The following is a 60,286-nucleotide window of genomic DNA, read 5'->3' as shown; positions in this document are numbered from 1 at the left end:
GTTCAGGGAAAGACAGGCAATGTTATATATCCCGAATACCCAGACAACAGTAGGACCAAAGTCAGCTTGAGCACAGAAGTAATTTCCTGGTAGTTTTCCATTTCCATGAGTGCCAATATACTTGGGTCTGTGTTCTCAAGGCCAGAGGGGCAAAGCAGGAGGGAAGTACTTATTGTCATCCCCTGCATGAGAGCATAGCAGTCTGGATGGATCTGGGAAAAAACACAGTGGGTGATTCTCTGCAAACAAAATGTGACTCAATATTGCCTTGGCTTTAGAGTCTGTACTGCAATACTGAGTTGGCAGGGTTGTCATTTAGCAGCTGACTTTGCACCAGATCTGCCACCTCCTCCATGCCCACAGTGGACTCTCTCTCATTGGCAAGGAATCAAGCTTTAAAAGCCACTCTAGCCATGCTGTGTCCTTGTTGCCTGTCACATACATTGGAGTGTAACACAGTCATGTACACACAATAAAAGGCCATGAGTTGACTTTAGTTTACACACTTTAGCTCTAGGACCACAAACAGTGACAAAGGCTCAGGATTGATCAGGAATTATTCCAGTCTGTGGAACCCTGCCCAGCTCCTCTGGTAGGCCTTAAGATGGCTGTTTCAGGAAGATTCAAGACACATTCTGCAGGTCACACTAAAAGATATCCTAAGGACTCCTTCCTAAGCTGTCAGCAGCATGCCCTTCTCACTTGCAGGGAGCATCTGTCACCACGCTGTCAAATCTGCACCCTAGCCAGGGCAAGGACTCAATCCCCTTACAGGCCATTGTCCACTTCCCTATTTTATGGTGTTGCCATCTCTATGAGCATTGTGATTGCTGACAGTACCATCCTGGTAGGGACTCAGCATGGAACAGCAACACAACTCGCAGTCTGATTCATTTGAGGGCAAACCCAACCTAAAGCTGTTGGGAGGAGGAACTAGCAATGCTGCCCTTCCTCAGACCCCTGGGTCAGGACAGAAACACATCACAGCCCATCTCTTCAGACTCAAAGCCATGTTCCATGTTACCTGACACTCCATTGAACTTGACGATGCAATGCCTCTCCTTGCACAGGACAAATGTTCATCTGCTTGGTGACATGATTAATGTAAAGGGCTGACACTGAATTAACTGGTACCTATCTACGGGATTCTGGGGGAGCTAGCAGGACAGGATAGGCCCTTGTAGACAATAACACTGAGAGGACAATGAGTGGTCAGTGATGACAGAGGTCACCATTCCCTAGGGGAATACACAGGAGAGAGAGACCCCTAGGTCTACTAGGCAGGGGGCTTTAGAGCTTCATGAATTGGCACTAGCACAGAGGGACATTCTTTGTGACTCTGATTTTCATGCTTGTGTCTGCTTTTCATGCTTGTCTATGTCACTGCTACCAGTATTCTTAGCTCACCAGAAGAGATATGAAAACAGATGTCTTGAGAAATAGTCATGATTGCCTCAACCATGACTTGCTTCTGGAACACATGAGGCATCTGTCAGCAGGTCAGAAAATATCTTCAGTTAGTGGATTGAGATATTCTCCCAGGAAGGCAGGATCTAACTTGAGAAAAACGACCTCTAGCCAGACTGAAGACATCTCTTCAGATACAGGAGCAGAAAGGGTTTGGTGCATTGACTCGTGTTGACGATAATGTAATTGGCAAAACACATGAGGTATTATGTCACAGGCCACACAGACGGGCAGTCCTCAAATCTTGTGTCTTGGTGAGTTCACAACCTCATGGGAGATATGGCTTCGTTCATGTGAAGAACCACGGAGGCTTTCAGCCTGTGTGGACTCACACTTAGAAGGATACTGGGTGTAAAGATCTGGCATGAAGCATGGGCTGGCAAGGGTGGCTTCTGGCCAGTCCTGCATGGACCCTGAATCACACAAGAGGGAAAACTACAGGTAGAGGTGGGTTTGTGGAGGTTCAAGCTCACAGGCTCTCGGCCAAAGGTTCCTCTTTCTCAGAAAGAGTGTGTCCCAGAAACTTAACTCTAGGGATCACTCGGTCTTTAACTGTGAGCCAGAAGTCTACTATCTCCATGCTTTGCAGACAGGTTTCCAGTACAAGGGTGAATGGCTTTTATACTCAGGTGAATGAATGTCTAGAGCCAGGGATGAGCACACATGGCCAAGTTCCGGCCCACGTGGTATGACTGCTGATGTGGATTCCAGTGCACACCCCATCCCCAGTTGACTGGAATGTCCAGACATAAGCTTGGATGCTTTCATCCAAACTCAGACAGCTCTTATACAAGAGGTACAAAATGACACAAAGCAACACGTGTACCTGTACCTACACATAAGTATATATATACCTGAGGCCCCAGTGTGGGAAACCAAAACATACTCGGCTAAGCAGGCCCAAAGCCATCCCTTCCGCATCAAGACTGGAAAGTCATTTATATGAGCTTGCAGTAGTCTGAATTGGACTCTAGGAAAATATGTTGGACATAACAGTCTGTGGGGATCTCTGATCATTCAGTGCTGGGGCAAGCTCTGTATGTAGTATGGAGCCAGGAAGAAAAGAGAATTGAGCAAAAGCATCAGAAGATTAAAAGAGACAGGATGTAGCCATGCAAGGGCAGTGCTGAGAGTGATGAGGCCTTGCTGAAAGGTCTGGAAAAGGTACAGAGAGCTGTGGCCTGATGTAATGAGTTGAGAGGTGGGACTGTGGAAGGAGTAAGACAGGACAATGAGTACTTGGAACAGCTGGGGTCCAAAAGGAACACTAGCCCTGGCTGGAGTGTTGAGGTAATGTGGCAGTGAGGCTCTGAGTCGCGATATAGAGGTCAGGGTAGGACATTAGTGACCTTGCTGGACAGGGATATGGGAATATGTTTGGGGCTGAGTGTAAGGATGGAGAACTGGAATGGCTGAGGAAGGAAGAGAGCTGGGCTGTGAGGTCTGAGGTAGGAAGTAGAGGCACCACTGTGAATCCTGACCCAGGGAGGCAGACATATGGAGTACCAAAGAGAGGTTGTAGCTGGGGTGTGAGGTAGGAGTTGAAGACAGTCCATGAATACTGACCAAGTACACAAGATCCATGTATTGGCAGGAAGGGACCTAGGAAGTTTAAGGGAGTTTTGCTTTGAACCCTGATACAATGAGATCTCTGAGGGAGAGTTGAAGTCTCTACTGGAGGAGCTGGGCAGGCCTGGCAGTTCTGAGGAAGGAGTTGGAAGGAGTTTTCAGGGCTTCCAGATGAAGAAGGGCAAAGTCGATAGTGGTAGATTAGGCAGAAGTGCAGGGCAGAGCTGTGGATCCTGAGATAAGGAGTTTGGAGTGAGGTTGCCGAAGAGGAGCAGACTTGGAATATTTGGAGAGAATCTATGAATGTTGCCAGGGACTGGCGGGAGTGCAGGAGTTAAAGCTGAGATCAAGATATATTGTTTGTGAGAAGGAGAAATAAAAAAAAATAGTTTTAAAACTTGCTACAAGATAAACACTAACATCTAATACTTAAGCATCATGGTTTCTGAGTAATATTTAGGATTCTCTAGGTAATAAGTAGTTGGGTGACACACAGTTTTGGTTGTTGAGGGACTGTCTCCACAGAATAGGAGCAAGGATGGGCCAATGCTTGTTTTCTCCATTTGATTCCCTCTTCATCCCAGACTTAGTGCATTGGGGTTAACTCAGTGACTGCTCCCAGACTTGTCCCATGGGCCCCTGGATGCTGTTCACGTACTGCATGAGATTTGACTGCAATAAAGACATAGGGAAGGAGAAAGGGAGCTAGACACTTCATAAACACTTAACTATTATCAGATTTATTTGTGCAATCCAGAAAACAGCAGGAGTAAAGTGAACCTCAGGCAAATATCATTTCCTGGGACGTTTCCTTTTCCCTAAAGGTCAAAGTTCTCAAGGCTCTGTAGTTCTGTTGGCAGCGCCACAGCATGAGGGATGTGTTTACTGCCATGCCCTTCATGAGGGCAGAGCAGGCTGGAAACAGCACCCAGCTAGTGAGCTGTGCTCTGCAGGAGTGGATCCGAGTCTCCTAGATTGAGATTTGGAGGTGCACACTCTGATGGTCTACTGGCAGAGCCATTCTTCAGTTGTTTTCCAGAGCAGTCATTCTTTCTCCAGTGGGATCAAGTGCTCTGGGATGTCTACCTGGAATATATCCTTTCCCCCTTTCCTAGGTATGGGCTCCAGTAACCACCTGGGGTTTGAAACTTGAGTCAGGTACTTCAGCTGCAGATTGGTTAGCACAGCTTGAGTTTCCAGTTCCACAGCCTCCTCAGCAGTTAAGGTCTCTGGACACTGAAAAGTCTCTCCAATGTCAATAAGTCCTGGGCACAAAGACAGAAATATACAGATGTAGTCTCTTCTATACAACAAGGTTATCTTTATGACTGCAGGGTCAACTGATAGTGTATAATCAAAATGATTGATAGGAAATTGGGATTTTTCTCACTGAACATTGGAAACATGACCAACTGAACTAGGCAATCCTGGGTGAGACGGCCACAGGCTTTGGGAAAAAGAAGAGGGTGGCTTATGCTCCGTGAGTCCTGCATTAAAGAACAGTCAGGTTCTAGCATACTACTAAGGCTGGCATTTACTGAAAGAGAACCAGTCTTATCCAGGAAGCCCACAGTCAATAAGATTCCCAATTAGGTCAGTAGGTGACTAGTCGTATTAGATGTTGATTGGTGTCTTACTCAAGGTTCTTGTGAGAGGCATTACAAGCCAGGCAAGCAGCCTTACTCTATTAATGCTCCACTTTTTCAGTGTCTATGCTGTCATAGACCATGCCTTTTGCACATATTCATGCACACACAGTCTAATGCTACATGAGGCCTAGAGTTAAGACGTAACTGAGTCTGTGGAACCCAGACCTATTCACCTCATTCAAGTGACTTTGGTAGTCCTTAGTGAGTCTTCTTGGAAACTTTAGGACACGCCCTCTAACTAACAGCAAAACAGTGCCACCAATCTATCAAGCAGGATCCTGTTGGAATTGTCTACGTGGTATTTGGTACAGCCTCACTTACCAGCTATCACGCCTCTGCCGTACTTTTCTCCTGCCTGTAGTAAGGTCTGAATCTGTGTCCAGGTCATCCCCAACCTCTCCATGAGCACTTCCTGCCATTCATCATCTTCCCAGTCCTTGTGAGCAATGTGGATGGCAATGGTGTATTTCTGAACGCTGCTCAACAGGGGACGCCAACGTGTCTCAAGAGTCTTGACTCCATTTAAGATTAAACCAGCGTAGGGCTGCCGGAAGGATAGGCAGGGAAACTTCATTTTCCTCAGAGTCTCTGGGCCTAAAGATAGAAACACACCACAGCTGAGCTTTTCAGGCTCACATCCATTGGGCCTTGCCTTCCCCAGATGATTCCCATGTGCCCTGAAACTCCACTGAACTCAATGTGCTTCCTGTCACAGATTAATAATGTCCTGCTCTTAACCTCTGAGCCTAGGAGTGGGAGTGTTCAGGATCAGGTGTGGGGAGGGACAGGAAAGATGATCAGATGTCCATGAGAATGAATGAAAATCTCCAACTGACAGGGGCATGGAGGTGTGTGTGTGAATCTCCAGGATGAAATAGACCTGGGATAAGGGAGACACCCAAGAATCAAAGAGGGCGACCTTAACAGTGACTCACAGCATTGGGGATATGGAACCTGAAGAGGCCACTTCCTGTAGCCAGGCAGGAGCCCCAGTGGAGCAATAGAGACACCAACCCACCCACAAAACTTTCGACCCTAAATTTATCCTGTCTCCAAGAAATGCAGGGATGGGGATGGAACAGAGACTGAGGGAATGGCCAACCAAAACCAGCCCAACTTGAGACCCATCCCATGGGCAAGCACTAATTTGTGACATTATTAATGATATTCTGTTATGCTTGCAGACAGGAGCATGTTGTCCTCTGAGAGGCTCCACCCAGCAGTTGACTCAGAGAGATACAGAGACCCACAGCCAAACAGTGGATGGAACTTGGGGACTCTTATGGAAGAGTTGGGGGAAGGATGTGGACCCTAAAGGAGATAAAAACTCCACAGGAAGACCAATAGAGTCAACTATCCTGGACCTTTGGAGTTCTCAGGGACTGAATTCCTGCCCTGCCCTACCCCAATGACAGACTGTAACCTCTAAACTAACATAAACCTTTTTTTCCAGATCTGATTGTTCTGTGCGCATGTCTGGAAGACTCTGATTCCTGCCAAGGGCTCATGTTCCAACCAGCCCAGAATCCACCCATCTCACAAGAATCCTCAGGATTCCTTGCAATCTGGCTGCCCACGCGAAATATTTGCCCTCTTCTCATTTCACTCACTGCCCTGTAGCTAGAACAACTGAATACTCTTCCTCATGTTTCTGCAGATAAACCTGCTCTGTGGATGAAGAAGCTGCCCTTTTTGGTTTGTTTCTGCTTCTCCACTTACATAAGGAGAAGGTAGATAAAGGAAAAAAAAAAACACCAAGTAAAACTTAGTTTTGTTGGCTACTGGCAGCAGGAAAGGCTCAGCAAGCCTTAGAGATCAACAAGAGTTAGGGCTGTACATCTCACTCACAGCTTGGTTCTGCTATCATGTCAGTGGGAAGGTCCTTTTTTGTCTGGTACAAGAACCGCCTGATGTAGAAAGTTAATTCTGCAACTGGTTGCCATTATTAAGTCAAACATGCAATTTAACAGGAGAAAAATGATGCCACATAGAATGTGATTGCATGGAAATGCTCAGGTCTACCAAATCCCAGTGCCTTCAGTGTCAACTGGTATATTAGACTAGGCATAATAATACCAAAGGCCTCATAGTCTAGAGTGTCAGTGAATTCGTAGCCTAAAAGTAAGGAAGAAACAGTGCCCTGGAGCAGCACATTTGGTTTTCATCCGCCTGCATCCACACTGCATCACTTAGGAGAGACTGTGAAATGCTGGCAAGATGGGGCATGCAAAGACCGGTCTTGGGCTGGCCCAGCAGTTGGCGAAGCTGGAGGCTGGGGTGTCCTCAATGGGGTGGGGGATGGGGGCAAGCTCGAAGGCTCCGACTCAACAGGTTACCTGTGTCCTTTGGGTGCTGTGGGCCTCTCAGCTTTGTCACTTATCACGCGGCAGACTCCAGTTTACACCCAGTCCTTTCTCTCTCTTCCAGCGTTCCCGGAAGTCCGCCAGTACCAAAGACTCCTGAGAGTGGGTGGATAATGTCCGCTCTAAAGAAAGGAAAGCATTTGGCTATAGCCTTAACTTTAACTGGCGTTCTGGGACTTTAACTCTGACTGCTTTAAGAAGAGACCCAGAAACACATCCGTGCCCGAACTTACACAATTTACGTAAGCACGCACACCACGCCCATTTACACGAGTAAACATCCGCAGCCAATTAGAACTACAGGCACTATGCTACCCGGATAGGAAGGTACGGACTTGCGTAATTAAGCAGTAAGCGACATCGAATGCTAGAAGACACCGTTTTCTTAAAGCAATCTTGCAAATAAAGTGGGTCAGGGTCTGTAATAGGCGGTTGGGGAGGGAAAGAAGTGAGAAAAGGAGTGAGTGATTTAGTCGGCGGAGTCTGCAAAAACCCATGAAAGTAGGAGTAGGTTGCACTGCAGCAGGAGGGGCGGGATTGGGGATGTGAGGGAAGAGGCTTGTTGAGGAGGGGCCTAAAATTGGTCCAGGGCCAAAGCTGTTTGAATCCCGAGGTTAGGCATTGGGGTGGGGTGGGGTGGGGCTGTGAGCACCTGATAGAGGTTGGGAATGGGAGTTTGTGCTCTGAAGAATCCTTGGGAACAGTTAGGAATTACGGGTGCTTGGAATCTGGGCCTGTTGTGAGTGCAGACCTGAGTGGGTGGAGCTACTGGGATACTAGGGCGGAGCTTTGGATCCCCACTTAACTCGGTTCAGATCTGCTTAAGGAGAAGGAAGGGCTGTGCAAGCTGAAGTGGTGGACCAGACTGTCAGTACTCAGCAAGGTGGTTAGGGCCTCAAGAGTACCAGCCAGGGCTATGTGTGGTGAGATTTTGTTGACAGAGCTGAGCTTTGGATGCTGGCTTTACTTGCTGGAGGGATACAGGGGAAGGAGGGCGTGCCTGTGAGTGGGAGCCGAATTATACATGATGGACAGTGCTATGCATGCTGAAGTAGAGGTTGAACGTGGTTCAGTGACTGGTGACATATGAAGTAGGAACAGAGCTTTGGATAGTATTTTTGGGGGGGGGTTATACAATAGATTTATTCTTAGCTTTTTGAGAAATGTTCACACTGTTTTTCTGAGTTGCCATACTAGTCTGCAATCCCATTAACAGCAAATATGAGTTATCTTTCTCTACATCCTTATCAGCATTTGTTGTTGCTTATTCTTTTTTTAATATTTTTATTACATATTTTCCTCAATTACATTTCCAATGCTATCCCAAAAGTCCCCCATACCCTCCCCCCCACTTCCCTACCCACCCATTCCCATTTTTTTGGCCCTGGCGTTCCCCTGTACTGGGGCATATACAGTTTGCTTGTCCAATGGGCCTCTCTTTCCAGTGATGGCCGACTAGGCCATCTTTTGATACATATGCAGCTAGAGTCAAGAGCTCCGGGGTACTGGTTAGTTCATAATGTTGTTCCACCTATAGGGTTGCAGATCCCTTTAGCTCCTTGGGTACTTTCTCTAGCTCCTCCATTGGGAGCCCTGTGATCCATCCACTAGCTGACTGTGAGCATCCACTTCTGTGTTTGCTAGGCCCCAACCTAGTCTCACAAGAGACAGCTATATCTGGGTCCTTTTGATAAAATCTTGCTAGTGTATGCAATGGTGTCAGCGTTTGGATGCTGATTATGGGGTGGATCCCTGGATATGGCAGTCTCTAGATGGTCCATCCTTTTGTCTCAGCTCCAAACTTTGTCTCTGTAACTCCTTCCATGGGTGTTTTGTTCCCAATTCTAAGGAGGGGCATAGTGTCCACACTTCAGTCTTCATTCTTCTTGAGTTTCATGTGTTTACCAAATTGTATCTTATATCTTGGGTATCTTAGGTTTTGGGCTAATATCCACTTATCAGTGAGTACATATTGTGTGAGTTCCTTTGTGAATGTGTTACCTCACTCAGGATGATGCCCTCCAGGTCCATCCATTTGGCTAGGAATTTCATAAATTCATTCTTTTTAATAGCTGAGTAGTACTCCATTGTGTAAATGTACCACATTTTCTATATCCATTCCACTATTGAGGGACATCTGAGTTCTTCTCAGCTTCTGGATATTATAGATAAGGCTGCTATGAACATAGTGGAGCATGTGTCCTTATTACCAATTCAAACATCTTCTGGTTATATGCCCAGGTAAGGTCTTGCTGGATCTTCCTATAGTACAATGTCCAATTTTCTGAGGAACCGCCAGACGGATTTCCAGAGTGGTTGTACAAGCCTGCAATCCCACCAACAATGGAGGAGTGTTCCTCTTTCTCCACATCCTCACCAGCATCTGCTGTCACCTGAATTTTTGATCTTAGCCATTCTGACTGGTGTGAGGTGGAATCTCAGGGTTGTTTTGATTTGCATTTCCCTGATGATTAAGGATGTTGAACATTTTTTCAGGTGCTTCTCTGCCATTCGGTATTCCTCAGGTGAGAATTCTTTGTTCAGTTCTGAGCCCCATTTTTTAATGGGGTTATTTGATTTTCTGAAGTCCACCTTCTTGAGTTCTTTATATATGTTGGATATTAGTCCCCTATCTGATTTAGGATAGGTAAAGATCCTTTCCCAATCTGTTGGTGGTCTTTTTGTCTTATTGATGGTGTCTTTTGCCTTGCAGAAGCTTTGGAGTTTCATTAGGTCCCATTTGTCAATTCTTGAGATAGTATTATAATAAAGGCCCAGAAACGCTGAAAGAGGACAGGGCCATTTGAGATATGAGGGTGAGATTGTGGATGAGACTGTTAGTACCGACTTGGGTCTCTAAAGTGCTGGCCAGGACTGTGAATTGTGAATGTGACAGCAGGACTGAGCTTTAAATCCTGATATAATGTGATAGAAGGCCATTGAAGGAATAGGGCACGGCTGTGTATGCTGACAAAAGAGTGGCTTGTGTATGCTGTACAGGTTGAGGGCACTGCTGTGACTAGTGATGTAGGAAGTGAAGGAGGAGGAGTCGGGCCGTTTGTGATGATGTAGGAGCGACACACAGGTAGGGCACTGCTCTCTGGGTTAGTAGTGGTACGTCGTACTGTGTATGTTGATGTCCAATGGTGGGCAGGACTGTGCACACTATGGTTGAAGTGGTGGGCAGTGCTGTGTGTGTGGAGGTAGGAGAGGTAGGTGGTGTTTCGAGCGTTGCCCTGGGCACTTAGGGTTTACAGAGTACTGGGAAAGGGCCATAGGTATTAATTTATGGAAGGGGAGGGATAACTTTGAATACTGACATACTATGACAGAGGATCACTGGAGAGAGAAGAGCAAGACTGTATGCTAAAGTAGGAGTGGCGGGCTTAGCTGTGAGTGCTGACCAAGGTGAGCTGTGTCTCAGGAGTAATGGGGATGGTTGTCAATGGTAAGATATGAAGTGGGGGTGGAACTTTGGATATTAATACAACATGATGCAGGACCACTGGAGGGCAGAGAAATGCATGCCGAAGTGGGGGTGATTGGTGAAGTATGAAGTAGAGCTTTGAATACTGTCATAATAAAGTTCAGACTGCTGATGTAGGGCTGGGTGTTGAGTGCTCACCTCCATGGATTTTTCAATGGGAGCAATGATGTCGGGAGTAGGAAGAGAGCAGTGAATTCTAACCTAATATGGGGTGATGCTAATGAAGAAGTAGGGCTGAGGATATTGAGGTTAGAACTAGAAGCAAAGATAAAGGAGAAGCAGGGTGGGCCTGTGAGTGCTGTGGTCTAGCTGGGGCAGAGAGTGGGCTCCTGGAAGAACAAGGTAAGGCTTCTAGTGGCAGAGTAGATGGGACCCATGGGTTATAAGGTAAGGCATTAGGAGCAGGAATAAGAGCTGAGGCAGGAATGTGGGCAGTGTCCTATGTGTTCCTGGATAGATGTGGGTGGGGCTTGGGAGGAGCAGGGCAGGGCAGGGCAGGGACCTTTTAGGTATAATCAAAGAGGCTTCTAGAGTCACTAGGTGGACTTGGAAGGAGGCACTCAGGTTGTGAGGCACATCCTTAAGTTAGAGAGGCAAAATGAGAAGGAAAGTGGGTCTTAGGGACCCAATCCTATCCTGAGGGTAATCTCCAGGGGACACCATAGAGGACATAAATGCTACAAAAATACCAGAAACTTTTGTCTGGGATCCAGGTGTACTTAGGCAGAGTCTTGAAGGGTAAGGCTCAATTGCTAAGGTCAGCCTCCTTTTCTCCAGGCACTACTGTCCAAAAGTACCAATGGCCCCAATCTTACTAAGGCTTATTTCAAGTGTGGATTTGGCAGCCAACTCTGGTTCCCTACTTCTGCAATACCTAGAAGAAAATAAGGTCCTCTTCTTGTTTGCCAGGGCTACTGCCTGAGGGCAGTCTTCATCTGCTGCCTGAGGGATTTCCTGAGCCTCTGGATTAGCTTGTCCTGGATATCTCCACTCCAGCTATTCTTCACACACAGGTTTCTAAGCTACGCTCTACCCCTACCCCAATTAGTCTTTTGGATTGTCTTGTTTGGGTATCTCCACACCGGATGCCAATCTTGTCTCTCTTCATTCTTATTGTCCAGTGTGTATCAGGGCCCCATAGGTGATGCACTCCATTGTCCCAGTTTCTTTTAACTTCTCAGGGTTCATGCTTTACAATAGCTATCCCACTTCAGTCTAATTGAACCATTCCTTTCATGCATAACATTAGTATGTAGTACCCAGGATTTACGCACTTTTGTCTCCCAAACAAAAGCTTTGGTAGCATTTTGCAGTGATCTCCTTGCTTCCTCCATTAGGATCATGAAACCCAACTAAAAATCAAATGCTGTTCTCTTGGGAGTTGGGGAAGGGGTTCTGAGTTCTCTGTTCTCTAAGGCAAGGGAGAGAAAAATCTAATACAGTGTTTTGGGTCCTTAAAGTCCACTGGTGGCCCAGATTCCCTTCTGTGCTGGCCTCTTTGGGTGGTTACTGACTACCTCCTGATCCCTGAGCACATGCTAGGAGCAATTCCGTATCATGAACAAGGACACCCTGAATATAGACTGCTCCTTCCCCTGTACTCTGCTATGCCAAACAGCTGGAACTTGGCCAAGGAAGCAAGTCCTTGAAATAGGTATCTTCTAGTGGGGAACTATAGAAGGGCTTCTTACCCTAACTCTCTGCTGCCCTGAGAATATGTTTTAGTGAGTATGGTGAATGGGGTACACACTGTAACACAACTTCCTGGGGGGGGGGACCAGATTGAACTGTAGAAGCCTGACCTATTCCCTGGCATGAAAGTACAATGTTAGTCTTCTGCTCCAGTATTAGATAGGTCTTGGAAGAATGACCTCACTGGGTTCCAGTCGGTCTAATGATATTTTCCCTGGACACCAGAAAAAAAAGTATCTTGATTTTCATTTGAAATGACAGTTCACTGCCAATCCTGGAATGATCTGCTTTCTGACACCTACCCTCAGACCACATTTTCTTTATAGACTGAGTTCCTGACTACTGCTCTCATAGTGGACACTCTCCAGTACTCTCAGAACGTGGATCTTTTGGATCATCTCTTCATTCTTTCCCCCACCTAATGTCATATAACTCTTGCATGGCTGTTTTAGGGATGCTGCTCAGTAAGCACTATGTTTTCCATCACAGCTTCTACGCTTCTAGCCTAGGGCTTCTCAACCTTCTTAATGCTGGGACCCTTTACTCCAGTTCCTCGGGTTGTGGGGATCCCCACTCATAACATTTTCATTGCTACTTCATAACTGTAATTTTACTACTATTATGAATCATAATGTAAATATTTGATACATGATATGTGACTCTTAAAGGGCTTTCAACGTATAGGTTGAGAACTGCTATAGCAGTTATATTGTAGCCTATAACTCCTTTGTCTCAACTCCTTGTGCACCTCAAAAAATGCTGCTGTCACCCCTCCCTTGCTTCTTTGACTTGGAAATACAGGATAAAGATTCCCTCCACTGGCAAGGGTTCAGTTTTATCATGAGTCCTAGGTTTCAGAAGTTCCCTTGACCCAAATTTGTGTTAGCCCTTCAAACATCCCTTTACTCAGTTAAGCTTCCTCCTGTGGGGAACACCTTTGGCACATTTTTCCTTCTGTGTCTTGTGTGATTGGAATGACAAGGGCCACGTTTGAAGTCTGCATGCACAAGACACTCCTGGCATAAGTGTCTGTTTATTGCTGGTTTTGACATTTCATATGGACAAGAAGCTGTGCCTCAGGAACCCTAGACATGGACGGACTATTTAGTCTATTGGGGTAGGTTTTCTTTTCATCACATGTTCTATGTGGATGAGAAAATGGCACCCCAGTGAGCTTGCAGGCCTGGCGGGCAGTTTCACTTCATTGGAGAGGTATAGTGCAGGGGACATGTTGGGGAAGCAGAATTTGGACTTTCTGAGTTTCTTTGACCTGGCTTGTAATAATTGGAAGGAGAGAGGTTCTACATATGCTCATCTATTTGAGCAGTTGGCTGTCAGTTGGTGGTACAGGCTAGAGAGGTTATGGAAATCAAGTCTTGCTGAAGGAAGCAAATCACTTGAAGTGAGCTTTGATGGCTTATAGCTTCATTACACTTCTGGTTCATTTTCTCTGCTTCCCATGTGTATATCATCCAGCTTTTTGTTCCTGCCACCATTCTGTGCCTTCCCCACTATGAGAATTCTATTCCTCTGGAACCGTATGCTAAAATAAAGTCATTTTGCATTTAGTTACTTTTGGCCTTGGCATTTTATTGCAACAATATGAAAGTAATTAACACATATCCCCAAGCTGTTATGTCAGCTTTAATTTGGATGAATTCATTGCCTTTCCCTCAAGGCTCCAACCTCCTCTTCTCTTCTTATATTCAGTTCATGAGAATCTTACCCATGTGGCATGACCACTGGTCAGGTGGCATATGACCAGTGGTCATGGTCTTTGGTTATATGACTCGGGTTGGTGAACGGGCTCTGGAGAAAACGATTGTAGACAAAAATTGTACTAGTGTGCTCCCTCTAGAAGACACTTGCAAGCTTGTTCTGGCAACTCTCAAAACATGAAAAGGTAGAAGACAGACAAGGGACTTGAATGTGACCATTTCAAAGAAGCCAAAGTGTTTTGGGTTTAGTCATAGTCATAATCCTCCTGTTCCTTTTTCTGCATATTTTCTTCATTGATGCTGTCTGATGATTTTGTTTAGCATTTTCTGTTGTGCTATTAGCCTACAGTTTAAAAGGATCTTAAAAAAATAACCCAACATTCACACTAAGTCTGCAGTTGTGATGGTTTGTATATCCTTGGACCAGGGAGTGGCACCATTTGGAGGTGTGGCCTTGTTGGAGTAGGTGTGTCACTTGTGGGTATGGGCATAAGATCCTCACCCTAGTTGCCTGGAAGTCAGTCTTCCACTAGCAGCCTTTGGATGAAGACATAGAACTCTCAGCTCCTCCTGCGCCATGCCTGCCTAGATACTGCCATGCTCCCACCTTGATGATAATGGACTGAACCTCTGAACCTGTAAGCCAGCCCCAATTAAATGTTGATTTTTATAAGACTTGCCTTGGTCATGGTGTCTGTTCACAGCAGTAAAACCCTATGACAGAAGTTGGTACCAGGGACTGGGGTATTGCTGTCATAGGCCTGACCATGCTTTTATTTGAAAGAATGTGGATTTTGGGACTTTGTATTTGGAAAGCAGTGGAATGCTTTAAATGGGGCTTAATGGGTCATCCTAGTAGGAATATGGAAGACTTTGTTGCTGGGAGTGATTTGAACTGTGTTGACCTGGCCCAAGAGATTTCAAAGGAGAAGAATTCCAGAATGTGGCATAAAGACTGGTTTTGTGGTATTTTGGTGAAGAATGTGTCTGTTTTTTGCCCTTGTCTGAAAAGTCTGCCTGAGGCTAAGGTGAAGAGACTCAGATTAATTTCATTGACAAAGGAAGTTTCAGAAAAGCCCAGCATAGACTTTGTTCTCTGGTTAAGTCTTATGAAGAGAAGTTTGAACAAGCATAGCAAGCTTAGAAAGGAAAAATATAATATATATGGTTCGAGTACCAGGAAGTGAAATGGAGCAAAATCTTGTGTTCTAGGAGATAACAGATTAAGGGAGTGGGACCTTGGGGCAAGATCCTACCCAGCTAAATTTAGATCCAGGCATGGTGATACACACCTTTAATCTCAGGAGACAGGCATGCTGATCTTTGCATTTAAGGTCAATCTACAGAGCAAGATTCAGAACAGCCAATCTTAGGTAGTGAAGGAGTTGGAGAACAGAAAGCTGGTGATAATGTAATAGTACAAGGGGGCCATGTTCCAGCTCCTGCAAGCAGCAGAACTCTGCAGTTTCAGCCATGTGGCTCTGGGTTTAGAGTGAATAATAGAAGGGACTACTTGGACAATTGATGCTGGTTAGCTGGAGCTAAGAAATTAGCTGTGATTAAGAAGAGACCAGCATCACTGAGGTGAAATCTTCTGGGAGCACAAAGTTGTGTTCCAGAGATAGCCAAGGTTGTACCTCGTGCTGCAGCTGGATTTGGTAATGTGTAAGAGTCACCCAGGTGATACTTGTTTTGAAGTCATGAAGGTGTCATGAAGAACAGCTGAGGCTTGGCACTGTGAGAGGTCATGGAAGGCCATTGGAGAAGGTGTAGCCTCAACTGTAGTTGATGGCCCAGGACTGAAGGGGTCATGCAAAGGATTTGATGCTTGGCACCCTGAAGAGAGCCTATGAGAGGCTATTGGTGAAGCCTAGTTGGAATGGAACACCCCAGTGTATTGGAGATGTCAGTACCATGATCACCAAGAACAGCCGCCATAGTGGAGTGGATCAACCTGAGCTTAGCGTGCTACAGAGGGCAGAGCTGGAGAAGTGATGCCAGCCCTTAGGAGGAGTCCAAAAGATCAAGTGGAATCCCAGACACTGAAACAAGAAGCTGTAACATTGAAATTGCCTTGGAGACTCAAAGATGTTAAAGATGCCAGAGCCATGGGATACATGCTGAGAAAAGCTGCTAACAGGGAGTGGAACCAGCCCAGGAGAAAGCAATGGTTGCAGTCAACAAAGATGAAAAAGGAGTGGAAATCTGAAGACGGCTTGGACATCAGCCATGGAGATGCAGAGTTTGGAGTTTGCCCAGGTGGTTTCCTGTCTTTCTTTGGGGATTACAGTTAAGTGATTGGATGAATCTCAGAAGAGATCTTGAACTTTGGACTTTTATCATTGTTGAGACTGCTATAGACTATGAAGACTTTGTTTGTATTTTGCATTATGCTATGTTTAAGTATGGCCCCCCATAGACTCATGTGTTTGAACAAGTCTATGGGGGCCAGGGAGTGGAATGTGATGGTTTGTATATTCTTGGACCAGGGAGTGACACCATTTGGAGGTGTGGCCTTGTTGGAATTGGTGTGACCTGTTTGGAATGGGTGTGTCACTGTGGGTGTGGGCTTAAGATCCTCATCCTAGTTGCCTGGAAGTCAGTCTTCCACTAGCAGCCTTTGCATGAAGACATAGAACTCTCAGCTCTGCCTGTGCCATGCCTGCCTGGATACTACCATGCACCTTGATGATAATTGACTGAACCTCTGACCCTGTAAGCCAGCCCCAATTAAATGTTGTTTTTATAAGACTTGCCTTGGTAATGGTGTCTGTTCACAGCAGTAAAACCCTAACTAAGACAGCAGTCTAATATGAATATGTTGATTAGGAGTTTTTACTCACTAAAAGCCAACAAGCAAATCCACAGGAAATAGATTTTTCCAATTTGAATCTAATGAAATCATTTGTTCAGAATATATATACATGAGGTCCTACTGAAGTCACCTTTCACACGGACTTCATTGAGATGCCAGGTATAAACCTTACATAGGACAGTGTATGCAATACCTCTTTTGAGTTATTACCATTTTCCTGGTGTTTCATGACCTAGAACACAGCTATAGGTCATTTTGGAATGAGGTTTGTGTCAATTCAAGCATCTCCATGTTGTGATGCTGTATCATTCTCTCTCCTGGGGACCTGGATACCACTTTAGTCATAGATACAGGTCAAAAACTAAGGTAGGGGCTGAAACAAAGCAGAATATAGGTTGGTTTGTTAGGGTAGCAGCCCTTATTCTTTTCATGCTACCCCATTTCCGTTCTGCAGATGAGTGTTGTCCTTGTATTCTGTGTACCCATAATTCAGCCACGATGCTGTCTCTTCTGTCAGCTATGTCTAGTCTGAACTTGTGGATCTGGTTGCTCAGTGTTGTTCATTGTTGCCTCTGACTGTTCCTTTGCTACTGCTGCTGTTGAGAAGAATCAGAGTGGGAGGGGGAGGGGACTATACTCAGGATCATACAGTGTTAAATTGACTCTGTAGAGGAAGCATTCCCAACTGCCCAAGGTGTTTGCATATTCTCAACAACAAATGGCCCACCTATTCAGGACAGCCATATCAGCAAATATCTAAGGTGGGAGTTGTAGCAACCAGACAGTCAGCTTGTGCCTGTAGCTGGCTGCATGTGACTTTATATTGCTTTCTTTCTCCGTAGCATCAATGTAATACTGTACCAAGCCTTAATTGACCCCGACCTTTACTAGAGCTTACAGAAGCAACTGTATCATCTTGGGTCATCCAAGAAGACACAGAAGTTAGTAGAGCAAAGTATTTTATTAGATCCACTTCACCTGGATATAGGAGAAGGGAAGCAGGGTTGGAAGGGTGGGATACAACCTGACAGTCTTGATCAGTGAGTCAGGCAGGAGAAAACAGCTTTCTCTAACATTTGTACTCTGTTGAGTCTCAGTGTCCATGTCACATCCTTCTAGTACCTGAAACACAGTGGGCCATGGGGGTCATAATGATAGACTGACTGACTGGCTGGCTGACTGACTGACAGGAACGTATGAATGATGGGTACTTTGGAAAGCAGAAAGTGGGTGTCAGCTGAGAAGCACTAGGATGCCCCCGTGGCTGCCTTCACACAGCAGATTCATCTTTAACCCTGTGGTATGTTGTTCCCCACAGTGCACTTCCTAGGCGATGCTTCCACTGGCCCCTTGTGCATTAGTCTCCTGTCTGGATGGTAATTACCCCCATCCATGGTAAGTACTTAGAGGGCATCTTGAGATCTGTTGGCACCGGTGCGTACACAACCTGATTCAGGAGAGCTTGTCTTCCAGCATGAAGACACACAGCAGTGTGAGATCAGCAGGCTGCGGGGTCCTGTTAGATGCCCCTGCAGGTGCATACTTTGCTGATAGGGCTGCTGGATGTATTGTCCCCTTGATCATTCAATGATGAAACGTGAACAGAGGGAGCAGGAGAAGGACAGGGTGGTGGTGGGTTTAAGGTGATGAGGGAGGGTGGTCTTGAAGGGCTGCAAATGATGCTTCCAGAAAGCTTTAGGAGAAAGGCCCTCCTGCAGGATGACATGCCACTAGGCAGTGTTTTCCCATGGTCTTTAGCAGTGCATTTGCTCACAGTGCCATCTGCTGGCCCATTCCTCCAACTTCACTGGGAACTGAAGATGAAAGGTGATCAGAAGCAGGGGCGGTAAGCAAGCACCTTCCATGGTGGAAGTTCTGTCCTGCTGAGGGAGCAGGAGTGGAGGTGAGGATGTTTTGCCTTCTGGGCAGATAACTTGGGAGGCTTCTTCACCTTTCCCTCAGGTTCTTCCCTCTTCCTCCTGGGCTCCCAGGTCTCTGATGAGAAGCCCCCATCTTTCTAAGTGTTTTAGGCCTATCGATATAGAATCCTTTCTCTCTGACTACTTCTAAGGCATTCTTCCTTTGTTCTCAGACTTTTGATGTTATTTGGCTGTACATTTATTTGGATTTAATCTTCTGATCCTGAAATGTGTCAACTCGTGTCTTTTTACAAAATTTGTAACTTTCCTCTTCTTGCTCCTTGTAGTGAGTTTAGTGCTTCTGCCCTCAGCTTTTGGAAACACTATACCAGAGACACTGGAATTTTCTCCTTAGTTTCTCAGGCCTCTGAGGCGCTGTTCTGTTTTATGGTGCATGTGAGCGCTCTTTCTCTGTCTGTGTCTCTGTGTCTGTCTGTCTCTGTCTCTGTCTCTGTCTCTGTCTCTGTCTCTGTCTCTCTCTCTCTGTGTGTGCCTCTTTCTGTCTCTCTCTCTCAGGGTAAATCGCTCTGTGTGGAATGACTAGTGTTATTAGGCAAGCCTTTGATTTTTAAGGTACTGCCAAACTGTTTTCAAAGTGGTCCTTGTTCTCACCACATGCTTTCCCCTGGTTCCTTGCCATGCTCACTAATCTCTGCTGCGGATTTACTTACCTTTCTGTGTATGTGTGCTTTGCCTGCATGTATGTGTATTCAGCACATGCATGCAGTGCCCTCAGAGGCAAGAAGAGGGTGTCAGATTCCTTGCAACTGCTCTTCCAGACTGTTGTGAGCTGCCAAGTGGCTGCTGGGGAGCAAAACAGAGTCCTTTGCAAGAGCAGCGAGTACTGTCAACCACGGAGCCATGTGTCTGACCACAAGTTTCAGTGTCTTTAGAGAGTTTCCTTTTTTATTGCTCAGTGAAGTAATGTTATGAAGGTTAATTGACAGGTGATGGAAATGAGCATCTTCAGTGTAGACACTGCAGGTCTTTGGATAGTAAGTGATTTTTACGTTGAAGTCTGCACATGCTCTTATTGTCTGTCTCAGTGCCTTATTTAAACTGTGCTGTAGCTGGAATCCTGTGACACCACCACATCAGAGGGAAGAGGAGAGGCGCTAATCCCCGAGTGAATGGAGAGTCTCCATCTTCATCTGCCTTGCTTGATTTCCACAAATGCCTCGGTCACAGGGAAACTTCATGTGATTTCTCATCAAGGATGGAACGTGGGATTCTGAGCAGGACTGCATTGTTGCCTTCTGGCCTGGGAAGGTAAGTGATGCCTCTTTACCACCCTCTCCCATGTAGCCTGATACAACATCATGGAGGATTGTTCTCATTCCCACTCGGTCAGATACCAGCTGTCTGGTAAACTTGACATCAATTGGATGGGTAAGGGGGCAAGGAGTGATGGTCTCAAACAGGACAAGAGCCTGATCATGGTTGACACAGCTCTCCTCTGAAGACCCCAGACTGAAGTGACCTTCTGAACACTCCGTGATCAGAGTTCAGGACATTGTGGATCTCTGAGGGTTCTTGTAAACTGTGTTTGGAAAAGGTGGGAAGTGAGGCAGTTTGTAAAGGGCAGTCTAGCTGACTGGCTGAGGGGCAGCCCTGTATCTCTATCTCTGTGCAGGAGAACAAGGCAACATTGAAAAGTGGGGGAGCTCCGTGTGTGCTCTCCCAGGGCATTAATTAGCAAATGCTTCATTTTACAAACCTCATGTGGCATGAGGCTAAGAGGCTGTGGGTAGGGAAAGCCAGGGTACAGGAACAAATGACAATCCAGCTGTGGGAACCATAGGATTCCCTACTGCCTTGCATGAGTAAGGTGCATGTACAGACCTTAAAGTACATCAGCCAGGTTCTCTGCACCACTCTGAGGCTGCATGACTTGGCCAGTCCTGGTGGCCTACCTGGTACCATGAAAAACCAAATCCTGGGTACAACATACATGCTGGCACCCAACAAACATTTAGTGCCTGGCTGCTTGTTCACAGCTCCTGGCTGCAGAAAGACATTCACCCACTCACTGTTCAGTGTGGGCTTCTGGAGCTGGGAGCAAAAATGTGAGCAGGATCCCAGGGTTCTGAGATCCTAAAGGGTCTGTCTTGAGAGGAGGAAGGGTGAAAGCTGGAAGTCCTTGGCAGGGAGCTCCATAGTTTGCTAGATCCTGCCCCAGACATAGACTAAGGGGTAGGCAGCCCAAGATGGCGAAGGAAGTAAAAGATAGAGTGCTAGAGATTAGGCAGTTAGAGCTACTGCATGCAATTGTTTAAGGGTATACACTTTGTGCCTAGCTTTGTAATTACCTGAGTGTGTACATGCAATATACACCACACACACACACACACACACACACACACACACACTGCAATTTCTGATCTTATTCACAGGGCAGACAGTAGACCTCAAACAGCCCTTTCAGTGAACATCAAGCCCGTACAACATCTCTGATCTGCTCATGAGGTCCTCAGATGTGTGCACCCCACCCATACTTTACAGAGAGATCATCAATGTGGCAGAGAATCGGGCCCCAAACTTAACTTCATACAGCATTGCTGCCCCACAGCTAGTCTCCTCCCCTCCCCCAAGGAGTCCAAGAACCACCAGCAGCTTCTAAAGGAAACAGCCCCCCCCAACCCCTCCAAACACAAAATTGGTTGAAAAGTGGTGGATTTGGGGTTTGTGTTTGTTTTTTTGGGGGGTGTGTGTGGCATGTTTTTTTTGTTTTTTGTTTTTATTAGAAAGGCATTAGCTAAAAGGAAGTATTCCAGCTGGCTGGAAGAGGTGGCTGAAAACATTGTTTGCACTTCCAGGAGGAGCTGATGTCATAGCCGGCAGGTGGTCTCAGGCTGCCTCTGGGCCAGGAGGGATACCTGGCTAGTGTACACAGCCCTTGTTGTTAGGGAAGAGTCGCAGAGGTGAATGCACCAAAGATCAATACAGCTGTAGCCTCAAAAGCAACCAAGCAACCTTCACAGGTCCTCAGCAACAGCCTGGCAGCCGAGCCACGGGGATATTAAAGCCAAATGGAGGGCTATGGGCTTATGCCACATGCTGGATATTGCAAGGGGAAGCAGAAATCAGTCCCTCCCACCAGCACATGCTGTGCCCTTCTAAGGCATGCCATCTATGCCAAGGTGCCCTCAGAGGGCAGTGGTCTTGCGAGACTACTCTGAGCTGGGCTGAGCAGGGCAGGTCGCCATGGCCAGCTGACTCTCTTGACCCATCCCCAGGTCAGGCAGAAAACCCACAGGTGGTCTTCTGAAGGTCAAGGCAGTTCCTGTTTCTGAGAGAAACCTGCACAGGCCCATCATGAACATGCTAGGGCCAGGCCACGTCCTCCACTTGAGGAAGAGAGGAAAGCTCATAGACACATACTTTCTTTATTTTCAATGTTTATTTTACATGTGTGCATGCTTCTGTGTCTGTGGCTTCGTGGGTATATGGCACGTGTGTACTCGATCCGTTGGAGTCAGCAAGATGGTGGGTGATTCCCTGAAGCGGGATGTACATCTGTTGGCTGTGACCTGTCTGATGTGGGTGCTGGGAACCGAACCCAGGTCTTCTGCAAGGGCAGGAAGCACCCAACTCTTGTGCCATCTCTTCAGTTCCAGTGCAAGTCTCTTATGACTGGACAAGAGGCTTTCCCACGCTACCGTTTTCTGTATATTATGCTTCCCTCTTTCAAGGAGGTGTCCAGAGCAGTGAGTGCCACCAGGAATTAGCTGGAGAGCCTCCATTCTCACTTGCTAGTGGAGACACACATCTCTCAGTATACCTGGGCATAGGCATTCTGGAAGATGAGACTCTGGTACACTAGTGGTTGCTCTCCGGGGACATCACTAGAGTGCAGTGCCTTTACTAGATCTCCTTACAGGAGTATGAGTGACTTCAAGCAGCTGCACCATTAAAAGTCTTACCCCAGCTAAGATGGCCACTTCTCCAAAGCTTCAAAGATAGAGTCTCTCCTCTCTTCCTCCCCCATGCTCCAACACCTCCTGAGACCACAGGCAACTGGGAAGTGTGACAAGGGGGAGTGTCTATAGTGTGAGGTGAGGATCAGATGTCCTCACTCCCCTCTCCTGTGACTGAATGTCAATAAGCCTAGCCTTTGGAGAGTATGGTTTAGGCAAACCAGTAGAGCTACAGTGGTAACAATGGGTAACAACAATGCTATGTCCAGAGGACAGCATTCACCAGCGCTTTTTTCACTCCTGCACTTCCCTGAGAGGCTTTAGAACAGAAGGATAGGTCAGGTTGAAAAGTCAGAAACCCTTCCTTGGTTAGTGTTAGAGAGCCAAGGGTGGTGACCAGAAAAGCCCCCTTCATTCTGAGAAAACAGCAAGTGCAGTAAGTGCGATGGTGACAGAGGGAGCCTGCTCACTTAGTGACAGTGGTGACATACTTCCAAAGATCTGATTAGGCATTTGCGGTTTAAATATTTGGTTTTTAGCTTATGTTTTAAGTGGGGAAATCTGTTGCCTTTCAGTGTGAGTACTTGAACACCTGCGCGTTGGCGTCCCCTGGTGGATACTTTTAGAATCTCTGCTTTAGCCCACTGCTAGCAGTTAACCCTGGTCTTGTGTGCTCCAGATACTACTTACTACCTTCTGCCCATCAGGAGCTGAGCTGGGTTACCAATCAATAGCCTGAGGGAAAAGTCTGGGCTCAGAAAGATAGAGAGAGGAACGTGGGGGAGACCTAGACAGAACTTGAGGGGAATGAAAACCAGGACCATCGAGAAGGTGATGTGGAACACGTGAAGGAAGCAAGCAAGGTGTGCCTGGCTTTGTATTTGTCACCACGTGTAACTCAGGGCAGTAGCTCCGCAGAGGTCAGGACTGGTGAGGATTGCATCCCCTGTTCTGTTCCCAGCATTCCTTGGGGCTCCACGTGCACCTTTCGGGAAGGAAGACAGTGTCAGAGTCTGGTTGGTGATGCAGTTCACTGTCATCTTCTGCAGCTAGGGGCAGCATGGCCTACTATAAGCCATGGTCACCCAGGCCCTGCTGTGTCCAGCCATGGTTTCTAGACAGCCAGAGAGCAGAGTCTGGTGGTTGCTTTGTGCATCTGTGCACAACTATATCTGAGAACATTGAAGTGGACGTTTAGCACACTCGATGGCAGGTGCAATGCTGGGTATCCTCCAACTGGGGACATAATTTCATGTGCCGACAGAACTCAAATGTGCCCTTGTAATTACAGAGTATACTCCCAGGCACCTAGTTGCACGAAGTGAGTCATTCTCTCTTATAAATGTTCTTAGCATCATGTTTCTTCTTCCAGTGTGCACTTGAACCCAAGCACACTCCTTGGGGGAGAGTGTGGGAAGGAGTAGAGCCTACCACAAAGAAGAATCCTTATGTGGATCCCTGGAACCCAAACAAATGAAAGACTCAAATTCTTTTCAAATCCTCCTCCTGCCACAGTGGCAGGGTGACAGAGGATTAATTGATTACTGATTGTGTCCTTTCTTGTTCCTGTTGAGGCTGTGCCATAGGGAGAGGTACAGTGCAATTCTAAGGGCAAGAGCACTCCTGATCTCTGCTTGGAGAGTCTTAGAACTGACTTCTGCAGTCCATGAGCATGAGTGCCTTGGATCTGCTTCCGAGGAGCTTTGACAGTGTAGAAGCACATGAAGGCTGCTACATTTCCCTAAACCTCCCAGACATGAGTGAGGGTGTAGCATGGGCTCTGCAGCTTGGAACCAGGTTATGGTGAGGTAATTTATTTGGAAAGCAGCACAAATGCTTAGGGTCTGTAAGGGCTGGCTAAGATTTTACTATATGGTCTTGTTTCTGTTTTAAAGCTCTATGTATGGATTGAACCCTGGGCCATCTATGTGTCAGGCCTGGTTTCTCCCACTGGGATGCATTCCCTGCCCTTTACTGTTTCTTGTCAGTTGCTTTTTTGAGACAGGTTCTGGTAAGTTTCCCAGGCTGCCTTGCACTCCTACTTCCTCTGCCTCAGCCTTCCGAGGAACTAGGAGCACAGGTACCATCAATTGTTTTAAGTTCAAATTGTTTGAAAGTTGTTAAAGTACTTGTGCCACAAATCATATGGCTTAGACAATTGTGTCCCACAGTTCTGGATGAGGAGAAGTTTGAAATCAAGCTGTCAGCCAGCAGTCCATGAACTCTCCGACTCTCATGGAGGAAGAAGGATCATGGCTTGCATGCCCCTGGCTTGTGCTCTACAAGAGTCTCTGACATTCCTTAGGTGCATTCATTTATCTCTCTTCACATATACATCTTTTAGTGTGTTTTTGTCTTCACTATCCATCCCATATTTTTGTATGTAAGTTTGTGTGTGTGTTGTATGTTTTGTGTGGATATGCCTGCATGTGTGCATCTGGAGCCCAGGGATTGACATGTTGTATCTCTCCTCATTTTTTGAGGCAGGTACTTAAGAAACCTGGGGTTTACCACTGGCCAAGAATAACTGGCCATTTAATGTCAGAAATTCTCCTGTCTCTCCCTCCTCAGTATTAGCATTACAGATGTGCTCTGCTCTACCTTGCCATTTTATGTAGGTGCCAAGGTATTGGATTCTGGTCAGTCCATTTATCCAGTAAGCACTATATTGACTGAGCTGTCTCTTTAACTTTCTAATTTTCTCTATTGTATAAGGACACTAACCATGCTGGATCTCCACACACTGGACAAAGGTTATCTCTGTAAAGCCCCTATTTCCAAATAATGATATATTTTGTGGTGTTGAGTGTTGGCACTTTAATGTATCTTTTCATATCTTTTCAGGGTCAATAATTCAGCACATAATCACTTTTGGCATATAGTACAAAAAGAAGGTCTGTCTTTCTATATCTTTAAGTGAGACTTTTCATTCAAATGTTTCTCACATCACTCTTGAGAGTTTATTTCAATGTAAATCTTATGTATAATTCTGTATGTTATATTGTGGCTTTCTCAACTTTAGACATTGTCTGCTGATTTCTTGTCATGATAGATGAAATTATAGTTCATTTATCTCTTCCTCTATGTGCATATTTTAAACCCTTGATTATGTAAAATGATTAAATCTACACACATACAATCTACACACACACAAACACACACACAGACACACACAGACATACACACATACACACACAGACGCACACACACACACATATCATGGCTCAACTGATCCTGATGTCTACTCTTGCTCTTCTCCTTTCTTTCCTCAGTTGTTTTTCTAAAGGACCTCCACAGCAAACATCATACATGTTTAAGTGTCGAGTCAGTTATCTTTTGTGAATGTGCATGCATGTGTTGAGCATGTGACCTATGCTCAGAGGCCAGAGGTCTTGGGTATCTGTCACTATTAATCTCTGCCTTGTTTCTTTGATATATAGTCTGTCACTGCATATGGAGCTCCTGGTTTGTTTGTTTGTTTGTTTATTTTCTTCATTTAGGCTGGCAACCAGTGATGCTACCATCTCTGCCCTCTACAGTCCTCAGTGTTAGGGTTACAGGTATGATTGGCAAACTTGTACAGATTTTACTTAGTTTTTGAGAAATGAGTCAGTCACAAATGATTTAACATTCTAGAAATTTGTTTAATATTTTGAATAAATTTTATATAGAAAGAATTGGCCTATTTTCTCTGGATGTGCCTATTGTATGCCAAATTGGGACTGAGCCACAGAGAAGTATCACCTTTTTTTTTATTTTAGAGTTATTGCAGGAGTCAGAAGAGGGTTTCAGATTCCCTGGAACTGGAGTTATGTATGAATGTGACTCATAACAGTCTGTCCCAGTCCTCTTCAGGAACAACAAGAACTCTTAACCACTGTGCCATTTCTCTAGCTGACAGAAGCCTAATTTTATGATGGTTTCAGCTAAAGGTTTTAGATTTTAGTGAAGTTACATGATTTCCTTTAAAATGTTCAATGAAATAAAATCTGAGTGTAGATCATGGAGGGCAGTTCATATTTTTATCTGTTGTACTTAGAAAATATCGGCTCTGACTTTTCAATAGTAGTAATCATTCAAGGCTAGAGAGTCTACAACCAAGAAGGCCACTTTGTTTTCCTTAAACTGGACTATGTACCATCCCTTAAACTTGAGGTTCATTCATTTTGTGGTCACCATTGCCATCTACTCTGTGTTTTGGCCTCCAAATCTCTCTAGTTGTAATGGAAGTTGAGCCTCAGCTATGTTTCTGTTTGGATTTGAACCATGGCCATAATTTGTGGAAAACACTGAGGGTGTCTTTCATTGTCTTATTCCCTATGTTTCTATCTACCCTAAGCCTGGATGTGAGGGTGCTCAGAGACCTTGTTTATGAACTTGAAAAGAGTCTGCTAAAGAACTATAAACACTGTGTGTCTACCCCCTGAAGAGGTATGCCCCCCATGGACAGCCACACTGTCCCACATTTTCTAGATTAATGCCTTTGTTTAAGAAATTTAGGCTTTCATAATTTTCAGTTTTGAACAGTAATGAGGATATTAGTAGCATGTAGCATGTAGTATTGATATGAGAAGAAACTATTGCCTTTAGTTTAACATGTTGCCTAGAAGATGCCACAATATCAATATTTTTGCAATAACAAATACAAAACTTTCATCAGTGTGCTTGACATTGTGCTAGATTTTTAATGGGTGGGGGATTAGGCGTGACTCATCAATAGAGGATCTAGTTTTTCAAAGCTCCATTTGGTAGAAAGAAGACATATCCTTCTTGGTCTTCAGTCAAAAATGAGCAGTAGGTAATTGTTGCCACAGGAGTCTGACTCCCACTCACTGTGCCCATCTCTTCTCTTCTCTCCAGAATTTTCTTCCTGGCTGGCTCCAGCCACCATCACTGTCTACTACCTGCTGCGTAATTGCTGTTCTCTCTTTTTACAGACGTCAGGTGGATTGCTTCTTCCCTTCTAATATTTGTTCAACAATCACTTCACCAGTGAGGTAAAGTGATAGTGACTAAACTACCTCAATAGAAAATAATCAGACCCTTCCCCTCAGATTTATTTTGTCCAGGCACATTCTCTGAGTTTATTTTAAGCTCAATCAGAACAGGCACTGAGAACTCCAGTACTGTCAACAATGTCCGGTATACATGCATGTATGTGTGAGAGGGCACACACAAGTTGTGGTTGTGTGTGTGTGCATGCGCGTGCATGCAGTGTTTTAATAAGGATTTGTTGAGCCAATAAAGAGGAAAAGAGATCCTTTTAGGAATAAAATGGAAGTTTGCAAAGGGCTTCTTTGGAGAATGGGCTGGAAAGAAATCAAGCCCCTAGTTATCACTGCCTACTGTAAAATGTACGCAGGGAAAGCCACAGCAGCACTGTTTCCGGTTAAGGTTCTGCCCACCTTGACTGATCGTGCTCAGACGTCCGGCGCCATCAGGCTCCACCCCCGACAGGGAGGGGACAGAAGAGAGTTGCGCAAGCGCATTCGTGCTCGGGCCAGCGCCCGGGCCTTTGGGCCCGAGGCAGAGGTGTCGCGCAGTTTTCTCAGAGACTTTGGTGGTGACAGCGGCTGCAGCGGCGGCGGCGGCGGCGGCGGCGGCGGCCACTGCTACGTAATGGTCCCGCTGTAGCCTCACGCCACCTTCTTGCAAGACTGCGCCGAGGCAGAAATGTCGCCGCCGCCGCCGCCGCCTATCTGGCGGCAGCTTAGCTTCAGCTTGTTGCTAGGCTCCTTCTGCATCGCCCTGGAGTCCGCAGCGCAAGGCAACTCTGCTACAGGTGCCAATTCCTTGCTCCCTGCCTTATTCAACCTTGTCTCTGTTCCTGCTAATGTTTATTCTTCCACACATCCTATCTTCGTTTTTCATTCTTCCTTCATCATTTTCACCCACATTTCACCCCTCCCTACTCAATATCCATCTTTGCTTCCTTTCGTCGATTCTGCCCGCATTCATCTTTCTTTTTAGCCCCCGCATTCATCTTTCATCCATCCATTCCTCCTTCCTACCCCTCCTCTTCCTTTCCATCCCTTCATGTTTTTTCTTCTCTTTTTAAAAATTAATTTTGAGGATTTCATAAATGCATTTTATAACATCCCCACTGCTCCCCCTAACTCTACTCAGATGCACCCTATTCCCAAGCTCATTTACCCCCCCCCCATGATTTTATAACCCAGAGTCCAGTTTGTGCTGCCCATATGCACATGGGTGTGGAGCCATCCACTGGTGCAAATTACATCTCGCCAACAGTTCTTTCCTCTCCATCTGTCCATTTTCCTTTCTTTACCCTTCCTTCTACTCCTCCTTTCCTTTCTGCTACTGTCTTCTATCCACCCTTTTATTTTACCATCCTTCCATCTTTCCATCTGACTTCTATTCCTTCCTTCTTTGATCCCCCCTCCCATCTTTGTCTCTGTCTTTGTCTCCTTCTTCTTCACCTAGATGTGGAGACATGATTGAAACATAAGACCCTCACCTTGGATAGGGCTTTTGTGTACTCCAACCCCGCCCTTGCTGGAGCAGAGCCCTGGTCGCCCCTTTTCTGGGTGGACTGCCTTTATCCTTTCATTACCCTAGGGAGGGGGATTTTAGTGTCATTGCATATGGTATAACCAAAGCCCCTCTCTCCTGTGCAGATGCTCTGAACATCCTTCTGATCATTGTGGATGATCTCCGCCCCTCCCTGGGCTGTTATGGAGACAAGCTAGTGAGGTCCCCGAACATTGACCAGCTGGCATCCCATAGCGTTCTCTTTCAGAATGCCTTTGCTCAGGTATGTCCAAGGACCTTTAGGTATGGATATATGCCTCTTTGTGTATAGACAGTAGGGAGAAGCATGCTGCTGCTCTAGAGACCTCCTTGAAAGGGGAAAGCAGAACTTAGAAAATGAAGGCCTAGGCAAGTCTCTTCACAGACAAGGAAGCTCACATTTGCAGGATTTCCCCTCCTTCTTGGGTGGAGACAGTGCCCTGGCCCTAACACGCTTAAGACAGGCTTGGCTAGCTTTCAGCTAGAAACAGGAATTGACGGGAGCTGAAAAATCCAACCTGTGGGTCTGCCAACCGAGTTGTGGGTGGCTGAGAGTGGGCGGCTAAGAGTCAGTCCATGGCAGTTGTCCTCCCTGAACCTCCTTTTCAGGGCTACTCTCTAAGAGCATCACCCTTTCTGGGTACCTAGGGGTGACATTGCATAGGAAAACACAATTGCTGTTCTGAGAGCTTGATTGCTGTCTTCCTTTGCTGGGCAGACAATAGTCTCCAGTACCTGGGCAAGGCCCTAATCCTACTGGTTGGTTTTGACATCTACATGACTCAGCTGCCAGGCTGTTGCTGAGGATCTAGAGAGGTTGCTTAGTTACCTTGAAGACTGCAGACACATTTGGCTGTGACGTTGTTGACATTTGCTTCTGCTCCTTAACAGCAAGCAGTGTGCGCACCAAGTCGAGTGTCCTTCCTCACCGGGAGGAGGCCTGACACCACCCGCCTGTATGACTTCAATTCCTACTGGAGGGTACATTCTGGAAATTTTTCCACCATCCCCCAATACTTCAAGGAGAATGGCTACGTGACCATGTCGGTTGGGAAAGTCTTTCACCCTGGTACTGTTCAATTACTAAAACCTGGGCCTTTTGTTTCTATGCTTCAATACTAGGTTGGGACTATCCTTGTAGTGGCTTTTCCCTTGTCAGGCTTAGGTAACTTGTTCATTGATGCCATTCTATGAAAAACAACAAAACAAAGCATTTCTTTAACCTAGTTTCATATTCACATTCTAAATGAAAAAGAATAGAAAGAAACAGATTTCCTTTTAGAAGTTGGAGGTAATGTCGTCAGATTCATGTAGCTGCTGTCGGAGAGGCAGGTTTGGTGTCAGTTCAGCTCTGGGCTTGACCACAGGGTGGTCCTTAAAGCTCTGGTCTGGGCCTTGCAGGATGCCTGTCTGTAAAGTTTGGGGGTGAGGACCTCAAATGTCCAGAGGTATTGTGTGGACTTGATGTCCGAGTATGGGCTTCAGCGTGGTGAAAGGCACTGCTTTCTCTGTGAGGAATGTTAGGAAGAGGACATCAGCTGGGTGTCAAATTCTGACTTTGAATACTACCTGATAAAGTAGTTATTTACTTCCTAAATGAAGAATAAATAACACTTTAAAACAGATAATAGGATCACATGATCCCTTGATTTCAAGATTTTTAAGAAACCAAAGAATGTAAGTGTGTAATTGAACCACCCTGGGGAAAGCTGTGTTTGATGTGGCAAACAAAAATTTTCTTGTGTTTTGGACATAGTGTTATTCTGATTTGTGGCTATGTTATTTTTATAATTTTACACTATGAGTGAGAGTAAATATTTCGCATTATATTACACTCCTCAAAAATTCATTTTTAATGACAGCATAGTAGTCTGGCATAACAGGCTTCTGGCTTTTTACTGATGTGGAAGCGGAGTTGACCTCACTGGGAAATAGCATCAGGGATGTGGGCACTTGGTCCTGGTCTAAGTGCTGCCACTTCTTAGCCATGTGGCTGTCTTTGGCTAAGTTTTTCTTCTTCTTTGAGTCTCACATTCCTTCTCTGGAATGCTGGGGCTGTAGTTTTCTTGATGCCTAACGAAGGGAACATGCTAGTAGGGACATCCATGAGTGTGAAGTGTGTTCAAATGCTAGAGCTGTGACCATGACGGTACTTCTCACCAAAGGAGACAGCTTGGGCGTCTCTAAGAGTTCTTTGTACATCATTATGGCTCAGGAGCTTTCTTCTAGAACCTACCAGGCAGTCCAGATTGAAAGTAGTAGTCAGTTTTTAAAAAGCAGGCCCAGTCTTGAAAAATAATCTATCAGAAATCATATTGTGTGGCTGAAAGCTGATTATCACTTGAACTACCTAGTTGGTACAGCATGGCTTAACTGAGGATATCTGGAGGGAAGTGAGTATTTTCTAGAGAAGAGATTATACTTTGGGAAGTGAAACTAAACAAGGCCTCTCCGATGTTCCTTGATCTCTTTCCCGATAACTAGATTTAGGGATAAGGTTTTCTGTTTCTTTTTTTCTTTTTTGGTTTTTCGACGAGACAGGGTTTCTCTGTATAGCCCTGGCTGTCCTGGAACTCACTTTATGGACCAGGCTGGCCTTGAACTCAGAAATCCGCCTGCCTCTGCCTCTGCTGGGATTAAAGGCGTGCGCCACCACGCCCTGTGGTTCTCTGTTTCTTATAGATCGCCCACTTCCAAGGCTTAGTAACTGGGAAGTTAGATGCTAATTACTAAAATCATGGGCAGTTGATCTTAATGGAAACATTATCTATCTTGCCGTTCTGATTTTATAGGTGAGGAAACTGAACCCCAAAGAGGGGAGGAGCTACTTGCATAGTTGTTCAATTTTAATTTGGCAGTAGGGTATTGAAAGACCTTTCATATTTTATTCAACAATTTTCTTTCCCTATTTAAGGTATATCTTCCAATCACAGTGATGATTATCCATATAGCTGGTCTTTTCCACCTTATCATCCATCCTCAGAGAAATATGAAAACACTAAGGTAGGTCTGTACAAGGGCCGAGGAAACACTTGTCTAGAAAATGAACTATTAAATATATTGATTGTTGTGATGTCTTATAGAGATAAGCATTAGGGTCTTTAGTGATTGCTTTGATGGGCACAATGAGTGCTTTTTTATGAGATTAATTTGTTTTACAGTATTTTACTACATAGTCTAGACAGGCTGGTTTGGAACTTGCTCTGAAGCCCAGGCTGGCCCCAGACTTGGAATCCTCCTGCCTCAGGTTCCCTCATGCTGCTGGAATTAGAGGCATAGTAGCTGATTGGGAGTATTTCTCATTCTAAAACCTTATGTTGGGTCATGGTCACAGCTCACTCAGTAAAGTACTCACTCTGAAAGCATGAGGATCCACGCTCAATTTCTACTATCCATCAAGAAGCCAGTGTTGGGGGCACAAGCAGCTCCCCCGGGCTTGCTGTCCAGCCAGGCTAGTCTAATGAGGCACAACTGAGGTTAACCTCTGCTTTTCATGTACACCCCTACATGTTCAGTGGCACACACATAAACGTGTGTACACATACACAGGTAATGAATCCAAACCTTAACTTTAAGCAGTAGTGTGAACAGTTCACTTAATGGATTTGTCATGCTCACTCTGGATGAAGTTTAGTGCTGAGGATCGTTGTATCCTTTTGATATCCTTTTGATGTTTTATTTGGGTATCCTTTAATTAGTTCTGGTCTGGAGACACAATTCATAGCAATAAACTGAGTGCTATTTGGATCTTGCTGGTTCAGTTCTGCTTCCAATGTTGCTGTTCACTGAGTGGCTTAACAATTGAGGGTTGGTGATGGTGCTAATCATTCAGTGTGTAACTGTCAGGGTTTCTAGTTATTGGATTTAATAGAATGTTACGTATTTTGTTTTGAAAGACGTGTAAGGGACAAGATGGAAAACTCCACGCCAATCTGCTTTGTCCTGTCGATGTGGCAGATGTGCCTGAAGGTACCTTGCCTGACAAACAGAGCACAGAAGAAGCCATCAGGTTGTTGGAAAAGATGAAGACATCAGCTAGTCCTTTCTTCCTGGCAGTTGGGTACCACAAGCCGCATATCCCCTTCAGATACCCCAAGGTAGAGCTGCCACTATATCTATATTGTGTATTGAAGGTGGTCATAACCTACCTACCAGGATGCCTGGTGCTTACTCGTGAACTTAGAATGATGGTAATCTTAGTTCAAAAACAAGAAGTACTCTTAGAACATGTAAAGAGTTTTGGAGGAAGCTTGTTGGTGGTGGTACATAGAGGCAGGCATATGTCTTCGAGTTCAAGGCCAGCCTGATCTACATAGAGGGTTCCAACACAACCAAGCTACACAGTGAAACCCTGTCTCGAGAAATACTAAAAAACTAACAAACAAGTAACCAGAAAGAACCTTGTAAGAAATGAGAATATCCTCCCCTGGAGGTTTGCTTTCTTTTGTTTGAACTCATCATGCAGGTGGGATTACACAATGACGTACAGAGGTGACATAAAGCCACCAGGAGCCATACTCTTTGGAAGATAATCCTAGGAAACGGCTGTCGCATTAGACTCCATGGGCACAGGAGACAGAATTGCTTATGGCCACTTCAAATCTATGCTTCTTTGTATCATTTAGAATGTATAGATCTTTTTCATAATCGTTTCCAGGTTTTCTCTGCTTGCTTTTTCCTGGGCCTGAGTAGCCTAGCATTTTCCCTTTATAAAGAGTGTCTCTTAGTTGTAACTGAGAGTACAGACTGGGAAGTATGCCCTTTGATGTTGTAGGCTTCTTCTTTGAGGAACCTTGTGGATCTTGCCCTCATAGCAGGAGCTCTCAGCACCATTGGAAAAAGCTTATGGCATCCAGCCTCCTCTGTTTCCATGGAGAAAAGAGTTCATAAAGCTGCCTAGCTTGTAAGCCTTTCAGAAGTCGGCTTTTAATGTTGGCCCTTGTCTGGCAACCAGGACCTTTGATTTGGGAGTGCCTAAGTGGTTTTGGCAGACATGGTACATGCTGAATCACTGGTTTCCTTATGGAAGCCTGGAATTTTATGGTCGAGGCAGAATGCCTACATGATGAGACCCATGTCAAAACTCTATGCTACAGTTTTATTGAGCTTCACTGGTTGGCAGCATTAAACATGTACTGTCTTTCAACTAGCTGGGACACCATGTGCCTCCTAGGTGAAATTCCTGGGAAGGGACTCTGAAGCTGGTCACTGGTTTCCTCCAGATTTTCCTTCATGTTTGTTTTTCCTTTTCTGAATGGGTTTGAAATATTTTCACTCTAGTAAATGGGACCTTGTGCTAAGTCCTATGAGTTCTCCTGACTCACTGAAGGTTAGGGGAGTTTTGGGAACCCACTGTGCTTCAAGCCCGCCTTTGTATGTTGGAAGTAAGGTGGGGAGCAGTAGGAGGGAACAGTTGTTGCTGCGAGTGTCAGAACCGTGGCTTAGGATTTGTTGCTGTTCAGATCTATAAGGCACAGAGCAGGTGAGAGCGGGTGAGTAGCCGGAAGGCATTAGCGCCAAGCCAATGTATCATAGGCTTTCAGAAAACACAACTTTGTGCTTTTGCCAAACGACTAGCAACCTGTGGCTTTGTATATTCTTGTCCTAGGAATTTCAGAAGTTGTATCCCTTGGAAAACATAACCCTGGCTCCTGATCCCCATGTTCCTGATAGCCTACCACCTGTAGCCTACAACCCCTGGATGGATATCAGGGAGAGGGAAGATGTCCAAGCCTTAAACATCAGTGTTCCCTATGGACCAATTCCTGAGGATTTTCAGGTACTAGTACTATGCTTGGGGGATAAGTGATTGTGTAATACCATTGGCGAGGCAACTTTTGAGTTCAAGGTCAACCTGTTTACATAATGAGCTCAAGACCAGTCTAGACTAAATAGTAAGATCTTGTTTTAAAAAGACAAACAAAACCCTTCCTTACGATTTTTTCTGAGCAGTGGATTTCTCTTAATATTTATTGACATGGGTAGTGCTGTGCAGATCAAGTTTTCTTACTAGTACCTTAGCTCCCCTAAGAAGTGGCATCCAGACTCGTTATAAACAGGCACAGGGATCAGATGTAGTTTGGGTGAACCCCCCTAGCCCATGGGGGATTAATATTGGTCACAGTTGGGATGTTTGTAGAAAAGTGCAGAATCTTTAGTTTGCTGGCACTTTGATTTACTCTGAGGGAAAGCCTAAAGTGGCACCTGGTACTCTTGGGGTGACTTGAGTGAGCTGAGCCTTGGACCAGAGGTAGGTGGGGTATCATGGCCAGTGCTATCAGCTGTGATGTGTCAAATCTCTTTGCTCCCTGTTAGTCATTTAGTTATGTTGAGTCCTTTCCTCATCCCTCAACCTTTCTCTGGTGACTAAAGCAGACATGCAGAGCCGTATTCTTTCTGAAGTCTTAGGACATAAGTGCTGAAGCACGTGGTAGTGAGTTAAAGAGGGTAGCGGTCTCAAAGTCTACTCCTGGCACTTCCTGTATCTGATTTGCTAGGCAGACTTGTTAAAAGTACAGAGTTCTGGCCCACCTATGCATATGGACCCCTCTCCCTCCCTCCTCCCTTACCTTCCTCCCTCCCTCCCTCCATCCATCTCTCTTTCTCTTCCTCTCTCTCCCTCCCTGTTTTCTTCTTGCTTTATTTTTTTGCAGTAGTAGTGGTTGAACCTAGGGCCTCGCATACATTAGGCAAGTACCCTAGTACTGAACTATATTCCCAGCCCTAGAACTGAAGATGAGGCAAGAGAAACCACATTTCCTCAGAAAGCATATGAGATGGTTGTGATGCACTCACTGGTTTGAGAACCACTGCAAGGAGAATAGATTTTAAAATGAAGTGAGTCTAACACAAAAATGTATCTCATTCATTGTCCAAAGCCCTTTGGCCTTGAGTTTGCACAGCCAGAGTTCAGGGTGAGGTGTATAAATTCCACACAACTTTGTGATTTCCTGAGTTTTAAATGGCAAGTAGAGAGAGTTTGGAAAGCAAGACGTGTGCCATGTTGCCAACTTTCTTCCTAGCTCTGTCTTGTTATCTGATAACACGATGGTGTGAGCTGCAGCTTTAGGTCCATACCTATTGTATTAGTGACAGGCAGTTAAAATGCCCCTCTAAAGTCGACGAGGTGCCAGGAAGGGCTCTAAGCATTTGCATGTTCTGGCTAGATGAAAACTTCAATGTTAGATAAGGAAACTGCTCTGCGACCTGGTGGGACATGGAGCTGGTGCCAACTGGAGCTGCCTCAGCCCCACAGTCCCCTAACTTCAAACTTCCATGCTTGCTTTTGTCTGTTCAGACATTTTGTTTTAAGTTCACTTCCCACCCCATGGCAGTGTCATGACCTCTGAAGTCACCCTGCCTTCCTTCCTTAGCCAAAGAGAAGCAGGATGGGTGAGTTTTCTCTGAGAACATTGACTTGAGGTTTTCAGCTGCATGGAGAGGACCCCTTCATGTTCTGTCTCCCTTCATAACACTTCTAACTATTAGACACAGCAAACATCATGGCTCATACTGTCACTTGGGTAATCTTGTGTATAGGGCCATGCCTCATGCTCTATGGGCCTGAGCCATGCTCCCTGGCCTATTGTAGCTTTGGATGTCTTTGCTAAGTGTCACCTCTCTCCTTCCTTCAGCTCCCAGTTTTATGCTTAGACCTATACCTGTTTGGTCACAAGCCTGGCTCTAGCCCCTTCTCCTTGTAGCTTCGTTGCCTGACATTCTTGTTACCTTTCTTCCCACTGTGTCTTGGGAGGCAGGCCCTGTGGCATGACTCTCCTTGTTCTTGTGTTTTTCTCAGCACAGATGTTCCATTTGCAGTATCCTGATCCTGAGGCAGTCTAGCTGTGAGAGCTCCTGGAAAGAACACCTGTTGCTGCTAAGCAGAGGTTTTCAGCTACCTAGCGAAGTTCTTTGCTTGTTTGCTGAGGTCTGTTCCTACCTATGTTCTCTGCAGTATCTTTGTCTGCTCATGTCCCTTTGTACCATGCCTCATAGCTCTGCTAAGTTCTCTCTTCTTCTCTTTGCTGCTCTGCTCCATCAGCTACTGTTGGAGGGTAGTGAAAAGTACCCTATTCTATCTACATCCATGATCTTCCTGGTCTGTTTGTTGGACATCTTTCTCTGCATGGGCTTCTGCCTTCCTGGATCACTAAGAGTTCCCACTATGGCAGACACTGACCTTGTTGGCAAATTCTGTCTTAAATCTCCACCCCACCACCGAAGCTTAGTGCTACTTTCTCTAATTTAATCTAATCTAATCTAATCTAATCTAATCTAAGCTGTCCAATTCCTGGGCTTCCTTGCCAACCTTTCTGCCCTTCCTCTATTTCAACATGCATAACAGGGCCTTCCTGTGTTTCCCACTTACGTATTGCTACCTGGTCAATTTCAGCCCTCCATATTGGCCTCTCTTCCCATTCTCCCTAGTTAGCCTCTTGTTAGATTGATCCAAGAACTATTTCTCTAGCTTAGGCATCCTTCCTGACTTTCAGATACACATGTCTACCTTCCTGTGAGCCACTCTCAGGCAGATAATGATGGAGACCCTAATTCTGTCCCACATGGCCAGGTCTCCACCCCTACTCTGCCTTTTCTTCTCCACTCTGTCCCCTTCTATCACATGGCAGCAGGTCATCCTGTTTTGTTGCTGACTGTGAACTTTTGTCACCCTTGGCTTTCTCATCTTCCTATAACACTAACTTCCTTGCCTGTATCTACACCTGATTGATGTCTCCGTGTTCCTCTTAGGTCTCCCCTGTTCTCTGAACACATCTTTCTGGACAACTGCAATGCATTTTGTTTTTTAAATTTTCCTATTTTTTTGAGACAGGTTTTTACTGTAGCCCCATCTAGACAACAATGCATGGTGATCCTTCTGCCTCAGCTTTCCAAGTGCCAGGATTATAGGTACATACACTGTACCTTTCAGCCCTTCTTTTAGCATTCTGAATTCTTCTTAAGGGCCAGCAGTAGTCTGGTGCTGTTTTGTCTAAAGCCCCTAGAATCTGCCCTTCTGTTGCCACAGGACTTTTGCTAACCTGCAGCCTATATTGCATTACTTTTATGTCTTGAAAAAGCTTCTTGGCCTATAGCCTGGGACTTTTCATCCCTTAAAGACCTTCCAAATCTGTTTCATCTGGCCCTAAGCCGCTGTTTCTTGTTTGTCTTCCTATGTCATTACATAGCTCTGACTGTGTCCTGCTCTTCTGTCACTCTACTTTATTGTATGCATAACAACTGTTGCTTTACAGCATCTTGCTCCCATTTGGGTGATAGCCATGGGAACTCCTCTGTGAGGTCTTCCCTCATTTATCTTGACCAACTAACTTGAAGGCTCATTCCATGTCTCAGCCTTGGTCCTCCTGATAACGTGTATGCTTACTTATCTATAGTTGTAGTTTTATTAGCTAGGTTGCTCAGCAGGTCTGAGGTTTGTGCCTACTTCTTTGTTGCTTTCTTTCCACGACTAACAGGCAGGAAGTATCTTGAGTCCCAAGAGAACTAAAGTTCTCTAGGCTCCAGACTGAAGTTTATTTACTAAAAACTATATGTAGGCAGTGGTTCAGCAGAATCTTTCTATAAGCATAGATGTGTATCACTGCAGTCAGATGAAGGGACAAGTCTTATGACTGTCCCTATCCTAGCAGTGACAAGTAGCAGCTGACAGGTCCGTCTGATAAGGCAGGGGCCCTGAGGAAGGCAGAAGATGGGGCTGATCTGGTAAGTGGTTATCTTGCTTATTACTGTTTGGGGAGATGAAGAATAATCTTTTGCCTTAAGGCTTATATGCAATAATTGAGGAGTTAGCCCAGGATGGGCTTCTGGCTTCTTTACTTATGGGTATAGACTAGCAGTCCCAACAGTCCCTTTTGGGTTTAGGGACTTTGACTGCTCTCTTGTCTTTCATTGTTCTTCTGCCCATTGAGAGTGTGTTAAAATGAGCTAACTAACAGTGGTTTGTGAACTTAATCCATTTCCACTTCTTGCTGGGTAAGAAGTGGTCAGAGGAAAGGCCTACTCAGGGTCACTCTTTGGAGCTAATTTGTGTCTTCCCCAAAAGATATACTGAACCGTCGTTATACATCTGATATCTCCTTAAACCTCAGCATATAGCCTGCTTTAAGATAAGATGGAGTCATTCTAATCAAGTCCCTAATCCAACTTGACTATTGTCCTGATAAGAAAGGAGTCAGGTAGGGAGGATAGTGACAGAAACAGATGGAAACTGCGTGCAATGACTATTGCAAGCCAGGGGATGCAGATACCTGTAGAAATTTCAGAGATGGCATTCCACAAAACTTGATTTTGTTTGGACTTTTGGTATCTATGGCTGGGAGGCAATTTATTTCTAGTTCTTCAAGTCACCTTGTGGCTTGAATTGAGCCGAGTGGTATCTTTGGCATACCCCTTATCAGAGAATGTGTGGCTCTGAGCATACAAGGATTAAGGGATCATTTTCTGTTTAGATATTCATTTCTAGGGACTGTCTGGAATGTGCAGAGTAGACAGAAAGGTACAGTAAATTGCATCCATTTGCCATGATCTGTATCCTAAAGTAAAAGCTGATTAAATTTCAAACATGCCAGTTTGGTTCTGCAGATTTTAAGTTAGTCTGGACTCTGCAGGCAAAGGAGAAGGAACATTAGGTTAAGGCTAAGAATCAGTGAATGGAGAGGTTGGGATTGGGAGAAATGCTTGTTCAGGTAGCTATTCATTTTGTATGCCAAGGTAAATAAAATTGTTTTCATTCTTGTAATTCTGTTTTTCATTTGCAGCGGAAAATCCGCCAGAGCTACTTTGCTTCTGTGTCCTATTTGGATACTCAGGTTGGACATGTTTTGAGTGCTTTGGATGATCTTCGTCTAGCCCACAACACAATTATTGCTTTCACATCTGATCACGGTAAGCGTTTTGCAGGGTATTGGTGAATTGAGTATCTCAGTTTCCTGCAAAGGACACTTTGAAAAATTCCCATGTCCATAGGGGTGCTCTGAGTCCAGGATCATGGGGTGCTTTTAAAAGCAACTTAGTTGTTTGTGCACCTCCATCTTGGATATGTGAAAATGGAGGCAGGTGCTGTATCTTTTTATCTTAGTTGCTTGTGAGAGAGGATTTGTTTTTGTCTCTTAACATTTTAAACATGTTTTCTTATTTTTAAATTATATATATATATATATATATATATCTGTGTTGGTGTGCATACATGAGAACAGTGCCTGCAGATGACAGAGAGGGTCTGGAGCCATAGACAGTTGTGAACTGTCTGACATACGTGCTAGAATTCAACTTCGGTCCTCTGGAAGGGTAGAAATTCTCTGAACTGCTGAGCTATCTCTCCAGCCCCAGTTTATTTTATCTGTATGTGTGTGTGTGTGTGTGTGTGTGTGTGTGTGTGTGTGTGTGTGTGAGTATCTACTATGTGCGCAGAGAGCAGCTGGAAATTGAGGCGGTTGTGATTGACCTGAGACAGGCACTGGAAACTGAACTCCGGTCCTTTGGAAGAGCAGCAAGCACTGTTGCCCACGGGGCTGTATGTGTAGCATCATGGCCACAATCTCTTAACGGCTCTGGCACTTGTTTGTAGCTCCAGCATTGTCTGGAGCCTGAAGAAGGGAAGTTGCAGGCTAGTCTCTGCAACCTCTCCTGGCAAAAGTCAGCAAATATGACTGTAAATAAAGTACAGGTGGACGCCAGTGCTTCCCTCAGTTCATTTAAGCTTTTGGTATTTGTCGTTATTTTTACAACATACACTCATTGTCACACACTTTTGTCTTTAAAGCATGCTTATATGTAAGCTGGTTGAGGATTCCCAACCTGTAGTATTCACACTATCTTTTGGAATGGGGACTTTAAGTGAATGCTAAGGATTTCTTTTTCTTACTTGGAGCTGAAAATTTGTATTATTTTTTTGTCTTCACGTATGAATGTATATGATAAGTGTTTTAAACGATCAGGATAGGGGCTGGAGAGATGGGTCAGTGTTTAAGAGCAGTGACTGCTCTTTTAGAGGACCTGGGTTCAATCCCTAATACCCACATGGCTGTCTTCATACTGTCTGTAGCTCTAGTTACAGGGAATCCCACATCCTCACAAAGACACACACACAGGCAAAACACCAGTGCACATAAAATGAATTAATAAAGAACCCAAAATATCCTTATCTTATATTTTTGGTTGTGAGCCTAGCCTTTAATGGCTGAGCCATCTCTGCAGCCTAAGATGTCCTTATCTTGTGTACAGTTATGTAGCTCATACAACCCTGGTATTAAGAATCTGAAGCCCAGAGGGTGAAGAGATGACTCATTGGTTAAGACTGCTCTTCCAGAGGTCCTGAGTTCAATTCCCAGCAACCACATGGTGGCGCACAACCATCTGTAATGGGATCTGATGCCCTCTTCTGGTGTGTCTGAAGACAGCTACAGTGTACTCACATACATAAAATAAATAAGTAAATCTTAAACAAAGAGAACCTGAAGTCCCTGATAGAGGGCAAAGTAGTAGAATGGCTGCCTTTCAGGTCCCTGTCATAAGGAAGAATTGCTGAGTGCCGCTGAGTGGTAGAGCATGTGCCTAATAGGCACTAAAGTATGGACAGCTTCCTGCCTTGGCAGAGGAAGCATGTTTATTGGGTGCCTCTTGAAACAGATAAAACTCAGTGTATATTAATTTTTATTACTTTTAAAAAGTATAGTTTTTTTCCCCCAAAACTATAGTTTAGGAATTTAAGGGTGTCCTTTTGAAGGTTTCTTCTTTGTGAACAGATGTCTGCTTTGGAATAAAACAGCATTTATATGAGGAACATTTTATAATTCTAGAGGGATTTCCTTAAGTTATGAGGTTTAGTGTCCTCTGGTCTTTATACTGAGGAATGAAATGGTATCTAAAGTATGAAAAGCATAATATATTTACTCATTTTCTTATATTGTATGCTTTTTTATGGCCCAGGATGGGCCCTAGGTGAACACGGAGAATGGGCCAAGTACAGCAACTTTGATGTTGCTACCCGTGTGCCCCTGATGCTCTATGTCCCTGGAAGGACGGCCCCACTTCCTGCGGCAGGCCAGAAGCTCTTTCCATACCGGGACCCCTTTGATCCGGCCTCGGATTGGATGGATGCAGGTACACACATACAGACAGACAGAAGGAATAATGCCTAGCAATGAGAGGACCTGTGCTTTATATGCGAACTACCTTATCAGACAACAAGCTAGCCCTCTTTGTGCTATGTTGGAATTCATTCTCAATACTATTTCCTATACATATATTTCTTAGCATCTCCCATGCTCTAGGTTGGGAGTACATGGCAGAACTAGAGCTGACAAGAACAGCCACTGTACATGGGGCTCTTGGGAAGTCTAGGGGGCCAAAAGAGCATGTGACATTTCAGAGGTGGGAGAACTGTTTAGAAGTGACAACAGCATGTTAGACATTAGAGGAAGTGGCTATAGACTGCTGGGACAAAGTCTCCCCAACACACAAGTGGACTATTTCACAGATATGTCTTATATCCCCCATTTTAGGGGGGAGACTTTCAATTTTGGGGGAGTATTTTCAATTTTGGAGCTCATTGACCTACTAAAACACATTCATGTAATTTGCTCTGTACTCCCCAGCAGGAAAGGGCATCTACGTTGATTTCTACATGCTTTGAAAACAGGTCCTTTTCCAACTTGTGTGAGGTGGCTGGTGTAGGGTTCTAAGACTTGTATCCTGACTTTATCAGCTGTTGTTTGTAGGGTGCTTTTCTGTGAACTGCGCTATACCAGCGTGCCCCCTTTCAGGACTGGCTGGCCCTGGACTCCATCTTTATCACTGGAGTCTTGCAATTTATGTTCTCTGTTGTATAAACTGATCTTGGGTTTAAAACATTCTGGCCTTTCTGGAGTTTTGAGTTTTGATTTTCCTCCTTTTTTGCACATGTTGCATGCTCTATGTTTCTTTCCAAACACCAAGAGAAAAGTGAAATACTTTCAAGGCATATTTAACTATTTATTGTTGGGGCAAATCTGGTAGGTAAGAGTTCTTTTTGAAACTTGTTGGAAGACACTCAGCAAATAGAAGTCCCTGTATTGTAGTGTAGCCAGTGCTTTCCAAGTGTAATCTCTAGTCTTTATCTTTTCTCCGAACCTCAATTTGTATTTCAAACAGTTTGTCCCACTTGGCTAGTCAGTCTGACATGCCTAGAGCTAAACTTATAGCGCTTCACCTTCATCCTTACCTTTGACACACTTTTTCTTAGAAATGACAATTGTCATTGGTACATCTACACAATGGAGTACTACTCAGCTATTAAAAAGAATGAATTTATGAAATTCCTAGCCAAATGGATGGACCTGGAGGGCATCATCCTGAGTGAGGTAACACATTCACAAAGGAACTCACACAATATGTACTCACTGATAAGTGGATATTAGCCCAAAACCTAGGATACCCAAGATATAAGATACAATTTCCTAAACACATGAAACTCAAGAAAAATGAAGACTGAAGTGTGGACACTATGCCCCTCCTTAGAAGTGGGAACAAAACACCCTTGGAAGGAGTTACAGAGACAAAGTTTGGAGCTGAGATGAAAGGATGGTCCATGTAGAGACTTCCATATCCAGGGATCCACCCCATAATCAGCATCCAAACGCTGACACCATTGCATACACTAGCAAGATTTTATTGAAAGGACCCAGATGTAGCTGTATCTTGTGAGACTATGCCGGGGCCTAGCAAACACAGAAGTGGATGCTCACAGTCAGCTAATGGATGGATCACAGGGCTCCCAATGGAGGAGCTAGAGAAAGTACCCAAGGAGCTAAAGGGATCTGCAACCCTATAGGTGGAACAACATTATGAACTAACCAGTACCCCGGAGCTCTTGACTCTAGCTGCATATGTATCAAAAGATGGCCTAGTCGGCTATCACTGGAAAGAGAGGCCCATTGGACACGCAAACTTTATATGCCCCAGTACAGGGGAACGCCAGGGCCAAAAAGGGGGAGTGGGTGGGTATGGGGGACTTTTGGTATAGCATTGGAAATGTAAATGAGCTAAATACCTAATAAAAAATGGAAAAAAAAATAAAGTAAATTCATCAAGGTTAAAAACAAAAAACAAAAAAGAAATGACAATTGTCACATAGGCCCTCAGACCACAAAACCAACCAGCTAACCAGCCAACCAACCAAAAAATACCTGTAGAGGGAGCCTCGTAATGACGGCTCCTCAGAGGCTGAAGTATGAAAATCACATGCTCAGGACATGTCTGAGGCCATCCTCTGGCGAGAGCAGCCTCTGCAATTTACTGAGAACTCGCCTCAAAACCAAAACCAAACCCCCTCCAACAACAACAACAAACCAAAACAAAAATGCATGCTCAGGGTGTGGCTCAAAGCTACAGTGTTTGTCTAGCATGCTATTTCAATTCCTAGGTATACATAGTATGCAAATTCAGTGCCAAGGTTCAATTCCTGCTACTGAAAAAAGAATGTTCAGAGTCTTTTCAATCCATGTTTTTTTTTCTTTATTCCATATATGCTATGCAATCTAGCAGCAAGCATGGCCCTCTCCATTCGGAATCTGTCTCTGCCCATTCTCAGTTTCCCTTCCACCAGCCTTCTGCTGTAGCAGCTTTCTGAAGTCTCCTTGCATGTGCCCTTGGTTCTCGAGTCTTCTTTCTCGTGACATTGCAAGTAACCATTTCAAACTCAAAGCAGAAGTCGGGATCTACCTCGGTGGTGGAGTTCATGTCTAGGCTGTACTGAAGCCCTAGCTTCTTATCCGTAACACTGCAAAGATGAAAATCAAAATGGAATATAAAACCTCCAAATTACAGCCCTGCACAGGAGCCTCCTGTGCTCCCATCACACTGAGTCAATGTCTTCACAATGGACATTAAGGCCTTACATGACCTCCTTATCATGTTGCCTCCTCATGCCATGTCTTTGATTCTTCTTGACAAGTATCCAGAGTAGCCTTCCTGTGCCATTGTCCCACAGTCTTAAGTCTTCTTGACTAGATTGAGTGGGAACAGTTTTTCAGTGATGTACACCTGCCTCTTTTACTTTCATAGCGGTGGGGTTTTTTGTTTTTTGTTTTTTTTTATATGAGAGACTTTTCCTAGGGGTATGCAGCTCTCTCTCTCTCTCTCTCTCTCTCTCTCTCTCTCTCTCTCTCTCTCTCTCTCTCACACACACACACACACACACACACACACACATCTACTCCCCCAAGAAAGGGAACCCATGACACACCAAAGGAACAATTACACCAGAATCCAACTTAGTCAATTAGTGAGTTTTATTGGAGCTGCTAACAGGACTCTGAGTGAAAGGTTACTCACAGGAGCACCAATTACTCATAAGCACCTGCATTGCTGAAAAGCCCAGATCCGCATGGGTATGACTCAGAAAAGCTGGGTCCCTAGAGTTTTCTACACGGTTGCAGGAAGCTTGACAGTTCTAAGAGGGGACCTGTGAACAGCTGGGCTGGTCAGAGTGTCCCCCTTCTCCAGAATTGTTTACTGCTGTCAATCCATGGATGGATATACACAATGTGGTATATATATATATATATATATATATACACATACATACATACATACATACACACACATACATACATACAGTACGATATACACAATGTGTTATACATATGTAGTAGAATATTCTCCATTCTTAAAAAGGAAGGAAATTCTAGTGTGCTATAGAATAGATGAGCCTTGAGGACATTAGGTTAAGTGCAAATAAGCCACAGAGGCATGTAGGATCAAATACTGAGACCACTCACATGAGCTATCTCTAGCAGTCAAATGCATAGTGCTACAAAGTAGACTGAGAATTACCAGTTGACGGTAGTAGAAAAATGGGCAGCTGTTTGGTTTAGTGATGGTGATGTTCTGAGGCAGTGGAAACAGAGGTGTACAAGGAGTTGTAGAATTGATGGTGATGATGACACAATATGAATACATTTATTGCCACTAAAGCATGGTTAAGGTTGTGAAGTTCATGTTTTGTGTTTTTACCATATTAAAAAGAAAATATGGATCAAATACAAACACTTAAAAACAAGTCATCTTCAACAGATTTTTACACAGCGGGTAGAGCTTTAATTGATTAAATGTGTCTGAATCAAGTATCTAGCTCTAAACTTTAAGTAGTTTAAAAATGCTTCTAGCTGGCCAGAGACTGTAACTTTCCCTCCTGCTAGTCCATTGGGTGTCATAGTGAAGAGTGGCGTCCTCAAGTAGCACTTCCAAGCTGCTTTTACAAACAAATGGATGTTGTGTATGAAGAAGAGATGGGGGAGAGGTGGTGCTCAGACAGGCTTCTGCTTTCGCTGGTGTCTGCAGTGTACTACATGCAACCGTGCTGTTTCCTGTTTCAGGCAGGCACACCGAGGACCTCGTAGAACTTGTATCTCTCTTCCCCACGCTCGCTGGACTTGCAGGACTGCCAGTTCCTCCTCGGTGCCCCATCCCTTCTTTTCATGTTGAGCTTTGCAGAGAAGGCCAGAATCTTCAGAAGCATTTGCAGCTCCATGACTTGGAAGAGGAGCCAGACTTGTTTGGTAATCCCCGGGAGTTGATCGCCTATAGCCAGTACCCCCGGCCTGCAGATTTCCCTCAGTGGAATTCTGACAAGCCAAGCTTAAATGATATAAAGGTCATGGGATATTCTATACGCACTGTAGACTACAGGTACACTGTGTGGGTTGGCTTCGATCCTAGTGAATTTCTGGCTAACTTTTCTGATATCCATGCCGGGGAACTCTATTTTGTCGATTCTGACCCACTGCAGGATCACAATGTATATAATGACTCCCAACATGGAGGTCTTCTCCACTCACTGAGGCCTTGAGTTCTGCCAGCCTCAGTGGGCACATATGTGTCCCCTTCCCCCCCTACCCATTGTATTAGATATAACCTGAGTGGGAAACAGTGGAAACATGCATCAGCAATCTGGCCTCGGACTAGGTGGCAGATGGCCCTTTTTATGTAGTCCTTCTTAAGTTAGAATTTGCCATTGGATTTGGGCTAAGCTGAAACTTTTATTTTAAAAGCTCCCATAGCTTCGTTACTACACAAGTACAAAGTGAACTAAGGTATAATCTTATCTTTATATCTAAAGACCATGCTAGCCAGACATAATACTGTACTTAAGAAATCATTTGCTTGTTGAATTTAGTGCATTTCAGATAGTAACCATATGTCTTACGTAGCCCAGAGTGTCAAGCATGTTAACATGGGATTTATTTCTTTCTCAAATGTGAAATTCAAGTTGCTTCTAGAGTTATTGCTTCTAAGACTACAGATTTAGAATCAAAGGTAAAATACCCATGTGATGATCAATGTGGTGTTTCTTCATTAAATAATAAATAATGCTTAGTAAAGTATAGTTAAAGTTAGGAAATTCAGTTAAGTATTTCAATACTCTCTGGCCCAAATAATAATTTGTTAGTAAATACTACAATTCTTGAACTCAGTGGCTATCTGTTAAAAATTCTGTTATTCACAATGAAATCATCTCAAATGGAACTATTCCCATGATTTGAATCATTCCAGATTGTATTCATATGCCTATTTAGAAAACTGCAGATATCCATGTATCCTGGAGGCAGGAGGTATTCTACTTTTTGCTAAAACAAAACAAAACAAAACATGTTTATGAAATGTAAATTATCTTGAGGGTTGTGGATACTTTTTATTAATAGGGTATAAGTAATTTTCAGAATGTAGTTCTGTGTTCCCTAAGTACGAAGGTAACTAGAATATGGGCATGTAGTAAGGATTAGGTTATTTCATTACTGTCACCAGACAGAAGTCCTTCCTCTAACATTGTGAAAACTGTTCAATTACCAGGAGTCAACAGCTTTCTAAATAAACATTCTATGTATTTTGTTTTGTATTTAAATGAGTAATTTCAATAATTTCATTAAAAATGATTCAGTGTCTCAAGGTAAATGTTTTTAAAACAAAAACTATAGTAAATAGCTGATTAGATTAAGTTACTGTCATGTATTAAATTGTAACCAAAAAGTCAAGACACTACTTTGAAGTGTGTAAAATTTCAAAGAGAGATTGTTGATTTTACCAGCTGGCCTATAGTAGAGTAGATTTGTCTGTTGTTCTGAAACTGACTTTTGCAAAGGCTTTGCTCCCATCTTTCCTTGTTCTTGATCTTTACTGCTCTCCTGATGTCTACTCAGTGTCATTTTACAATTTAGTTTAGAAACTCCTCACAGCATGTTTTCTTTTTTTTTTTAGCTTCATCTCCTTCATAGAGGGACAGATTTTGACACAAGTGTTTATTTGACATCTATTTATTGTTCCTGTTTGGCCATAGTGTGTGTGTATGTGTGTGTGTGTATGTATGTGTATGTATGTGTGTGTATGTGTATATATACATATACATACACATACATACACATACATATATACATATATACATATATACATATATATATATATATATATATATATATATTTAATCTTCCAAAGTACAGTTTTAGTTTAAACCCCTCTGAATTCTGCTTCCAATGACATATGTGGCTATTTAAATTTAAATTCATTAACACAAAATAACATTTTAAAAAATTTCTGTTTTACTTCGCACTTAGAACCTTCCCATCCTAGCAGACTGGACGGAGATGCCCTGGATTCGATCTAGATGTGTTCACCCTGATTGGCAGGTCCCTACTGTCCTGCACTTGCCCACAATGAGCAAACTATATTTGGTTTAGGCATAGAGTAGGGAGTTTGCTGTGGCCATCAGCTTCTTCCTTCCACTCTCATCACCATTGCCTCTGTCCTTCTTTCTTTCCTTCCCAAGAAATTTCCTTCCCCTCCTTTTCCCTCCCCTGTTCCTTAAAGAATCCATGTGTCTTCCTAAAATCCCTCTTGACCCCTGCCCTTTAAGAACACCGTCAGTGCCTACTAAGGGTCTAGAAAGACCTCCGTTGAGCAGTCAGAGTCTTCCCTGGCTCCACAATACCCCTTCCCTTGGCTGACTCTCCTTGCCAATCCTTACCTCCCTGGTCCTTCAAGCCTTTGTCCCCTCTTCTTTGCTCCAACCCCTTCACAGCCATTCTTCATAGCCTGGCTCCCCTACCCCCCTGCTTAGAAGCTGAGGCTGTCAGGACTCTCTAGAGTGTATTATGGGGGAAAATGAACACATCTTAAAAATCTGTTATTTGCTACATTTTTTTAGAAGGCATTTTTCCTCATGAGTTTGATATGTTAATTATACAGAAATTGGAAAGCAGAAATGCATTTTAAAAGGCAAGAAAATGTCTGAGTGCTTTATACTAAGATTGCCATAGTTTGTTCTTTTTGGGGTATGAATGTTTTACATTTCTTGATCCTCTATGTTGTTTATAATACAACTTCTGCTCTTTCTTTCTGAACATTATGTATGGTTGGTTATTAGTGAATTTTGCAGATATTTTATATTGCTGGTAATATGTGTTATTGCATAGATTTATTGTAATTTTCTCAGCCTTCTTTCAGTTGTTAGAAATTTAGATTATTTCCAAATTTTCAGTGTTACAAATAATGCTGTGATCAATTTTGTGAATATAGTGTTTTTACGTATTTCAAAGTATTCCCATAGGCTAGTTTCTCAGTGCCAAGTCATCAAAAACAGCTCCGTTTTCTCTTCACTCTTGCTATGATAGCATATTAAACTTAGAAAAGAAACTCAAAAGGCCTATATTAAAAACCATAATACCAAAAAGGAAAGTCTGTAGTCCTATAATAATAGATGAGAGTTGTATTCTGCTTTAATATCTGATTCTTTGCTGATTAACGACATGAACCATTATGCTCTCTGTATGACAGTTGTGTGACTTTGTGTGGTCATGTTATGGATCTTACCTTTTAATGTAATAAAGTAAATTGCTCTTTTCCTGTGTGACAGTTTTTCCTGTATATTTGTTCTAAGCGTAGAACAACTCTATTTGGGACCTGAATAAATACTCATTTTCCTTTGAAATTTTTTGGGGTTCTTAATGTTAATGTCTTTCTACCTAATTATAAGAGTAATGTATGCTTATTGTGTGAAATGGTAAAAATATGATGAAGCTAGAAAGAAGCCCACTTTCTTAGTTGTCTTTTTGAAATTATTTTTATTTTATGTATTGAGTGTTTTGTCTGTGTGTATGTCTGTACACCATTTATGTGCCTGATGCTGTTGGAGGCCAGAACGAAGAGTTGAATCTCCTGGAACTGCAGTTATAGATGTATTTAGTTGCAGTGTGGGTACTGGGAATTGAACCCAGCTCCTCTAGAAGTATAATCATTGCTACTAACTGGTGAGTCATCTCTCCAGTTCCCTTCATTTCTTTTGGAGTTGTGACAACATACATAGACAAAAGCAACCAAGGGGAAGTCGGCTTGTTTAGTTACCAGTCCATTTTGAGGTGCAAGCCAAGGTATCAGGAGTGTGGTGGTTTGAATGAAAATAGTCCCCTTAGATGCATAGGGAGTGGCACCATTGGGAGGTCTCGTTAGAGGAATTATGTTAGTGGGGGTGAGCTTTAAAGTTTCAAGTGCTCAAGCCAGGCTTAGTGTGTTTCTCTCATCCTGCTGCCTGCTTATCAGCATGTAGAACTCTCCAGTACTGTGTCTGCCTATGTGCTGCTATGTTTCCTACCATGACAATAATGGACTATATAAGGCAGCCACAATTAAATGATTGCCTTTATAGGAGTTGCTGTGGTTATGGTGTCTATAACAGCAATAAAACCCTAGCTGAGAAGTTGGTACCCGGGACTGGTGTATTGCTGTGATAGGCCTAACCAGGCTTTTATTTAGAATAATGTGGGCTTTGAGACTTTGGATTAGAAAAGCAGCTGAACACTTTAAATGGGGCTTAATGGATCATATTAGTAGAAGCAAGGAAGACAGTGGTGCTCAGAGTGATTTGAACTGTGTGGTCCCTGGCTCAAGAGGTTTCAGAGGAGAAGAATATTTGTATGTGGCCTAAAGACGTTTCTTGTAATATTTTGGCTAAGATTGTGGCTGAGGTTAAATTGAAGAGTTTTTAGATTAATTGAGTTGGCAGAGGAAATATCAAAACAGCCTAGTATTGACTCTGTGGTGTGCTTATTAGTGTTCACTTTTATGCAGATTTATAATGAAAAGGAGCAAGCTGAGCAAAGAAGAATACAAAATGTACAATTTGAGAAGAAAGGGGGCACCAGGAAGTGGAATGAAGCTAAGTCCCGAGTGAAAGGAGATAAGCAGATTAAAGAAAAGCCTGATATTATATGGGACAAATGGAGTGGCAACCTCATGGCAAGATCCTACCCAGCTAAGCTTCCTACTTATGAAAAGGAATTCAAAGTTTAGGTCCAGGCCTGTAAACCTTTAAACAGAGCATTCTAGAGCCAGGCAGATCTCTGAGTTTGATGCCAGTCTGGTCTACAGATCAAATTTCAGGAGAGCCAATCTCAGGCATGAAGGAAACTATCAACAACGAACAGCTGATGACAATGTAATTAACCAAGGGGGCTAAGTTCAGCCCCAGCAAGCAGAAGACCCTTGTAATTTTGGGCAAGTAGTTCTGGTTTTAGAGTCAAGGATAGAAGAAAGGGGCCATGGAATTTCCCTCCACAGTTAAGGAAAGCTGCTGAGTCCAGGTATGTGTCAGGTATGTCCCTGTGTGGAGACACAGAAAGAACATTGTATGAAGCTGTGAAGATGAAGTATGGATGGCATTGGAGACCTCAAAATGTTGGGGATGCCAGAGCTGTGGGGTACCTACTGAAGAAAGCTGCTAACAAGGTGTGGAAGCAGCCCACCCAGGAGAGAGAAATGTATTGCAGTTCCAAAGACTGAAAGGAGTGGAGATCTGAAGACCACTTTGACATCACACATGGAGATGCGGGGTTTGGAGTTTGCCCAGCTGGTTTTCAGTCTTGCTTTGGTCCAGCATTTCCTCACTACTCTCCCCTCTCTCCCTTTTGGAATGGTCATGTACTTCCTATGTGTATATGTTGAAAGTATATGATCTGCCGTTTGATTTTGACTTTACAGGGGTTAAGGTCAAGAGCTTTCAAAGAGACTTTGACTTTAGAGTTTTAAACAGTATTGTGATTGATAGATTGGGGACTTTTGAAGTTAGATTGAATGCATTTCTGCATTATGATATTGGCTATAAGCTTGTGCAGGCCAAGAAGTGGAATTTGGTGATTTGAATGAAAATGGCCCCATAGGCTTAAAGGGAGTGGCACTATTAGGAGTGGCCTTGTTGGAGGAAGTATGTCCCTGAGAATGGGCTTTGAGGTTTTAGATTCCCAAGCTAAGTCCAGTGTCATTCTCTTCTTGTTGCCTGCTAATCCAGATATAGATCTCTCAACCACCTCCCCCTAACATAGTATCTCCCCCATCTGCCTGTGTGTGCTTCCATACATCCTATTTGATGATAATGGACTAAACCTCTGAAGTATAAGCCAGCTCCAGAGGAAATGTTTTCCTGTATAAGAGTTGCCTTGGTCATAACATCTCTTTACAGTAATGAAATCCAAATTAAGACAAGGATCTTAGAACCCTTGGTCATATCCCACAACAGTCAGAAGAGAGTAATGAATCACTATGGGCTAGCTAGGGCTCTGCTTGCTTTGTACACGTACAGTCCAGGATCCTTAGACAAAATGGTTCTGCTCACAGTTCACATGGATTTTCTCCGTATCAGTTAATGTAATGACGATAACCCCTTACAAGCTTACCCAGAAGTCCATCTCCCAGGCAATTCTGTATTTTATCAATGTGGCAACACTAAAAGTTATACAGAGCCTTCAGAATGTAGCTAATGTTGACATCTTTGTGTATTTCCACTCTCTTTTGTGTCCATGTAATATGTGTAAATAGAGACATTTTTTCTTTCATAGCTGGAGTCTACCAGTCTTAATTGCAATCTAATGTAATATATAAGTATTTTTGCAGACAGGGCTTTATTATGTTGCCTCAACTGGCCTCAAGCTCAGTATACTCCTGTCTTCAGAGATGTGTGCTGTCCCAGCTTAAATAACACGATATTTTGTATTCCAGAACTGGAGCTCAAACCTAAGGGCTACTTTAGAAGCATGCTACCCTCAGGCTTTAGCAGGATTGCTTTCCATGGTCTTTGGCAGGTATTGATTAATAGTTACAACTACCACCTTCCCCACACCACTCTATTTTTGAAAAAAATTCTCAAATTTTATTATGCATTTAAAAGTTAATAAAATATAAGTCATAAAATTTACCATCTTAACCACTTTTTTTTTTGAGACAGTCTAACTGTGTAGGCTTGGCCGGCCTGAAGTTCATGTAGACCAGGATGGCCTGGAACTCACAGAGATCCTCCTCCTGCCTCCCAAACACTGGAATGGAAGGCATTTGCCACCAAACTCTTCTATCTTTACTGTTTGTAATGGTGTGTTTCTCGATCATAGAGTAAGATTATGCTGTTGTGTTTCAATCACCACTATCCAACCAGAGAACTTTGTTCTTGCAAAACTGACTCTGTTCTATTAAATAGTAACCCCATTTCCTGCTTTTCCAGCTTCCACCAACTACCACGATAACTCATGTTTCTATGGATTTGACTATTTTAGGTACTGTATGTGTGTAGAGATAGAGTTGGGTCCTTTTGTGACCAGATTATTGTAGTCCTTTTAATGTCTACAGTATCCCTCCACACTGTAGTATGATAGAAGTGTCTTTGTTCGTGAGGCAGAATAATATTCAGTTGTATGTACTCACCAGGTTTTACTTATTCATCCATGGATATACAGTTGGATTGTTTGTACCTTTGGCTATCATTGACAGAGCTACTATCAACACAAATACCCAAAAATTTGTTCCAATCCATGATTGTGATTCTTTAGGATGTCTACTACGTTAATCTTTCATTACTTAAGTAAGGTATGGGAGTGTGGTGTGAGAGGTGACAAAGGTGGAGAGGCTCTTCTAGGTTACAGAAGGAAATTTCTGCACAGCACTAAGTCTCATCCCCACTTTCCAACCCTACTGTTGCCAGCTTGGCTCCCAAGCCACCCATACCTTATTGTATGAAGGGCTTCTAATATAACTTCTCACAGGGTTCTCAACTTCTTTTCCTCCTCAAAGCCCATCATTTGGGCTCCAGTTCTTTGAAAGAGTCTCCTGAATTCTTGCCTGAGTTCTGAGATCACATTAGGACCAAGATTACCCTTGGGCCTCTGTCCTTTGCCTCTTCTTGCCTATTGTAAAAACAGCTATCAGCTTAGTTCATTTACTCAGCATTCCGTGGGTACCCCTTTCTTTTCCAGGGCAGTTTTTCTCTGCTCAGTATGTATATGTGAAACAGAGAGAAATGTCATCATTTGGTACCTTTAGATCACCTGCATGACTACTATGGGTCAGAGTTCTCACTGCTTGGGTCTCGCTTTTCCACATGCTACTTGAAAGCTCTGGCTAGTTTCCTTGTTCCTTCATGCACTAGATGTAGCAGATTTGTATTTGCTTAGTTTTTGATAAAATACATGCCAGTCAGATGTGGCTAGGAGGCCACTGTCAAAACTTTTTGGGGGGTGGGGTTCAGAGTTGCCCAGTTGTAACTTCAAATTTGCCCGAGGCCACTTTTATTCATAATACAAGAAAAGGATGACTTTGAGTTTTGTGAGATAGGGTCTTACTGTGTAGCCCATGCTGGCCTCGAATTCTTGACATCCTTTTTGGCTCAGCAACCCTGAGTGCTGAGATTGCCATGCCTGACAAAAATGCTATTTTAGATTCTGGATTATAGGCAAAGTTTCTTATCCTCTGATGGGAGAAGAGTCCAGATTAGAGGAAATGGAGATAGGTAAGGTTGGCTATAGATAGGGCATCATTGAGACTAACCTCAGGGATCAGGTAATGGCCACTGTGGCAGGGCCCACTTAGGACTCTTACTGCTAAGAAGATCCAGTAGAATATTATCACACGTTAAGGAAGCAAGAGTTAGGATGAGCCTGGGATTAGCCGCTCTGTTTTTTTCTTCTCTAAAATCCAGAGACTATGACTGCTGTGGGTAAGAAGCTTTGGGACAGGTCTAGGTTGGCATTTATAAACCCTTGCCCTGATTTATTGCCCTTTTTGTTATGTTTTGGAAGGAATTCTTTGTGGGTTATTTTTATTCAAAACTCATTGCTTACTTAACAGGTTTTATGAATTCGTCTCTTTCACACATTCAAAAGCATGCCCCTGTGTTTGTGTTAAGAGCAGCCTGAGTTTTCATATGAATAAATCATGCTGAATATGTCATTGTTATTGTATGTACAGTTTTTGGGTCAGGGCTCCTCAGTGCTTCCTTAAAATGGACGACATTGACTGAATCTTAATACCACTGCCCACGTTTGTCTCTCTGTGTCCCTAACCCATTCTTACTGTGCGGGGCTAAGCTGCTGTGCTGTGGGTGTTCTTCAGGACTGCCTTTTTGGTTGCTTAATTTTGTGTATAAAATGGTGTGTTTGTTTGCTATTTTCTACCTAAATGTAATTGTGTTTTGCTCACAGTTGTTTCCCTATTCTCCTACTTTGTCTTTCATCCTCTTTTTGGTCTTCTTCCTCTGGCTGAATATCCTCTGTCATAGTTTTTGTGGACTTAGACATACTCTCCAAGAGGGAATCTCATTTGAGGAATTACCTTCATCAGATTGGCCAGTAAGAATGTCTGTGGGAGCATTTTCTTGATTGCTGATAGAGGAGGGGCCAGCCTAATGTGGGCAGCAGGTCAGCCTGTATAAGAAGATAGTTGAATGAGTCAGTAAGCAGTCTCTGCTTTAGTTCCTGCCTTGAGCTCTTTCCCTGGCTTCCCTTGATGATGGACTATAATATGTAAGTTATGTGAATTCTATCTTTGCTGTCTTAGTTATGGTTTTATTGCTGTAAAGAGACACCATGACCAAGGCAAATCTTATAAAAGAAACCATTTTGTTGGGGCTGGCTTACAGTTTCGAAGGTTCAGTCCATTATCACCATGGCAGCATGCAGGTAGACATGGTGCTTAAGAAGGAGCAGAGAGTGCTACATCTTAATCTGCAGGCAGCCAGAAGAAGGCTCTGAATACACACTGGGCAGAACTCATGCATAGGGGACCTCAAAGCCCACTCCCACAGCTATTCCACCAAGGCCACACCTCCTAATAGTGCCATTCCCAAGAGCCAAGCATCCAAACACGGGACAGGATGGGGCCAAACCTATTCAAACCACCACACTTCCCCAAGTTGTTTTTTATCACTATCACATCAACAGAAAAGCAAACTCAACCCAACTCCCCTCCCCCTCCCCTTCCCCTCCCCCTCTCCTTCCCTCCCCTTCCCCTCCCCTCTCCTTCCTCTCCCCTCTCATCTCCCTCCCCACTCCCCTCCTCCACCTGTGGTTTGCCCTTGTGAATGGACACTTTAGCATATGATTCTTTTTAACCCTCAGAAGAAGAGGGGAAAAGAGAGGGAGATGGGAGAGGGGAGGGGAGGGGAGAGGTAAGGGGAAGGAAGGAGTGGAGAGGAGAGGGGAAAGGGAGGGGAAGGAAGGGGAGGGGAGGGGAAAGGGAGGGGAGGAGAGGGGAGAGGAGGAGATGGGAGAAGGGAGGGGAGGAGAGAAGGGAGGGGAGAGGGGAGGGGAGAAAAAGAGAGAGGGGAAAAGGGAGGGGAGAAGGGAAGAGAAGAGGAGAGGGGAGTGTGGTATGAGAGGTGACAAAAGTGGAGAGGCTCTTCTAGGTTTCAGGTATCTGCACTTGCTCCAGGCCACATACTTACATCTAAAGTTTTGGATCTAGGATTCACAAGTAGGAGAGCAAGTGGTATTGTCTGCGGACGTTTTTAAATAGAGACATTTTGTTTGTTCTTGCTGGTGCCTAGGGAATAGAGGCCAGGGATTATAGGAATCATACATTGATCAGATTCCCACAACATATGACTATCTAGCCCATTAAAGTACAATTTTCTTCATTAAATAACTCTAATCCAGGCTGTTATTTCACAGAGAATTAACTACAGAGACTTCAATATTTTAGATTTTTGATTGAATAATGAATATTAATTATTAAAATAATATGTTTGGCTATATAAAGTGAGGATAATTTCTCATGTAGCCTTGAAAATATCTTTAAAGGGAGCAAAATAGTTAAAATACAAACAAAAAAATTACAGTTTTTCTCTAGTGGTAGTTTTCTGTAAGTCCTCTCCCATGCAGGTTTTCTCTTTTATAGAAGATGAGTCATACCAGGTGATTTCTTTTAAAGAAATAATATATTCCTTACTTATGAAAATATAAAATATGAAATATATTCCTTTCTTCCTTCCTTCCTTATTCTTAGTAATAGGAAAGTCAGGAAACTGTAAGAGGACAAAGACAGTCCCAGTGATTTGGGAGGCTGAGGTAAGAGGATCAGAAGGTTCAAGCCTAGCTGGGCTGCAGAGTTCAAGGCTAGCTTAGGCAATTTACTTAAACCCTCTCTCAAATTTTTGAGAAAGTAAAAAATAGACTTGGTGATAAGACAAAGTGTACAATGTTGTCATTTATGCATCAAGCCCTTAGTTTAAACCCCAGGACAAACAGTAAAAACAAAACCAGTATCACCAAAGTTTACTTGAAATAACTTTCCTTCTGTGTTATATATTATAGAGCCATAGTCTACCTCCTTTTTATTTCTTACATTCTAATTTAAAACATGATTTTTATTTTGCATGATTTTCCCCCTCCTCTCTTGTTTTCTCATGCTGAATACTCTTTTCATATAGTTTTTGTTGAAAAATCCTTTTTGTGCAGTATTTTCTAATTATGATTCCCCTTCTCTGACTCCTCCCCGATCTCTCTCTCTCACCTCCCCCACCCACCCAATTACCTGCCCTCTCTTTACCTCATCCCCTTCTCTAGGAAGCAAAAAACCCAGGCAAACAAAGAAAATCAAAACAAATCAAAATTTATAAAAAAGCAAAATGCACAACACATACACACACCCACACCCCACAAAAACACAAAATAGGAAACCATAATATGCAAGCAAAAGCTCAGTGATGCAAAAATGCCCAGAGCAATATGAGATTAAAAAGTCTACAAAAGTACCATTGAGTTTGTTTTCTCTTGGCAACTACTCCTTGGCATGCCTGCTGTTAAGAGTGGTTAATATACCCAGTGAAATTCCACTGGAGAAAACTAGTTTTCCCTTTTGTAAAGAAGGTATCAATTGCAGATAACCTCTTAGTTAAAGGAGGGAGCCTTTGTCCACTAACCCTTGTCAGTACTGGGACACCATCAGACTTGCACATCTTGTCATAGACTCTGTGAGTTTGTGTGTCATCCCTTTTGTGTCGGTAAAGTACTGTTTCCTTGTAGTCATCCATCCCCCTGGCTCTTGTAATTAATCTCTCTGCCTCTTTTTCCTCATAAATTCCTGTGCTCTGAGGGGAGAACTTTGTGAGTGCCGCAGACCCTCTGGATCCCTTTGTCTGCGTGGAACGGGCCTCTGGGGCAGGTGGGCAAAGGGCCTGCAGCATGTGAGGACATCCCACTGAAGACCAACTGTCCCACAGTCTCTGACTCTGTGTATTGTCCAGTTGTGGGCCTCTGTGTTAGTTGCCATCTACTGCAAGAGAAGCTTCTCGGATGGTGAGCGAGTGAGTCTCTGATTTATAGGTACAGCAGAATGCCAGGAGGATGCACCGTACTGTTCCTTTAGAACAGCACTGGTATTTGATTCTCTCCTAAGCCCCATGGCATTTCTCAGGTTCTTGTCCACCCTGGCAGTGCCATGCATGGGTTTCATCTGATTGAGTGGTCCTTAAGTCCAACTACAGAGTGGTCCTAACTGGTCCCCCACTCTTGCAGCAGTGCTGTCCAGTTCACACAGTTCTAAAGAGAGGTTTTGTAAAGTCTAATTCTTGTCTCTCTACTACTTGTACTTTCTTCCTGCTATCCCTGGATAAATCAGTGACTTGCCATTACTGTGGGGACAAATAGAAAGTTCTTTAATCTGGTCTTGGGACAGATCCTTTGGCCTGTACCAGCCTGCTACATATTCTAAAATCTACTCCAACTGGGGCCAGCTTTATCTTCTGCAAGGGCATCCTTCCCTTTGACTAAATCAGACTACAACATGCAGCATTTGCATCCCACTTCTTAGGTCTCAGCTAACTGTGCTTTTATATTCATTTCTTCAATGACTTCATTTGCATCTGTTTCCCTGGTTTGGTCAGTGCTATGAGGGCACAGCCTGTCTGTACTCTTTATTGTCTTCCAGGTCTGTGATCTTAACTTTTTAAATCCTATTTTTAATAAGGGTTCTTACACATGTTAACCCCCCTTTAAGCCCACTACGTACCAGAGGTAGTGGAAAAGAAAGGTTATTAGGATATGGGGGAAGTGGATCTGTTTAGAAATTGTTCTTTGGAGCAATCCCATGTGTGTTGTCAGGAAATCAGCAGTTCAGTTCACTGGTCAGCAGCAGCTCGATCCACCAGCAGACCAGTTCAGTAGTGTCAGGATAGCAGCAGGGGTGGTATGACCTAGCAGAAATAGTTAGGCCTCAGTCGAATCAGCATGAGTCAGCAGGAGGAATTAGGACCACCAGGAACACAAGTTCTCGGCTGTGCCTCTCTCAACTAAGCGAAGACCAGCAAAGACTCGAGACAAAGAAGTGCCAGCAAAGCCCCTCACAGTCTGTTGAGTCTAATGTATACTCCCTCCAAATATTACCTATCTTCTATGCTTCTTGCCTCCCCACGTGTCTTGCCTTAGCACAAGAGTCTGTCTTAGCAAAACTCCACATGAGTCTGCATCAGCCGACATCACTATCAATTGGCCAGAGCCAGAGTCCTTGGAAGTGGCAAGAAGCTGCCAGCACATCAGACATTCTTTGGTGTGTTTTTCTCTGAGTCCCAACAAATGGAGCTCAACAACGCAGACCAACACATGAGTGTCATTAGCAAAGAATCCTTCATTATGCATCCTTTTATTGGCTTGATTTAGCAAAACATCCTTTCATCTGTGCCTTCTTCAGTGAACCGTTCTTTCAGGAGTCTGCCTTAGTGAAACATCTCTTCACCTGTTTCTGCTTCAGCAAATGTTGCTTCCTATTTGCCCCAGCAAAATACCATCCAACACAACCGACTCTCCAAAGAAAGCAGAAGTTTCCACTTCACAGGTCCATCATTATAATGGATACCTTATTT

The 60,286-nt window shown here is 44.0% G+C and overlaps 2 protein-coding genes across 11 annotated transcripts; one reads left to right on the top strand and one right to left on the bottom strand.

Annotated features, from left to right (window-relative positions):
• Positions 1-3,756: 3,756 nt before the first annotated feature.
• On the bottom strand, positions 3,757-7,260 carry Eola1 (endothelium and lymphocyte associated ASCH domain 1). Its single transcript, NM_026787.2, has 3 exons — positions 7,022-7,260; positions 5,007-5,279; positions 3,757-4,301 (listed from the first exon to the last, which is right to left on the bottom strand). Exons 2-3 carry the CDS (start codon positions 5,257-5,259, stop codon positions 4,081-4,083), a joined length of 474 nt encoding a protein of 157 aa, NP_081063.1. The 5' UTR covers positions 5,260-5,279; positions 7,022-7,260; the 3' UTR covers positions 3,757-4,080.
• Positions 7,261-7,338: 78 nt separating this feature from the next.
• Positions 7,339-50,104, top strand: Ids (iduronate 2-sulfatase). 10 transcript variants are annotated; one of them, XM_017318393.2, is made up of 14 exons: positions 7,353-7,375; positions 18,079-18,155; positions 18,537-18,663; positions 19,750-19,948; positions 27,534-27,593; positions 29,235-29,371; positions 30,019-30,196; positions 32,042-32,130; positions 33,024-33,224; positions 34,736-34,906; positions 36,926-37,054; positions 39,903-40,029; positions 42,073-42,246; positions 46,500-50,026. In XM_017318393.2, exons 7-14 carry the CDS (start codon positions 30,169-30,171, stop codon positions 46,970-46,972), a joined length of 1,392 nt encoding a protein of 463 aa, XP_017173882.1. In that variant the 5' UTR covers positions 7,353-7,375; positions 18,079-18,155; positions 18,537-18,663; positions 19,750-19,948; positions 27,534-27,593; positions 29,235-29,371; positions 30,019-30,168; the 3' UTR covers positions 46,973-50,026. The 10 variants fall into 10 exon arrangements, with proteins under 10 accessions (XP_030107091.1, XP_017173882.1, XP_017173883.1 ...); XM_030251229.1 differs by lacking the exon at positions 7,353-7,375 and adding an exon at positions 7,623-7,661; XM_030251231.1 differs by lacking the exon at positions 36,926-37,054 and having other exon boundaries at positions 7,339-7,375.
• The last annotated feature ends 10,182 nt before the right edge of the window (positions 50,105-60,286 follow it).

The sequence above is a fragment of the Mus musculus genome, chromosome X (assembly GCF_000001635.26).
Source record: "Mus musculus strain C57BL/6J chromosome X, GRCm38.p6 C57BL/6J".
Lineage (NCBI taxonomy): Eukaryota > Metazoa > Chordata > Mammalia > Rodentia > Muridae > Mus > Mus musculus.
The sequence above is the reverse complement of the archived record's forward strand: the minus strand, read 5'-3'. Positions and strand labels throughout refer to the sequence as shown.

Excerpts from the sequence above, each read along its gene's own strand:
- Eola1 (NM_026787.2), bottom strand. The coding sequence starts at position 5,259 with ATGAAGTTTCCCTGCCTATCCTTCCGGCAGCCCTACGCTGGTTTAATC. Across the intron at positions 4,302-5,006 it reads CGGCAGAGGCGTGATAGCTG|GACTTATTGACATTGGAGAG; the intron begins GTAAGTGAGGCT and ends CTTTGTGCCCAG.
- Ids (XM_006527845.4), top strand. The coding sequence starts at position 28,270 with ATGTCGCCGCCGCCGCCGCCGCCTATCTGGCGGCAGCTTAGCTTCAGC. Across the intron at positions 28,379-29,234 it reads GCAAGGCAACTCTGCTACAG|ATGCTCTGAACATCCTTCTG; the intron begins GTGCCAATTCCT and ends TCTCCTGTGCAG. Across the intron at positions 30,197-32,041 it reads TGGGAAAGTCTTTCACCCTG|GTATATCTTCCAATCACAGT; the intron begins GTACTGTTCAAT and ends TCCCTATTTAAG.